The following is a 72,089-nucleotide window of genomic DNA, read 5'->3' on the forward strand; positions in this document are numbered from 1 at the left end:
ACTTGGAAAAATTATCGAATTTTTCAGATGTTGTTTGGTATAAACGGGATATTTATCGGTTAATTACAACACATAAAATGAATTTTTATAAATAAATCGTTAAGTATAAAAATTCTGAAAATATTTTTATAAAATTCTAAATATTTTACTTTATTTTCAAAAAAGTTCTCAGAATTTATATGTAATTACATAATTAGTTATGATTATTTGAAGATTTTAAATTATATATATGTTTTAACGATACCGGAAGTTTTGTGCTTAACGAACTGACTGGTATGTCAAAACATCAAAAGTGGTCAAATATCATAGTTTTGGATGAACTTGATAACAACGAACTTTTTACGAGATTTCCGGACAATTCGGGTGTATTGTACGCGTTTTGTGCAATCAAACCCGTATGAAAACGGAAACGAACCCTGCGATCAATCCAGATACCGAAACTTCAAAAATCTTTCATAAATCAAATCATTTTATCAATCAATATGTTTACTTAAGTTTGTGTGATCTTAACTAATCCCGAAACGCATAAACGATCAACTTGGCTAGGCTCAGAAAACGGTGAAACTGAGCCAAATCTGGTTTTGAACATTTCATAGTATACAACGTCACAATCTAAGACTATGGCAATGTTATGGGCCTAACAGCTATACCCAGACTAGTTATACAGTCCGATTTAGCTTAAACACTGTACTATTATTAACAATACGATATCAGTTATAGGATTCAAGCTATAATCGAGACACATTACTTACTGACACGTATTACCAGCTTGAACTACGATAAGGTGAGTTTCACGACCCAACTTTCTAGACTGTTTTACGAACTTTTGGGGTGGAAAGCATGCTTACGTATACTTACTTACTTGAAATCGTGTGATGATGTGATTTATCTAAGTACTAACACTTGAAAGTCCCCACAAACACAAGTGATTAACTTCGTGCCAGTGACGTGTGGATAGTACTATCGGTTTGACAAACCCAAACGACAGGGCCGGTGGGGTATGCCGGAACATGTTAACCCAGTTGCACATTGTCATTTATACTTATTACATTCTGCTATGTGGTGTTAGACATAGTACATACTTGGGGCAAAGTGGCTGTTAAATGCCAACGGGAGTACATGGGCAAGTGTGGCCATGCGTGCGAGCTGTCTTGGTTTCACTTGTGGCTTAGTATAATACATCATACATATACTTATATACATACGTACTATGAACTTTACGAACTCGTATACTGACTTTGTTCGTACTCGAGAAACTTGAAACTCACCAACTAGACATAGTTGACCCGTTTTAACATGCTTTTCAGGTAAGCCGAAGTTGGAATGAATTGCTTACGTGCTTGGTGCTAGAAGCAAAGTTGAATAGCTGTGAATAGATGCAAATACGTAGTAATGAATAAGAAGCCCGTGAACTGGTTATGTGATTTTCATCTAGTTATTAAACTTAGTACCAAACCATGCAATATAATGTAAATTAGTTTGTTGAATTTCTTTATAAACAATATGGTTGATACCAGTGTTATCTGTTACATTCCCGTATTACGCTTCTGCAAGTACCTAGTCGGGGTGTGACTCCACCCGTGCATAATTTATCACTGAGATCCATTCTGGATAAGGATCGTCTAAACTATAACAATTTCATGGAATGGTATCAAAACTTGAGAATTCTTCTCAAGCAAGAGAAGAAGTTTTAAATTTTGGACGATCCTATTGCCAATGAACCTGATGTCAACAACTTGGATGCCTACGCGGATTGGTTAAAGTACACCGAGGATTCCGTGCAAGTTTCTTGCCTCTTGTTGGGAACAATGATCCCCGAGATCCAAAAGGATTTCAAGAATCATGGGGCGTATGACATGATCACCCAGCTTAAGGAAATGTTCCTTACACAAGCTAGGGTGTAACGCTTCGAAAAGGTTCGAGCGTTTCATGCATGTCGCATGGAAGAAACCCAATCTATTTCATCTTATATACTTAAGATGAAAAGCCACATTGATCGGCTTGAACGGCTTAATTGTCCCATCTCAAGAGAGTTAGCCACGGATTTGATCCTAAATGGCTTAACTAAAGGTTTGAGACATTCGTCATGAATTACAACATGAACGGATGGGACAAAAGCGTTGGTGCGCTTCACACAATGCTTAAGACAGCCGAAGCCGGCATGGGTAAAAAGGTTTTACCCGTTCTTGCGATCAATGAGAGTGGCTTGAAGAAGAGGCATCAACCAAAACCAAAGGCAAGGTTGCCGTTGGTAAGGGACAAGTCATTAAGGGGTTCAAGGGAAAGGCAAAGCCGAAACCCAAACCCAGGAAGCCAAAGGTTAGCGCTGAGGATCCGTGCTTTGGTTGTGGGGAGATAGGTCACTTGATGAGAAACTGTCCGACCTTCTCAAGGAGTTGAAAGCTAAGAGGGATGCTGGGCAAACCTCCAGTACAACTTTCATGTTACATATTTATCTTAATATTGTTTCTTCTAACACATGGGTATTGGATACCGGATGTGGAACTCATATATGCAATTCATTGCAGGAGTACAAAAGAAGAAATGATTTCAAGAAAGGAGATATTAGTCTCTTCATGGGCAATGGAGCAAAGGTTGATGTCCAAGCCCGAGGAGATTATGTTTTGAAGCTTCCAAATGATTTGGAAATTATTTTGAAAAACATTATGTATTCTCCTAGTTTGACTAGGAATATTATCTCTGTTTCTGTATTAAGACAATTTGGTTTTGATTTGAAGTTTGTTGACAATGGTATTTATGTTTTCATGAATGATGTCTTTTATTTTAAGGCGATGCCGTCTAATAGCATTTATGAATTAGTTCATGATAATACATCCATTGATAACTCGTTGTACCAAGCTAACACCAAAAGACTCAAATTGGATTTGAGTGAAACCTTTATTTGGCATTGTCGTCTTGGTCACATAAACAAGGATCGCATTCATGCACTTCAAGTCTTTTGGAATCAAATGATGATTCATTTGATAAGTGTGAATCTTTTTTGTTGGGAAAGATGACCAAGGAGCCCTTTAGTGGAACTAATGAAAGGGTAAAAGACTTATTAGGTATCATACATTCGGATGTATGTGGTCCTTTTAAGAAAATGACAAGGAATGGTGAAAGATACTTCATTCCCTTTACCGACGATTATAGTCTCCATGGGTATGTGTTCTTGTTAAGAAACAAAGATGAAGCCTTTGAAATGTTCAAAGTCTTCCAAAATAAAGTACAAAATTAACTCAACAAAACAATCAAAGTACTACGTTCCGATAGAGGAGGTATTCACCTCAATGATGCGTTTCTAGATCATCTTAGGAGTTGTGGGATTGTCTCACAACTTACTCCACCTGGAACACCGCAACATAATGGTGTGTCCGAAAGGAGGAGTCGAACCCTATTGGATATGGTTCGATCCATGATGGCTAGAAGCATATTACCTCTATCATTCTAGAGTTTCGCATTGATCTCCACAGCCCGTATTTTAAATATGGCACCAACCAAGAAAGTGGATAGGACACCTTTTGAGATATGGCATGGAAGGGTTCCATCATTATCATATTTAAAGGTATAGGGTTGTGAGGCTTTTTTCAAGAACAACCAAAACAAACTTGAAAACCGATCCACTAAGTGTATCTTTGTAGGATATCCCAAAGATTCGACGGGATATTATTTCTACAATCCAAACGAGCATAAAGTGTTTATAGCTCGAAAGGCTGAGTTCTTGGAAAGAAGGTTTCTTATGTAAGGAACTGATAGAACCGTGGAACTTGAGGAGGATCGAGAACCACAAGCCGATACACGTTTGGTTGACACTAGCAATCAACAAGAGGTTGTTGATAATGATCAAGTGGTTGATCAAAACACACAAAACGTTTGGAAATCTGGTAGAATTAGCACCCCACCTGAAAGATATGGTTTTCTCATGGATAGATGCTATGTGGTAGATTCGATGAACCCACCACATACTGAGATGCAATGGCACAATCTGATTGTGATAAATTCTTGAAGCCTATGAACGTAGAGATGCAATCCTTGCATGATAATCAAGTATGGGACTTGGTTATACCACCTCTTAATTCCAAACTGGTTGAAAGTAAGTAGGTTTTCAAGAAGAAAACCGATATGCATGGAAACTTGGATACTTATAAATCTAGACTTGTAGCAAAGGGTTTCACTCAAACTCAAGGGATGATGAAACTTTCTCGCCCGTGGGCGATACTAAAGTCTATAAGGATATTGTTTGCCATAGCTGCATATTATGACTATGAGATATGGCAAATGGATGTCAAAACCGCTTTTTTTAAATGGGCACCTTGAGGAAGATGTTTATATGTTCAGCCTGAAGGTTTTGTTTGATCCACAACATTCTAATAAAGTATGCAAGTTGAAGAAGTCTAATCTATGGATTGAAACAAGCATCTAGAAGTTGGAATCACTGTTTTGATGATGAAGTTAAGAAATTTGGATTCATCAAAAACGCCGATGAAGCTTGTGTGTATAAGAAAGCTAGTGGGATCATCATTACCTTTCTGGTATTATATGTCGATGACATATTACTATTTGGAAATAACATTCCAACCTTGGAAGGTGTAAAAGCCTGGCTTGGAAATTGCTTTTCCATCAAGGATCTTGGTGAAGCCGCCTATATTCTAGGAATAAAGATCTATATGGACAGATCAAGGCGGTGATAGGTTTAAATCAAAGTGCATACATTGACAAAATCTTGAAATGGTTCAAGATAGACAACTCTAAGAAAGGTTTGGTACCTATTCAAAGAGGAACAATATTGAGTGCTTCTCAATGTCCAAGCTCAAAGGATGAGCAAGAAAAGATGAACGGAATCCCATATGCATCTGCTATTGGTTCCATCATGTATGCCATGATACGCACTAAACCGGATGTGTCATGCGCTTTGAGCATGACAAGTCGATACCAACAAAATCCGGGAAGTAGTCATTAGATGGCGGTTAAGAGCATATGAAATACCTTAGGAGGACTAAGTATATGTTTCTAATATATGGCTCTGGTGAGGAGGAACTCGTTGTAAAGGGTTACACGGATGCGAGTTTCCAAACTGATCGAGATGATTCTCGATCACAATCTGGGATATGTTTTCGTTATGAATGGTGGTGTTGTCTCTTGGAAGAGCGCAAAACAAGATGTGGTAGCCTTGTCCACCACTGAATTTGATACATCGCCGCCTCATTGGCAGCTCAAGAAGCTGCATGGATTAGAAAGTTCGTGGCCGATCTAGGGGTAGTCCATTCCATTCGGGACCCTCTAGAGATCTTTTGTGACAACGAAGGTGCGATTGCTCAAATCAAGGAACCCCGTGCACATCAAAAGACAAGGCACATTGAGCAGAGATTCAACTACATAAGGGATGAAGTTGAAAAAGGAAAGATATGTATTCGCAAAGTTCACACTGATCAAAACATTGCGGATCCACTCACGAAGCTCCTTGAAAGGCCGAAGCATGAGGATCATACTTGCGCCTTAGGACTTCGATATTCTAGTGATAGGATTTGATCAAAATTTTGTATTTGGATATAGGAACAATTATTATTTTGACTCGATCATATGGTTTTGGTTATGCTTATGCTTTTGAGTTATGTTCCATTTTAGCATGTTTAAATCCATGAATAACTAATTATTCTAAATGTCCGTAGTCGATCACATTTGTGGGAACCAATGTGAAAGTAAGACTATTACGAACTTGGATTGGTAGATATTCATTAGGTATGAATATAGCAAGGGTTTGTTGCTAAGGTTCATAGATATTTATGGGATAAATATTGGACTGACCCGCCCTCAATTTTACTGCATGGAATCCTTGTGATTTGTGGTCAGAAGTAAATTTGAGTAAAGGCGAACATCATAGTATCCTCCGACCTGAGATACATATTGGGTCTTGATATTCACCGACTATTATACTTTGACTTAGTTCTTCGCTGCTCTGAAATATGTCAGTACGTAAGGCTAAGCTCAAGAGTAATACAAGGTGATAGTGTGAGATGTATGTAGTCAATAGGGAATTTGTCCCTCTTATTCGTTGAGAGTTAAATGTCCAAGGCCTGATAAGTTAAATCAACAGAGAATGATCACTCTGTGTCTCTGGATTTAACATGACATTTGTGGCAAAAGGATAAATGATAGATTCACCTAAATCATTTCAAGTGAGGGACTTGAAGGGGATGGTGTTATTGAATGGCACTTCGTCATGCGTATTAGGGATAGTAAACCATTGTTAGGCGGTATTTGCTATTTGCATCAATCTTCTATGTATCTTGTGCAAGTGGGAGATTGTTAGAATCAATCTGCCCAAGACACATATTTGAGTTGATGTGGCTAGTATGTTATGATCCAAGTCGGGTCATACTCATAACAAGCTAGACAAACTCCACGATATTTATTATTAGATATGATCTAGTTAATAAATATCAACACTTATAATATTTGGAAAAATGGTGTTCTTAATATTTTCACTTGTGTATTAAATAAATTATATGGATAATTTATATTTTGAGAGATGTTATTTAAATTGGTTAAATAACATATTGCATGTTACTTATGTTATGTTTTATAACATAAATATTATAAGTAAATAAATGGTAAGTAGCAAAAGAGGATTTTGAAATTTAGGTGGGAAAACCTCATCCCTCCTCTCTCTCTCCTCCTTTTGTGTTTTTCCAAGGACATGCAATATAGTTGGTTGGTGGATGGTTTTGACCAACACAATTTGAAGCTCACTCTCTCACACACACACGATCTCTCTTTTCTCTCTTCATTTTGGCCGAACAAGAGGAAGAAGACAAGGGAGATTTTGCAAGTGAAAATCCTAGCAACTTGGTGTTTGTTGGAAGGCTTGAACGGGTATACAAGCTTGAGGTCTTCTACTTTGAAGGCTTGTCATTCACAATTTCATCTCCTTTATATATCTTAGCATCTTGAAGGTAGTATGCTAAACACCCTATGGTTGTTTTGATAGCATGTATTTTGTATATGGATACAGGCATTGGGTTTATCTATATAAAATCGGTTTTATATTTATCAAACTAACAAGATTTAAAACTTTATTATCGCTGCGTTTTTAACATATAATGGGTTATATGGAGTTTGATAATCTTGTTAAAACCCAACAATGGTATCAAGAGCCCACTTATACGGATACATGCTTCATAGATCTAAAAATTTTTGGGTTTTATGGTGTGGTTCACCATATGGCCGAAAGTTTTTTTTGGGCTTTTGTCACCCCTTGGTTACTCAAGATTATATTATTCAAGCATATGGTAATATTGAAGAATTAAGTCATATGGATGATTAATTATTTTGATTGATCAAAACCCGAAACTTTCGGTTTGGTTAACCTTGGCCGAAAGTTTTATGGGTAAAAAGGGGAACCATTTTGGTCTTCCAAGACCTTGCATATTTGGATGTGTATTTGGATGTTCATAACCTATCTTGAATTTGTGACCAAGGACCCAGAAAGTCAAAAAACAACAAAAAAAACTCGAAAACCGACAAGGTATTACCGGTTTATTCGTTTAGGGGCTATTTGTGCTATGGTTGTGACATGCTTATTTTATTTTGTGAAACATTGCAGAAACATTATGGGTCATATAAATGAATCCCTGTTTAAATTTGGTAATTTTTCGATAAATGGAGAATATTTGGCGAATTTATTACTGTTTATTAGCGTTTAATTATGTAAAATAGTTAAAATTCTTCAAAAATTATGAAATTTGGCTTGGAACTTTGAAATGTTATGGTAATATCACTGGTAAAACTTGGGATCATTTTATGATGTTTAAGTACCGTTTGTGAAATTGCGTTTTACTTGGGTTTTAACAGCTAAAAAATGCACAAAAAGGTGTTTTAGCCAGAGAATTAGTTTATGGAAATTGTACAGGAGTTATGTTATGGTATTTTGACCACTCATTAAAACTATTGGATTTTTCGGGAATCGTTTGGTATAAACAAGTTAATTATCGGTTAATTATAACACTTAAAATGTTTTTTTATAAATAAATAGCTAAATGTAAAAATTCTGAAAATATTTTTATTAAATTCTACAGATTTTAGTTTATTTATAAAAAAATTATCATAATTTATATATGATTACATAAATAGTTATGATAATTTAAAAGTTAAAATTATATATGTTTTGACAAAACCGACAACATTATGTTTAACGAACTGATTGGTATGTCAAAACGTCAAAAGTGATCAAATATAATAGTTTTGAATGAATTTGATAAAAACCAACTTTTGACGAGATTTCCGGACAGTTCGGGTGGACTGTACACGTTTTGTATGATCAAACCCGTATGAAAACGGAAACGAACCCTGCGATCAATCCAGATACTGAAACCCTAGATTTCTTTTATAAATCAAATCATTTTATCAAACAGTATGTTTACTTAATTTGCGTGATCTTACTATTTCTGGAACGTGTAAACCATCAACTTGGCCAGCCACGGAAAACGGTGAAACTGAGCCAAGTCTAGTTTTGAACATTTCATAGCGTACAACGTCATAATCTAAGACTACTGACATGTTTTGGGGATAACAACTATACCCAAACAAGATAAACAACCCGATTTAGTTTAAACATTGTACTAGTATTAACACTACTATACCGGTTATAGGATTCAATCCATAATCGAGGCACACTAATTACTGACACGTATTACCAAATTTGAACTACGATAAGGTGAGTTTCATGACCCAACTTTCTAAACTATTTTACGAACTTTTGGGGTGGAAAGCATGTTTACACATACTAATATGCTTAAAAGTTTGTGATGATGTGAATTATCTAAGTACTAACACTTGAAAGTCCCCACAAACACAAGTGATTAACTTCGTTCCGGTGACGTGTGGATAGTACTATCGGTTTGACAAACCCAATTGACAGAGCCGGAGGGGTATGCCGGAACATGTTAACCCAGTTGCACATTGTCAATTAAACTATTACATTCTACTATGTGGTGTTAGACATAGTACCTGTTTGGGGCAAAGTGGCTGTTAAATGCCAATGGGAGTGCTTGGGCAGGGGTGGCCTTGTGTTTTTAGCTCGTTTTGGTTTCACTTGTGGCTTAGTATAAAAACATCATACACATACGTACGTACGTACATACATACATACATACATACATACATACATAGTGTGAACTTTACGAACACATATACTATTTTCTTTTTCTTACTCGCTAAACTTGAAACTCACCCACTAGATGTAGTTGACCCGTTTTAACATGCTTTTCAGGTGGGCCAAAGTTGGAATGAATTGCTTACGTGCTCGATTTTAAGAGTGAAGTTGAATTGCTGTAGAAGATGCAAGTATTTAATAAAGAATAAGAAGCCCCGAGAACTAGGTATGTGTTTTCGCCTAGTTTGTAAACTTAGTACCAACCCATGTAATATGATGTAAATTAGTTGTAAATTTTCTTAATAACAATGTGGTTGATACTAGAGGTTTCTGTTACATTCCCGTATTACGATTCCGCAATTACCTAGTCGAGGTGTGACAAAAGTTGGTATCAGAGCCATTGGTTATAAAGAATTAGGATGTCCCTTAAGATACCCTAATATAACCGTAGGCTCGATTAGCTTTGGGAATAAAATGTATACTGATGATTATCGGGATGAGCTCGAATGGACAAGTGGGTTATTATGGTCCGGATCGTAATAACAGACTTGTTTGTATGAGGGAATTCTAGAAGAAGTCGTTGAACAATCTAATAGGTAAAAACAGCAACATATGTGCATAAAATATAATCTTAAATAAATATAGATATTAACGATTATTTGTGCTAATGTGAATGAATATATGCATGTATTTTATTATGATTAATATTATTGAAAAATATTATTCTTATTACTAACCCTTATATAGAAATATGTTGAGAAATACAGACCGTTTATCTGTTGCAGTACCAATAATACATAAGGAAGAGGAGGACCCTGAAGAGGAACCCGAAGAGGAATCAGAGAAGGAAGCAAGTGAGAGCTTAGGGGATGTTGTGGTCCCGCACTTAATACCCACAAATCAGCACGACTTATCGGGTTATCGTTGTGACGCCTATCCTCAAAGGGAATCCCCTAGAAATGATATAGGAGTAGGAGCCACTAGTGCCTATCATTCCCCAGTGAGATCCTCTACACCTTTTACACCTCATACTTCACCACCCACTTTTACACACAGGATCCACCAGACCGCTCGCAAGTCTATACACCCACCTGTGCGCACCCTATCCCCACCCCGCTCGACTTATCACAGGGAGAGATGTTGCGAGTGCAAGTCACCGAGATACCTGTCCCTACCTGGGGTATACCAACCCCAATCCAGGAACCACCTCTCATGTCTGACTCTGATTGGTTAGGAGTGATAACCGACCAAGTATTAAATCACGCAACATCAATAAGCGACCTTATTCAATTCTGACAAGAAACTTGTGAAGATGTTTGGTACCTCTATCAGAGCATTAGAGATCTGAGGAGGTCGAACACTTGTTATTGTTGGCGTGTGGATCAGATGGCATCTAAGATGTCGTGTTGCATGTCATTTATTACAGTCTTAGTGGTTGTTGTTATATGGTTGGTCTATCTTTTACGTATGAATAAGTACAACATAATAGTATGGTTTGTTGTACGTAGTCTTTTGATACCCCATGTAGCACTGGTAATATCATGTTGCACTAACATGGAGGTTGTTTTTGATCTACTATCATCACAAGCACTGACCCTTACCGGGTTAAGTTTTTATGTCACATAATTATAAAATATTGTACACATATCTAAGTGCTGGCCTATACCAGGTTATGCCGCTGATTTTGGAATACATGTGTAACATCTCGAAAATTCTAGAATAATATTTAATATAATATTTGCATCGGGTGAATTATTTGAGTTAGTGGAATAATAATGATTAAGGGGTAGCGGACTTGGTTAATAGAATTAAAGATGGAGCAAAAAGAAAAGATGGGCCTTAGGTCCATGGGCCTAAGGGAGTATAAATACCCCTTTGACCCTAATCCTTTCCATTTTTATCAATCTCTACATCATAGCCTACACCATCAAAAACACACACAAACACTATCCTATAACCCGAGCCAAGATCCGAAGGTGAAAACCCGAGTTTGTTGGTGCTAGAACGTTGTGACGAACCAAAATAACATCAAGATCAGCTCGTGTTCATAAACCGACTCGTTTAAGGTACGTTTAAAACGGAAACTTGTTCATTTAGGCTAGATTCCTTTGGGAACTTTTAGATATGTATGTAAATGATTAAAACGAATCCAACGCAACAAATCTCATTGAAATTGGTTTTCAATAGATGGGTTAATCGAGCGTAAATGAGCCGTGAGTATACATGTTTAAATCGCACCCTTTAAAACGTGATATTGGGAAAGTTTGATGATTGGGGTTTGTAGGCGCTGTATAGACGAATCTAATGATACCAAACTCGTGTTATTTCATCATGTAATGAAGGTTTAATTGCATATCTGTGAGGGTTGACTGCGCCTGTTCTTATCGATTTTGACTTTGACCCCTCTTAATCAATGTTTGGATAAGAACATATGCTAATTCATTATGATGAACGGTCAAGATGACGAATCAAGTAATTCGTTACTCGTCCGGTTCGTTATGTTAAGGTAACGAATTAGCTCACTCAGTTCGTTATGATAACGAATCAAATGATTCGTTACTCATCCAGTTTGCTATATTAAAATAACGAATCAAGTGATTCGTTAGTTGCCCAATTCTCTATGTTAAAGATAACGAACCAGACGACGAACCAAATCATATAACGAATGGAGAAAAATCTTATAGCGAATCAGAATAACGAATCAGATAACGCGCATATAACAAATTAGGCTTAGTTCGTTATAGCGAGCGAGTTAATGAATTAGACGATAATTTAAAATCCTTTTGCAAAATGTGTTTAGCCAGTTAATGGAAATAAAATTTTTCCAAGCTGACCTGGCAGCTCGACCGCAGCTAGGGGCTCTGCCCCCTTGAACCCTGCTAGGGGTGGCCGCCCCTAGAACCTCGCTGCCAGGGGTGTTGCCCCCGAACCCCCGTTCGTTGAGGGTTATAATTAGACAAGGAACACGCTATGGGTAGTGATAGTTAACTGATACATATAATTGTTATACAGTTAGTCGCGCATAGCTATAGAGAAGGACAATCATTAACGGTGAACGTAACCGCATTCAGGTGAGCTTCTAGCCCCATTACCTTGCTATGTTTTCGGGGCTGTGTGCATACTCAATATGAAATGTTAATACCCTTACCTTAAGTGGTAAGTCTATGACATAGATGATTTATGTGACAAATATTATATTGAGGTTATGAATGAATGCTTGTCGATGCGTGAACGATCTTCGGATATTGCACGTATCGCCAAGGAAGATGATAATAGTTGTACGTATGGCAGGGGGAAGCAAGTGTATGAACAGTATGCGGACTCTATGTCTGATATAGTAAGTTAGGATGGCAAATCCCTCTAACTTCTATTGGATATAGACCCGGGAAGTGATAGTGTAGATAAGGTCTGTAGATCTTATTAGTGTTCCTTAAATGGAAATTTAATAATAAAGTTAATGCTCCTTACATGGATATTAAATAATGACGTATATATAATGTTCCTTCTATGGATAGTATAGTCTTCCTTCTATGGATAGCTAGTTTTCCTTCTATGGATAATATGTATATATATAGATTGTTCATTCTATGGAGAATATATATAGTATGGGTAATAGTAATGATCCTTTTATTAGATATTATGTGACGTTCCTCTTATGGATATTTATACAAGGTTACAGTATTAATTCGTGTCTTCGGATATGCGTAGAAATGTATGAGAATGAATTGTATGTTACCTGATTAACTAGAACTCACTCAGCGTAGCTAACTTTTAGTATGCACACATGTTTATATGTTTATTGAGATGGCATGAGGATGGTACATGGCATGGATTGAATGGCTGGCATCTGAAGATGGAAGAGCAATGATGATTAAATATGATGTTGTATATTATGTTTTAAAGAAAAGATCAAATGTTTAGTATCAAATGATTAAAGTTAATGTTTCCGCGAAAGTTTTAATAAACGCTGATTTGTAGAACTGTATTTATTAGTGAATCCAATGTCCAAAGTGAGGCACCGGGAACGGGGCCTTACAACATGCGTAAAGTAACAGTTATGGGTTATATAAATGTGTTATTTGGCATAGTTTTGCATTTATGATTATTGTTATAGAATGGCCCCGGAGAAAACTAATACTATAACTGAGGCGGAGGTGGGCGAAATGATTGCTCGCCAACTACAAGAAGTTACACCGACTATTGTAGCGCAAGCCACTGCTGGCATACGTGCAAATACAACTGTTAACCTGTAACACCCCGTAACCGCAGCGGAAACGTAAACGAGATGCAACAGACGCCTCTGATATCAACCACATTGTTTATAAAGAAAACTGAATGCATTAATATACTTCAAAATTACATTATCTCGTATTTCATTACCGTCTAGGTGATACACACATCATACAATATGATACATAATTCTATTTATTATAATGTATCCTAACATTCCGCACGCAAATCTTACACACATCAAGCACTTAGCACGTAAGCAATCACTTCATCTTAGTTGTACCTGAAAAGCATGTGAGAAAACGGGTCAACTACGAATAGTTGGTGAGTTTCACAATTTGAGTAAACCATGATAAATCCATATCAAAATATAATATTATCTGGGGACACTGTTAACCCAGTACTGTACTCATTCCGGGGGAAATGTTAACCCCGAATTACGATGTAATTATGCTGAGCCCACAGCGAAACCTCTGTCTGGGGACACTGTTAACCCAGTACAGTACTCATTCCGGGAACAATGTTAACCCAGAAACACTTCTAGGGACATCTGGGGACACTGTTAACCCAGTACTGTACCCATTCCGTACGATTCCCGTATAATCAAATATTTATAAATACACGCAAATCCATGCGTTCAGTATGTACTTAAACATTTTATTAGTAACATGCTTTCCGCCCCGGGAAAATATTTGAAAACTATTCAGAAAAAGGGGCTCGTGAAACTCACCTTAGCACATGCAATCAGGTAACAACAATCATTATCAGTTAACACGTCCAATCTGTAATATGATCCCTACGATCGTTATTATACAATTATTGTTTATATAATCTTTAACTATATCAACCGGTACATCTGGGGACACTGTTAACCAAGTACTGTACCCGAAATACTTCTCCGGACTCAGATTGTGACGTCGTTTAGAGTTCAACAATCAAATTTTCTAATAGCTTGTTTTCCCCGTTTTGCGTGCCTAGCACGGTTATCCGTTTTTATGTTCCAAAATTGAGTTTGGTCACACACGACCCGAAAATAATTGTTTACTGATCATTAAATTAAAGTGGTGAAATTAGAGCTCGGTTTAGACGCCCCGATTGGCCGCGGGACCCGTTTCCGTATTTTGGCGTACCGGAAACTGTTAAATCGGTTAAAAATACCCAAATCATCCGAATTATTTTCGGATGATTCATTTTTACTTGTTTAACTCCATTATATGAAAATAGTTCATTTTTAGGGTTTTTATACACCAGTCAGCTCGCTTAAGCGAACTTCACCGGTTTACGCGTTTTAACTTTAAAAGTTTGATAATTAACACAAATAATTATCCGTTTAACCTCGGATCTTGAAATTTTGCACAAACCACTTTTTGACAGTGGGGAATTTTATAAAAATATTTCCAGAATTAATTTTTATATATAAAATTTATTTATCTATTTTTAAACATCATTTAAACACTAAATATGTCGTAAATACCAAACGATCTTAGAAAAATCCCAAATTTCTCCTGGATGTCCCCTACCATCCACATAGTCCCCTGTAATTTTTCCAGAACCAAAATCTTCTTTTACATGCCATATTCACTAAAACTGAGCTAGAAAACCCTAGAACTCGTTTAACCGAAAATCCTACTTAGACTTCTCCAACTGACCTCAAATTTTGTGTGTGACATATACATGATATAAAAAACTTATCTGAAATTATCCAGAATTTTTCATGATATTTAACTATTTTTCACCGTTTTTGGCCAAAACCAAGCATTAAATTCACCAAATATTCATTCTTTACCCAAAAATTACCAAAAATTCACAGAACTCTTATTTTCATGTGTAAAACATCCCTGTAAAATTTCATGACCCAACTCTAAACGATCAAAAATCTGTCCAAAAACTCCAAAACCGAACATAACCGAATATACCTTTCGTTTTCCGCCACTACAAGATACAAACTCGTCTTTCCGCCTTATCTACCACTAAAAACAGAACCTACAACCAACATACCACAATTCCAAGCAAGTTACACTCACGATCAAGCCTCTTACACTATAGTTTCGGTTATGATTCAAAAATAAAGATTTAAACCGTAAAAATTCGTTCTTGGTTCGCTTAACCCCTTTCTTCGACCAAGATCCCTTGTATAACCCGTATACATCACTTGATCATACAAGAATCGGTTTTCATCCTTGAAACCTCATTTTCTTGCAATTAAACTCAAGAAACGAAGATGGAAACGTGATTAACTCGATTCTTTACCTTGTTTTCTTGCTCCAAAATCTCGGTTTTGGATCATGATCTTGAGAGGAAGAGATGAAGGAGATGGAATGGTAGTGTAAAAAAGAAAAAAAATAAAGAAGAAGGAAAGAAAGCCGATCGGAATATTGAGGGGGTGGGGTGGGACCCACCTCTTCAATCTAGGCCACATGTTTGGATTTCGGATATCCGGATAATGTTTTGGATAATCTGATTCGGTTCGTTTTTCGGTTAAATGTTTAATTCGGCTTAAAACGAGGCCAAAACGGTCGTTTTTCGGCTTAAAAATGAAATTTATATAAAACCGATTTAAAAACTTCAAAAACCTAAACCATGACTTTCATTAACTTAAAACATCATATCATTAATTATCGCGCATCTTTTTCGGCTTGATCGATCATCTCTTGCTCGGTTTGGTATTAAAGGTTTCGTTTAACGTACCGACGTACTATTAAATCGAAATCCATTTTCTGTGCTTTAATCCACTTATCCCGAAGCTTTAATACTTCGTAACATCACTAAATATCATATATCTCGTCTATAATTGAACCCTCGATTCTTTCGGGTTTCAATAACTATCGATCGATTGACCGCATATTCAATACGGTGAATTATATATTCACGTACAATCAATACAATGAACCATGTATTCTCGTATGATTAATATGGTAATTCATGTACCCGACGTTAAATATAACGTAACTATTGTCTACCGGTTAGGGTATACCGGGTTTCGTCGGAATCGTTACATAACCAACCGTCAAGCACTAATAGAACCACTGATGCTACACCTCCGCCGAACACTAATTCAGCTATGAATACTAATTCCCCTTTGAATACTAATAATTTCACGAATATAACTTCTCCACTGTATACTAATATTTCTGGTAAGACGAATCCCCCGCGTAGAGAATGTTCGTATGAACAGTTTAGGTCGTCTAGACCTATAAATTTCAGTGGTACTGAGGAACTAAGCGGATTGATAAGATGGATTGAAAAGGCTGAATCCGTAATTAACATCAGCAACTCTCCACCAGATTGTATAGTTAAGTATACTACTAGCATGTTTATTGATCATGCCCTAATATGGTGGAATATGATTGTACAAACTCGAGAACGAGAAGCGATTAACAGTATGACATGGACTGAACTTAAAAACCTTATATTAAAACATTTTTACCAAAGAAGAACACGAACTCTGGAATTTGGAAATGAGAGGCGCTGATCATTTAAGTTACACAAACTGTTTCAACGAATTGACTCTTTAGTACCATGGTCAATTATTTCGGAACCCAAGAGCATTGAACGCTGCATTTGGGGACTAACCCCAGCTGTGAGAAGTTTTGTCAATTCCATTTCCCACCCAACTTTAGAAAGTGCTGTGTCACATGCCGACGAACTTACAAGAAACGGTATATTACAAGTACCAGGGGAATCGTCTGATGTGAAACGAACCGATTATACTTCTAGAGCACAAGTAAAACATCAGAACAAACGAATTCGTCCTGTAACTCGGAATTATTCAATAGCCAGTTCCGACAAGAAACAGGATACGTACAAAGGGTCGTTGCCGAAATGCGAAAAATGTAATCTGCATCGTACATGTGAATGTCGAACAGTTGTATGTCAAAGGTGTGAAAAGATTGGGCATTATCCCCAAAATTTGAGAACTACGATGGATACTCCAAATCAATGACCTCAAACAACCCAACCTTTCCGTCCACAAACCTAATCCCCAACCAACTCGACAACGATCTATTCTGCAAACCCCACCAATAAGGTACCTCCGTACGTGTTATAAGCGTGGTAGAACGGAACACGATAAGAAATACTGCCCCAAATTGGGCCCCGGTGCAGTAAGAAGACAAAACCAAGGGCAAGCATCAACTTCTAATCCAGCTAGGGGACGCGCTTATGTATATGAATCGGACGAAGTGCAACATGATCCCAATGTAGTAACATGTACATTCTTAGTTACTGATTAGTATACATCCGTTGTGTTTGATTCGAGCGTCGATAGAAGCTTCGTATCTATTAACCTTTAACTTTGGGGAATATGCCAGTTAGTGAACTAATAGATCCATATACTATAGAAATCGCTAACGGTAAGTCTATAATCGTTAACCAAATAGTTCGGAATTGTTCCCTAATCCTAAACAACCAACCATTCCTTATCGTTTACTCTTGGTAGAATTAAGAAGGTTTGATGTGATAGTCGGTATGGACTGGCTATCTAAGTTATAAGGCAGAAATCGTTTGTAAGGACAAAACTGTTAGAATTTCCCTCTCGAAAAATGAAGCAATCATTGTACAAGTGGAGAAATCTGGTAATGTATGACCTTTCGTATCCCAACTTAAGGCACTAAAGTATTTGCGCCAAGGTTGTACATTATACTTGGTGAGTGTAAAAATTAAGGAACCTGAAGAAAAATGTGTAAATACATCCCAGTGGTACTAGAGTATTCAGATGTGTTTCCCAATGAGTTGCCTGGTTTACCACTGACTTGACAAGTCGAATTCCGTATTGATCTAATACTAGGAGCAGCTCCCATTGCTAAGGCACCTTACCGACTTGCACTTTCTGAAATGCAAGAACTGTCCAATCAATTGCAAGGGTTACTAGATAGGGGCTTTATACGACCTAGCTATTCACCATGGGGAGCACCGGTTTTATTTGTGAAAAAGAAAGACGAAAGTTTTCGGATGTGTATTGATTACTGGGAAATAAATAAAGTGATTATCAAGAACAAATACCCATTACCTCGAATTGATGACTTGTTGGATCAACTTTAGGGAGCGAAGTATTTTTCAAAAATTGATCTCAGATCTGGTTATCATCAACTAAGAATCCAGGAAGAAGATGTCCCAAACACAGCCTTACGAACTCGGTACGGTCACTATGAATTTTTGTTTATGCCGTTTGAATAAACCAATGCGCCTGCCGTATTTATGGATCTCATGAACCGAGTTTGCAAATCCTACATTGACAAATTCGTGATAGTGTTTATCGAAGACATCTTGATGTATTTGAAAAGTAAAGAAGAACACGAGCAACATCTGCGGGTAATCTTGGAATTATTGAGGCAAGAAAAGTTATACGCCAAGTTGTCCAAATGTGAATTCAGGCTACAAGAAGTACAATTTTTTGGACACATTGTGAATAATCAAGGAATCCAAGTAGACCCCAGTAAAATTGAAGCTATTAAGAATTGTCAAGTACCTAAATCGCCAAAAGAAATTCGCCAATTTTTGGAATTAGCCGGGTATTACCGCCGATTTATTGAAAAATTTTCAAGTATTGCCCAACCTTTAACCCTCCTAACTCAAAAAGATCGAACATATGACTAGGGAGAAGAACAAGAAATGGCCTTCCAAACATTAAAACAAAAGTTATATGAAGCTCCAATATTAAGTCTTCCAGATGGAACTGTTGACTTGGTAGTTTATTGTGACGCACCTGGTAAAGGATTAGGTTGCGTGCAGATGCAACGAAAGAAAGTATAGCATATGCCTCCCGACAGTTAAAAGTACATGAAAAGAACTATACAAATTATGATTTGGAATTGGGAGCAGTTATATTTGCATTAAAGATCTGGAGACACTACTTGTACGACACCAAATGTACCATTTATACAGACCACAAAAGCCTACAATATATATTTGATCAGAATGAGCTGAACATGAGGCAAAGAAAATGGGTAGAACTCTTAAATGAATACGATTGTGAAATTAAACACCATCCGGGTAAGGCCAATATAGTAGCTATGCATTAAGTCAGAAGGAACGAAATAAACTCCTAAGAGTACGGGCACCTGGAATGATTGTCCAAAGTAGTCTTATCGAACAAATTCCTGTTTCCCAGAATTAAGCCTAAAAAGAAAATAAATTAGAAAAGGAGGAACTTCGTGGTTATGAAAAGAATTTTGAGAGGAAAAAGGATACAACCATATATGTAAGTAAATACGCGACGTGTGCTCGTATTAAGGCTGAATACCAAAAACTTTCTGGAATGTTACAACAACCCGAAATACCATAATATAAATGGGAACAAATTACCATGTACTTCGTAACACACCTTCCCAAACCTCCCGAGGACACAATGCAATTTGGGTAATTGTATACCGATTAACCAAATCCGCACACTTTATTCCGATTCGTAACAACTACACTACCGAAAAACTCGCCCAAATTTACATTGATGAAACTGTATCTCGACACAGAGTACCTCTTTCGATTATTTCAGACCAAGAGAGTCACTTTACTTCACATTTTTGGCAAGCAGTTCAAGAAGCTTTGGGAACCCGTATAGATCTGAGTACCGCTTACCATCCCCAAATAGATGGCCAATCCGAACGCACCATTCAAAAATTTGAGTATTTACTTCGTGCTTGTGTACTAGATTTCAAAGGGAATTGGAATCAACACCTCCCACTAATTGAATTCTTTTACAATAACAGTTACCACAGTAGTATACAAGTAGCGCCTTACGAAACATTATAAGGGTGAAAATGTAGATCGCCACTTTGTTGGACAGAAGTGGGTGATACTCAGATTACAAGATCCGATTTGATTCAAGAAACAACCGATAAGATTCATAAGATTAAATGAAAACTGAAAGCCTCCCGTGACCGACAAAAGAGTTATGCCGATATTCGTTGAAAACCGTTGTCTTTTGAAATAGGCCACAAAGTGTTTCTGCAAGTATTACCATGAAAAGGTGTTATAAGGTTTGGAAAAACCGGTAAGTTAGCCCCGCGATATATTGGACCTTTCGATATTATTGCTAAAATTGGCCCCGTAGCCTACTGACTGAAATTACCCCAAGAATTGAGCATCATTCACGATCTGTTTCATGTGTCGAAATTGAAAAAGTGTCTTACTGATGAAATGGCAATCGTACCACTGGAAGATGTTAGGCAAATGAAAAGATAAACTTTGTAGAGGAACCGATATAAATTTTGTACGGGAAAACCAAACAGTTACAACACGACAAAATCTCATTGGTAAAAGTTTGGTAGAACTCACAACGAGGACCCGAATTTACTTGGGAACGAAAGGATGAATTCCGGAAGAAAAACCCTCACTTGTTTCCTAAAAAGAAAACCGTTTACACATCAAATTTCGGGGACGAAATTTCTTAACGGGGGGAGAATTTGACATTCGTGACAAAACGAGGTAAACGATAAATCAGTTAATTCGTAGTGATTAAACAAGTAACCGACCGATACCGATTATGACCCGTATATATATTGAGGGTTCATATATGATTGATATATACATTATAGTGGCTAACATGTTGATATTACGAACCTAGTACATATAAAACTATTTAAACGAAAAGGTTTTGTTTAACTATACGCTATGAATTTAAACACTATCGTATGTACCAAAACAAGCATTGCATCATCAGTCAAGCCGAAAAATACTTATAGAACACTTTTATATGATGTTCTAAGCAATCCATGAAAATATATTGGAATTTTAAGACGAATTAGTATTTTTTTTCTTATTTTACAAAATTGAGTCGAAAAACACTCATTTTTGCGCTGTTTAATTAAACTCGAACTATTTTTCTCGCGAAAAACCGAACTCAAACTAAACTTGGAACCAAGATTGAACTCCGGGCACACAAAATGAGGAAATGGCCAAAAAAGGGGCACATGGGCCCCCCATTTTCTTTGCGGCCGCAATACACAATTACACACACAATTAGATATTTTGGTTAATATCTATTTTTACTTTATCCATTCTCACATTTCCAAGAAAACAAAAAAAATATCAGTTTTTTTATTGAACTTTTCCATTATAAACCATTAAGGTATGGGTCAAATTAACAAGTTTTAATCTTGTTTAATATATGTTATAATCATAAAATCTTGATTTGATTAAAGATAATCGTGTTTAACCATCCAAAAACCCTAAAAATCATCTAAAATCAAGTTTTGATCTTAAACATGATTATAAACCATAAACATATAGTTTTTGGCCAAAAACACGGATTAGAACGTTTATATAGCGTTTTTATGGTTTAAAAGTTCGGTTTGAAACCCTAACCGAAAACCTAATTGACAAGGCTTGATGATGGATGATTTATTCTTGGTTTTGTGTTATATGATATGTAGATACACTGAGTTTGTGACCAAGGACCCAGAAAGTCGATAAAACGACCAAAAAAACTCGAAAACCGACAAGGTATTACCGGTTTACTCGTTTAGGGGTTGTTTGTGCTTCGATTGTGACGTGCTTATTGTTAGTTTGTGAAAAATTGTAGAAACATTGGGGAACATATAACTGAGTCCCTGATCAAATTTGGTAATTTTTCGAAAAACGGAGAATATTTGGCGAATTTATTACCGTTTGTTAGAGTTTAATTATGTAAAATAGTTAAAATTCTTCAACATTATGAAATTTGGTTTGGAACTTTGAAATGTTATGGTATACAAACGTAACCTAAACCAGCCTCGCATTGGCTTACCGCCTCAACGCTAGTATGCTACCACCGTCCGGGTTTTACCGACCTAACGCTAGTTATATATAAGTGATGCAATGTAATTACGAAATATATGGTATGCGATTATATAACTGTTGTGTGCCACAATCTAATTTGTTTCATTTACTTTTGTTTAATAATATTATTAGTGGGTAGTTTTCTTTTAAGTAGTGGGTAGTTTATTTACATGTTTAGTTCTTTTCTTGAAGGCTCTATACAAAGCCTAGTTTGTACCGTAACATGGATTATGAATGAAATGATAATGAATTAGTCTATGCTCTCTCTATTTTCTAATTTGGATTCCCGTCTATTTTCTTTGGCCAAAGATCAATTGTTGGAACCACATCAGTGGTATCAGAGCGGTCTTGATCCCCTCTATGGACGCTTAAAAATGGAACGAGTCGTTGGCTCGAATCGAGTCAACACTTGCGGAGATGATCAATCTTCTCAGAAACCGACCTCGGTTCCCAACACCAATCGCTTCCGCACCCATAACACGAACCCCAGCCACCGCTTCCGCCACCACAATGTCAACACTGACCCCATCACCACCCATTTTTGTTACCATAACACCACCAAAACAAGCCCCTCCAACTGGCCCGTTGGCACTAAAATGTGCACCTACACCTAACCCAAAGACCACACTAGAAACCAAACCTTCCAAATTGTTCCAACACCCTAGCTTGAACATGTTTGTCGAACCACTAGCCCTTAAGACAGGTGTAAGGGACCCTTTACCCATGTTGCATAATAACCGAAGGTTCCTGATGAACATAGAAGAAGTGATAACTGAAGTCGGAGTAAGACAAAATGATTGGCGTCCACCTTGGCGTTCCACTCCGAATCGTCCATATGTTACTAGGAGAACCAAATGGCACCCACCGTGGGAATGCGTCCATGTTGTGCTCCGCTCCGGATTCTCAACCTTGTGGACAAGGTTTTTTCAAGGGTGATGGATGGTTATGTGTCACAATCTTATTTGTTTCATTTACCTTTGTTTAATAATATTATTAGTGGGTAGTTTTCTTTTAAGTAGTGGGTAGTTTATTTGCATGTTTAGTTATTTTCTTGAAGGCTCTATATAAAGCCTAGTTTGTACCGTAACATGGATTATGAATGAAATGATAATGAATTAGTCTATGTTTTCTCTATTTTTTAATATGGATTCCCGTCTATTTTCTTTAGCCAACGATTAATTGTTAGAACCACATCAATAACATGGTACGTGATTAAGTAACATATATCACCATTCGGTGGGTTTCTACGCTTTGCATTATTGTTACACCTGGTTTTGTTAGCTTGGATATGTGACCAACAGTAAATTTATTAAAGTTTAGTTTCACATTGAAAACTTGATTAAGTATATTAATTTATACATATTATTTATTATATATACTAAAAGAGAGCTTTGGTGCTGCTATAATATTATTGGTCCTGGCGGCGTCTGATTTAGTCGAAGTATTATATATATATACACACTAGTTTTTATCCTTCGTATTACGAGGATTGTTTTATATTGTTTGTTCTAATATTTATTTATTTTTTGAATAAATTTTTTTATTGTATGAAAGTTAATAATATACTTATGGTTTGATGATAAATTGTTTCACAAATAAATAAGATGTTATAACCCGGTTTAAAAGCTATATGGTTTTGATGAGACCCAAGACCCGTTTATTTTTTTTACAATAAAATTGGTTTATTAATTATAAATAATATTTATGAAAGTTAATAATATACTTATGGTTTGATGAGACCCAAGAACCGTTTATTTTTTTACTATTAAATTGGTTTTTTAATAAATAATATATATATATATATATATATATATATATATATATATATTTTAAAATAAATAAGATATTAATTTTTATTATATCCTATTTTATAGGATTTTTACAACAATAATTTGGTGAGAATAATTTTTAATTTAATGAGATGTTATAACCCGTTAAAGAAATATCTGGGTTTGGTAAGACTCATACCCATGAATTCGGGTCAAATGCATGAGAAGTCTCCATTTAAAAATCAAGTCTCCATTTATATCTTTGTTTATATATTATATATATATATGTGTGTGTGTGTGTGTGTGTGTGTGTGTGCATGTTAAGTTTGATGATTAAATGGTTATTTGCGTCGACTCACCACCACAACACCCGAGACAGACAACGTGTGGGATTTACCAAGGGCTGGATTTTACAGAAATTTTTCTTTTAGTTCTGGAACCATAAAGAATGTAACTTAAATCGACAAAATTCATGTCAACTCACCTCCGTAACACCGGGACCAACAATGATTTTACTAACGTCCGGGTTTTACCATCTGAATAATGACCATTTTAGATATTTTATTTTTGTAAATGTTAACTTGATGAATTTATTTTTTTTGGGTTTTAGTGCTTAGTTTTTACCAACATTGTATATATTGTACTGTAACAAACGTAACCGAAACTGACCAAATTCGTGTGTGCTCACCGCCACAACGCCCGGTACCCACAAATGCTTGGGTTTACCAACATTCGGGTTTTAACGGCCATATAAACGTTGTTTAAATATTTTATTTATTTTAACACTTGCGTTTTAGAATTTAGGGCAATGCAACGATATATAAGAATATATGGCCAGTCCCTACACAACACGCTATGTAATTTACTAGTTGAGAATTAAACACCAAATATTGACCTCAAAACATTGTTTAAGTTTATGTAAAACCTAATTTCACTTATTACATATTTTCCCAATGTTAAACATTTAATTACATATTTCCCCTTTTTAAATCATATAATGAAACTAATTAAAATACTAATTTACATATATCCCAATCTTAATAGTAGCAATTACATATATTCCCAATTCAAACCCAAACCGAGTCGGTTGTAAGATGAACATATCGAAGCTAACAATATTAACGGGGTCGATTTTAAATCGTTAACAAATATAAAATATTTTTTGTGGGTCGTTTTTTCATTTAGCATTAAACCATAATTGCTTGTATACTTTTTCGTGTTTGATCGCTATTCGTTTTTGTTTACAGGCCTACTAAATTTAGCTAACAATACCTGTGAAGAGGTAGGTCCCAGCAGAGCCCAGTTGGACCCACAGGACTCACCTTGAAGAGAGACGTCTGCGCAGAAACCAACTGGATCCGCAGGACCCACCACGCTCAGAGACGTGACGTCCTTACGCGCAGTACGCAAGCTGTTCCCGCAGGAAATGCCTTCCAATGGTGAAGTACTCCGCCTGTTCCCGCAGCTGCAGATACAAGCCATCAGGGAAGGCCACCCGCGCAGCAAGGCTACACGTACAAGGCACTTAGCTCTCAATAATTCAGTAGTCACCTGAAGGAATGAGCAAAGCCGGGAACAATCCCGCACAAAGGCGGGAGGGGGAATACTCCCGCCCAAATGAGCCAGTCCGTACGATACTGGAAGATCTTTTGTACTATACCTGACGAGGTATGGACAAAAGATCTGACCAGAGATACGACAGCCCATTGACAACAGTATGGCGAGCAGCATGCTCTTGTACTGTATGTCACTATTAGCCGCTACCTACTCACCAACTCCTGTCATACCACGTGCATAGCCTGCAGTTGGTGGAAAAGGAATAGTACACAGCAGGCCTGGTCACTATCAGCCACTGCCTACCCACCAACTACCAGCATGGCACGTGCGTAGGCCACAGTTGGTAGAACAGGAATACTATTCAACCAGCTATACCCTCTTGGAAACCTACCTTCGGCTATAAATACCCCAAATGGTATGATCTTATCTTACATCTTATACCTGATATCTGCTCTAGCAATCTCTTAATTTACACTTATATTCAAGAGCAATCTAGTCTGATTCTCACGCCGGAGGGTGGTCACAAGGAGGTACCCCCCCCTTCTCAGTGACGAGCTCACGGTGTCTGTTTTGCAGGTTATCAGAAGACCCATCTTTGCCGGATCTAACCCCTCGTGGGAAACATCTATTTAACCCCAAGATTATCCGTAATCCGCCCAGGGTAACTTAGTGTTTCTTCATTGGCGCCATCCGTGCATAAAAGCTAGAACTTCATTTCTTTTCAGTTTTTTCAAACTTCTGGAAAGATGGTTAAAGAAACTCCGGTAACCACAACCCCAGCTACTGAGGGGAATACCGGCGACTACACAGTTTTTACGAACACTACCCCGGTTACCCAAGCCGGGGCAAGTGTAGTAAATTTTACGAACACTACCCCAGTTACCCAAGCTGGGGCAAGTGCAGTAAATAATCGCTCACTGGGATTCACCGATACCCAGTTAGAGAGACAACGAACGAGGCTCCCCCGCCAAACACTCGATGAAGTTAAAGCGTGGGCGGAAGCACGTCAAAAAGAATTCCATGCCGAGTTGGATGAACGCTTACGTTCACTCCAACAGCCTGAGGAATTCGGAGAGTACTGGGACAATGATTCGGAGGAATCCGATAGTGACGCAAACCCTCGTCATAGGGCGAAAGGGAAGCGTAAGGAAACGGACTCCCAACCGAGAAGGCGTTTTGGAGAAACCTTCAAACCAAAAAACGCAGGTGGAAACCCACGTGACTTCTCCAAAACATTTACACCAACCGCTGCAAAGGCGGGAACGTCCAAATTTGCAAGGGACATTGCGGAAGCAATCGTCCCGAAAAGTGCCAAACAGATGTCCAACATCGGCACTTACGATGGTATATCTGATCCAGACGATCATTTGAACAGGTTCATAGCGGGGGCAACCGTCAGTAGTTGGACGGAACCTACGTGGTGTTACATGTTCCAAATGACGCTTGTTGGGGCAGCTAGAGCGTGGTTCGATCGTCTACCGGTCCACCGCATCTACGATTGGGAAGACTTCCAGCAAAAATTTAGCCAACACTTCAGCCAACAAAGAAAGTATACCGAAGAGCAATGGACAATCCTCAAATGCATTCGAGAGGAAGATGAATCTTTACCAGACTTCATCACTCGCTTCAACTCAAAGAAGCTAAGTCTGGGTAATATTAGCGAAGATCTTGTTCGCGCTGCTTTCATCCAGGGCGCAAACGACCCAGAGCTCATCCGCACCTTAACGGGTAAAGATGGCATGCCATCCACATGGGATGCCATCATGACAGCAGCTAAACGCTTTGCGGAAACGGAGAAGCAACTGGGTAGAGATCTCCCCCAGAGCACAAACCTCTACACCCAGAAAACAAGAGAAGACAACGTCCTTACCGCCCGACTAAACAAAAAGCGGAAGCTAGGCATTTGGCAGTCAAGGGTAAACTTTGACACCTCATCCGGCTTGCAACATCGGTTAGGCGGAAGGGATAACGTACAGTCGAACCAGAACTCCAGATGGACGCAACTCACCAAAAGCGTCACCGAGATATTCGCCACTGAGGAGCTCCCATGGCCAAAGGCTCCAATAATCCGACATCGTCACAATGCTGATCGGCGCAAATACTGTGACTTTCACAGGACAAAAGGCCACAACACTGAAGAATGCACAGACGTAAAGGACATCGTCGAAGCATTTGTCAGAGATGGGACGCTCGCACACCTCGTGGCGTAACGAACGTTGAGCAGGCTGATGCGTGTAGAACCCCAGCTGGGGAAAACACGAATAAAATTGCAGCTTCAATGCCGGAGACTACATACTGCGTAAACAACGAGATCCCGAACTAGGTGCATATCGGCTCGATGGCACTCCCATCCCAACAACATGGAAGGGAGCTCAATTACACAGTTTGCATGTAGATCAATTCCAAATTTGTAAAGAAAAGGCCCAGAGCCACTTCTAATGGAAATGATTCTCCTTAGAACATCGACGCTGATGATTTTATATTTATACCTATGAACTTTCCACACGAATATGCCGGTTTTCACCGCATAATTACGTGGAAAGTCGTTGCGTGGGGAAGGCGGCAAAACCCGCATAAACCCAAAAAACGGTAAACCTTCACGCAGGTCAGACATAGGTAAACTTTGGTCATCCCACTAAATGAAAGTGCCGGTCCTAACCGCACAAATCATGAGAGGAAACCGAACCTATTGACAACCGCGCGTCGAGCGGTTAACTTATTCAAAATACTTTAGAAAATTTCTAACAGAAGGATGAGGAAAACCTCCACGCAGGTTAGATGTAGGTAAAGTTTAGCCATCCTACTAAGTGCAAGTGACGGTCTTACCCGCACAATCACGAACGAGGAAGCAAAACTTCAACCTATTATCTACCACGTTCAAAGGTTAACTTATTCTAAACACTTAGAAAATTTCAAAGGAAAAGATGAGGAAAACTTCCACGCAGGTCAGATATAGGTAAAGTTTAGCCATCCTACTAAGTGCAAGTGACGGTCTTATCCGCACAATCATGAAAGAGGACGCAAAACTTTAACTTACTATCTACCACGTTGGAAAGTTAAATTATCTAAGTACTAAAGAAATTGCTAAGTTAAATCAGAATATGCGTGAAATAAACAAGGCAAGGGATTGGCAAATAATCTTTATTCCATCGAAATTCAAATATTACAAAGATTGCTGGGTACATACCCGCATACAAAAGAAGCTATACAAAAATAAAAATCTACTCTAATGGTGGAAAGGGATCTTCAAGATCAAGCCTCAGGACCACTTCCACTTGGACCCGCACCATCAGTAGAGTGTGGCGGTTCAAGGAAAGCTTTAAGGATAGCTAGCCCATCATCAGCAGTGGCAACTTCGTTTACCTTCTCCACCACCGGATGCGGGAAGGCGGCATACTGATTCACTGCTTGGTCGTATACAGCTTCAATATCCACATCAAATAAAGGGAAGTTGGAAGGCGGGATGCCTTTCTCAACGAACCCTAGACCAAGCAGGAAGCCGGCCTTTTCCCCATCCTCATGAGAAGCGTTGAGGGCTGTGCTCATAGCATCGTCATAAGACGTATCCGTGAAGACCCGATGCACAACCTACAAAAAGAAAAAATACAAGTATCAAAACCTTTTCTATTTACAAAGAAAAGCGTAAAGACATTATGAAGTTAAACTTACCTGAGACAACGCTTCTCGAAGAAACCATTCCTTGGCAACCAGAGCCTCTTGGAGGGCGGCTTGAGCTTGGTTACGGGCGCGTTCGGCTTCACTTTTATTGAGGTTGGCAAGCAACACTTCCTTTGCAGCAGCCTCTTCAACGCCCTTTAGCTTCCGCTCAGTGTGGTCAAGCACGCCCCTCTGGTCCAAGATCTCTTGGAGCTTCTTGGCGTCTTCCATCGCCAAGGCATCATGAGCCTGTTGGAGCGCCTCTAGTTTGGCTTTAAGTTCCTCATTCTCGAGGCGTAAAGGCTCAGCAACAGCTTCAGCCTTGGTGGCCCTCTCGGTTGCGTTCCGTGCAGTTTCCTTAGCCAGCCGAAGCTGTTCGTTAACAGCTTGGGCAGCCTTGGAACGGGCCTCGAGCCGGGCCTGAACTTCAACCTCGAGGGCCTTGAAGGCCTTCTCCTTTTCCGCAGCCACTGCGGTAAGCCTCCTATTCTCCTCCCAGACAGCCCGCGCCTGAGCTACTTCTTGGATGCGAGCTGCTTTTAACTTGTCGTTTTCACGACAAAGCAGCTCGACGCGCGGCTGCATCCGGGCCAGGAGAACCCGAAGCTCATTGGTTAGCCTACCCTCCTGGTAGCTAGCCATGGCTTCCCCCAACGCACCACTAGGAGCTGCGTGACGAGCCCACTCCACGCACTCCACAGGCGTGCGAAGGGTTGTTCCTCGGCGGATGTTCCATCGTGGAACATACACTTCATTGGAATCCGACACTGCAAAAAACAAAAAGCAGTTAGGAAAAGATGATATATATATAAAAAAAAAAATAAAAGGCCAAAAGAACCCTACGCACCTGTAGGGTCGACAACAGGCCGATAGCCGCCAAACCCATCACCTGAACCCAAGGGAAATCCGTCCAAGAGGTCAGGCAGATGGGAAGGAGGCAGAGGTTGGTGAGAAGCCCCAAGCATACCTGAAGGATCGGCCGTCGTTGCCGATGACGGAGGAGGCATGGTGAAGGCCGCCGCGGTAGTAGAAACCAACGGAGGTGAACTCACCGTAGGTGAACTCACAACCGTGGTCGCCGCTGCGGAGTCCGCAGAAAAAGTAACCGCTGGCTCAGTGAAAGATTTAGTAAATATGGCACTGACAGCCGGCGGTGATGTCATTACAGTTGGAACAATTGGCTCAACCGGGTGAGCAACTGAACCAACTGAAGCAGGCGCAGCCGCCTGGGTCGTCGCCTCAGGTAGGCTGACCAAGCCTACCGTCATGGGTCCGGAGGTACTCCTCCCCGCTCCACCCTGGAATGCGGTAGCATCCACGCCTGCACAAAGAAGATAAGTATTAATGATGGAAAGCTATGAAGTTAAAAATAAAGGAAGTTTGTACTTACGGGTTTTCTTGAGCCTAAAAGTGCGGACAGGCGGGGACGAACCCGATGGAGCCGGCCTCTTTACGCCGCTCACCGTCGTCATCCTGGGCTCTCCGGAGGTGACAGTCGACGCAGCCTCCGGAGCAGTGGTCTTATCACCACCAGGGTTCCCCGCCACCTCCTTGCTCTCGGTCTCTGAAACAGACCGAGGCACCGGATCGGCAGTGGAGGCCACCTTCGCCTTCCCCTTCCCGCCGGCAGCCTTCTTCTTCCGCACCAACGGAGGACCATCTGCGAATTCCTCATCAGAACACAAGATTAGAGGAATTCCAGCAGAGGTTTCAGCATTGAGGGGTCGAGGGTTGAATAACGCCTTACCTGGCCGCCTGGCGCTCAGGATCTCGTGGCCTGGCGGGTAGATCTCCACGAACCGATCCGCCGTCTGTTCAAGGATGGGCAACTCGTTCTCATCTAGAGCACGAGTACCCATCCGAGCGGGACTATCAGCCTCCCGCGGATGCAGGAGCGACTGCAAGTCGTTCCCCTCTGAAATAAAAGAAAAACAGTTAGAAGACAAACCTATATAAACAAAGAAGACAGAGCATACCGTAAGGGACAAAGTTCAAACCGTATTCAAGGACGATCGGGATCTTTTGCGCCTCCGCATCCTTCCACACCCGGCTCATCCCGAGCATCACCATCCCGGACTCCGCAAAGCGGTAAACCGGAGATTGGACTCGGGAAATCTTTGAGAACCATTCCGCCTCCTGGTAGTTGGAGGCGTGAAGGCTGGGGAGTGCTTGCCCATTCTTAAACTTCATGGCAAGGGGGATAGCGCGAGCGGAGATATAAAAGAACTCTCGCTTCCATGAACGAAGACTGCGCTCGGTTGCGCAAATCTTCAAACCCTTGATACGGGTTATCAGAGTATACCACCCCTGGATGCACCTCCAAGAGTAGAAGGTCATCAGGCGGTCGACGAAGGGCTCAACGCCCAGAATCCGGCACACCCACTCGAAGTGGCGAATCTTTGCGATCGCCATCGGGTGTACCTCGGTCAGGTGTACACCGTGCCTCTCCAGAACATGGTACACAAACTTCGTCAAGGGGAACCTAAGATTCCCATAGACAAAGAATACGACATATACCCCGATCTTGCCTCTGGGGGCATCATACACCGTCTGATGAGGTTCAGGAAACTCAGGCTCGAGAGACTCGAGCATGAACTTCCTGACGATGTACTGATATAGATCGACAGGCAGAGCACACTGGCACTCGCCAGCAGTACTCTTGTCATCCTTGTCGGACGTGGATGACTGGTTCTCGGCGTACACCCCAGCCTCCTGGGCTGTAGCCTCAAGATCGTGAGCAGAAGACATCTTGCAGGTATGAAAAAGAGAACGATTTCAAGAGAATGCTCGACTGAAAAGGTGAGTATTCGCCGGAAATCGTTTTGAAGATGAAGAGAAAAGTGAAAGTGTGGATTACAAAGGACCCTCTCCCCCTTTATATACTAATCGCAATCAATGCGATGAATTTAATGCGGAAGAGAGAGAAATCGCAGGTGCAACGAAACTATGACACGCGGCAAAGAGCAAGCTGGCAACAGCTGTTGAAAGGAAGCGTGCCATTAATTTCGCGGCCGCGCGCCCGAAAAATCGCGCCCACGCGCCTGAAAAAGCGTCTGGAATGACCATGTACTGTCACGTCACCATAACTTCCTGCACGTCCTGACACAGTCAGAAGAAACCGTCGGACGACATTTCAACAGTTTGGACTGTTCTTATCCTTTCACCAACTCTTCGAATTTCAAAATTTCAAAAAGATGCAAAAGCTGGAAAATACCCCTTACCTTGGCAACCAAGTAACTGTAAGACAGGTGCGAGTACAGTGTTAAGGCAAAACCCTTCACATACTTAGCACCTGCAGGGAATTGAAGCCAAGAATACCTCGGCGACCAAGTAACTATAAGACGGGTGCGGGTACAGTGTTAAGGCAAAAACCCTTCACATACTTAGCACCCGCAGGGAATTGACGCCAGGAATACCTTGGAAGTAAAGTAACCGTAAGACGAGTGCGGGTACAGTGTCAAGGCAAAACCCTTCACATACCTAGCGCTCCGCAGGGAATTGAAACCAAGAAGGATCTTCTGGGCAATGCTTGCGGAAACGGGAATAACATCCCCGCATAGCGGGAACGTCGAGAACTACATTGTTTGAAGCTTCAAGATGGAATTGGTGGTTTTAACATAATTGATCACTATGTTCAAAACTACCAAAACCTCATGGAGAATCCACACAAGTGTGACTCAACGCTCCTGACTTGCGAGGAGGTTACAGACCTACCCGCATCATACCCAAAGATCAAGCAGGAAAGTCGGGAATTTCTGCAAGTGACATAAGGAATTCCGCGGGAAGAATCCCCATGGAAAACCTTAAAACTAAACCCTTTTCAAAAACCCTTTGCTTAAGTCCAAAAGTTCACCTCACTTATTAAACACTCATGAGAAGAACATTGGACTGGGGGAACTTGAAGAGGTAGGTCCCAGCAGAGCCCAGTTGGACCCACAGGACTCACCTTGAAGAGAGACGTCTGCGCAGAAACCAACTGGATCCGCAGGACCCACCACGCTCAAAGACGTGACGTCCTTACGCGCAGTACGCAAGCTGTTCCCGCAGGAAATGCCTCCCAATGGTGAAGTACTCCGCCTGTTCCCGCAGCTGCGGATACAAGCCATCAGGGAAGGCCACCCGCGCAGCAAGGCTACACGCACAAGGCACTTAGCTCTCAATAATTCAGTAGTCACCTGAAGGAATGAGCAAAGCCGGGAACAATCCCGCACAAAGGCGGGAGGGGGAATACTCCCGCCCAAATGAGCCAGTCCGTACGATACTGGAAGATCTTTTGTACTATACCTGACGAGGTATGGACAAAAGATCTGACCAGAGATACGACAGCCCATTGACAACAGTATGGCGAGCAGCATGCTCTTGTACTGTATGTCACTATTAGCCGCTACCTACTCACCAACTCCTGTCATACCACGTGCATAGCCTGCAGTTGGTGGAAAAGGAATAGTACACAGCAGGCCTGGTCACTATCAGCCACTGCCTACCCACCAACTACCAGCATGGCACGTGCGTAGGCCACAGTTGGTAGAACAGGAATACTATTCAACCGGCTATACCCTCTTGGAAACCTACCTTCGGCTATAAATACCCCAAATGGTATGATCTTATCTTACATCTTATACCTGATATCTGCTCTAGCAATCTCTTAATATACATTTATATTCAAGAGCAATCTAGTCTGATTCTTACGCCGGAGGGTGGTCACAAGGAGGTCCCCCCCCTTCTCAGTGACGAACTCACGGTGTCTGTTTTGCAGGTTATCAGAAGAACCATCTTTGCCGGATCTAACCCCTCGTGGGAAACATCTATTTAACCCCCAGATTATCCGTAATCCGCCCGGGGTAACTTAGTGTTTCTTCAACCTGTTATATATACTTTTGAAATATATAAGAGAGAAAATCAAATAAAGAATAATATAAGAGAGTAGTTCAAATACAAATCTCTTAATTAATCTCACTATTCGATAAACAACTAAAAAATTTTGATGTAATTTTTTCATTTACTAGCCTCCTGGAATGTTTTTAAGAAAATAGTTTTGTAAGTTACATCTCACTATTCTATGATGGAAATGTATTCAATGATGGAAATGACGGTTGGTTTTTTAATTGGGAATTGTAAATTGAAAAAATGGGTAAAATAGTAATTGCATGTTAAAACTGGAAATATGTAATTAATAATTTAAAATTGGGGAAATATGTAATAAGAGAAGTTAGTGAGGGGATATATGTAAAAATCTCTAAATTAAATAAGTCACGCGTTTTCAAAACATCCGAGCCATTAAATCTGCGTCTAACAACTATCTTCCACATCCTATGTCTGATCTATTTCCTACTAATAACCTTAAAACAATTTGGGAAATACGTCAACAAAAATACTAATAAATAACACTGACTAATTATAACTGTTGAGCCAAACCCGAAGCTAGAAGTGAACCGAAAAAGTACGTTTTAGATTAAAGGTTAAGTTTTTTTAGGTCGGTTTGCCCTAGGATTTGATACTAAAGCAAATCGGGCCTTATTATGTAAGAAATATGTAAACTTGAACGTAACGAGATGTTAGAATGAAATATAAAAAATTTTTTGTGGGTGGTTTTTTCATTTAGCATTAAACCATAATTGCTCGTATACTTTTTCGTGTTTGATCGTTATTCGTTTTTGTTTACAGGCCTATTAAATTTAGCTAACAATACCTGTTATATATACTTTTGAAAGATATAAGAGAGAAAATCAAATAAAGAATAATATAAGAGAGTAGTTCAAATACAAATCTCTTAATTAATCTCACTATTCGATAACCAACTTAAAAATTTTGATGCTATTTTTTTTTCATTTACTAGCCTCCTGGAATGTTTTTAAGAAAATAGTTTTGTAAGTTACATCTCACTATTCTATGATGGAAATGTATTCAATGATGGAAATGACGGTTGGTTTTTTAATTGGGAATTATAAATTGAAAAAATGGTAAAATGATAATTGCATGTTAAAACGGGAAATATGTAATTAATAATTTAACATTAGGGAAATATGTAATAAAAGAAGTTAGGGAGAGGATATATGTAAAAATCCCTAATTTAAATAAGTCACGCGTTTTCAAAACATCCGAGCCATTAAATCTACGTCTAACAACTTGGGATCTATTTCTGATCTATTTCCTACTAATAACCTTAAAACATATTTCCCCAATGTTAAATTATTAATTACATATTTCCTGTTTTAACATGCAATTACCATTTTACCCATTTTTTTCAATTTACAATTCCCAATTAAAATACCAACCGTAAAAATCCCTAATCTTCCACATCCTATGTCTGATCTATTTCCTATTAATAACCTTAAAACAATTTGGGAAATACGTCAACAAAAATACTAATAAATAACACTGACTAATTATAAAATATTGTCATTAAAATACTAAAGTCTAACCCAAAACAACTCAGTGCACAACATCCATGACCATTATCAACATATACACGAAATCATTCCCTAACGATTCTACTAACCAGCCCTCACTAAGCAGGGACATGATTAAGGGTGGCGCGGGCTACCCACTGCCTAATAACATATGTAAGTATAAGGCCCTGATTGCGGTGCCCTACTTTGGCGTTGGATTTACTCATAAACATAGTTCTAAATATCATAGTTAATTAAAACTATTTGCGGAATATAAAACTTCAACCATATATAACATAATCATTCAAATCTTTCCATGATAAACAAACTTTTGTCTTTTAACATAATATAAAAAAGTCATATTAAAACATCACAACGTTCTTCTAAAGATGTCAGCCTCTTTAGTCCAATGCCATGTGTGTTCATTCAAACTAGCTTCCTTAGCCTATTTACCAGCGTGAATACTAAGTCAGCTACGCTGAGTGAGTTCTAGTTAATAAGGCAACATACTTTACATTCACACATACATACCCGAAGGTGCGTATTACATACTTAACATGTTTGTCATTCTTCTATATATACATACATTCATTCTTTCATACTTTTTTTCTTTGACGTACACAATACTTGCATAACTATCCTTACATTATAAAGAGCATTTCGACATACATACCTCGGATATTATTAGGGTCTGGTGCCCTTCATCCTCGGATATTATTAGGGTCCAATGCCCGTCATCCTCGGATATTATTAGGGTTCGGTGCCCTTCATCCTCGGATATTATTAGGGTCTGGGGCCCTTCATTCCATACAACCATACAATCTTACATTCATTTCATTACATTTATATTTATATAATTTCATACAGACTCCTAATACTTCCTATATCATTCATAGATCCTTCATACATCATTCATAACACATTCTCATATCATACACTTACCACTTAAGGTAAGTGTATTAACTAATCACATCGAGTATGCGCACCGCCCCGAAAACATAACAAGGAAATGAGGCTAGAAATTCACATGTGTCATGTTCTTCTCTGAGTTAACGGTTGTAACACCCCGGCTAAAGCCGAATACGCCTGAGTGTGACGTACAGATTGCTCAAAACACATGTGACACTATTAAGTGACAATATTACCATTAATTGATTTAAACAACTAGTACACAAGTTTGGAAGTAAAGGAAATACAAAGAAATACACATATTAAAGTATTTTGTCCAATTGTTTGAATATTCTAAGTACTAATGTCTTCTTTTCGTATTATCTTCTAATAGATGTACATGTAGTATATATATAAAATAAAGTCAACTTAATATATAGTTGGTAAGTTCACACAAGTTTTAATATAAATACATAAAAACCATACAATTCCATGAACAAGTGTAAATGAGTAAGTAAGGTCATTTCCAATTGGGATTGTGTACCAACGTACTTGTATAAGCGCAAGTAAGGTCCTTTTCAGTTGGGATTATGCACCAACGTACTCAGATAATGAGGCCATTTTCCACTCATAACAACAAATGTCTTGAGCGCAAAGGGGGGCGTATGATAATACTATATTGAAGTAATTCATGTACAAGTAATTTTGAGCAAGTAACAAGTAAACACACAAGTCCATGTAGCGAATTGAAATTTGTAAATAATAAATAAAAGAAATTATAATTTGGATACGATATATATGCTACCCCAAAAAGTAGTAAAAGAGTAAAAAGGGGGTGTGAGAAACTCACCTTTGAGATTGAAGACAACTTGAAATAATAACCGAAAGCGCGTTTAAGGAAATTGAGACGATCGAACCACACAAACTATAATTAAAAAGGAAATACAAAATTTAAATACTAACTATCGGGATTATAAAAGTTAGATAATATTAGTTTTAGGAATTATGCATTATTTTAATATCTATATCATTAACCTATGGCAAATGGGGATTTTTAATGAGTTTAACAAAAATAAATAAAGTTTATTAAAATCATTTGATGTTTATTAGTTGAAGAATGATTTGTAGATACATAATTATAAATTATTAATATAAGATTAAATAACAATATTAATAATAATTTATGATTAAACGTTTTTTTTTCAAGTAACATAATTAATTAATTTACTATTTAATTAACTTAAATGTTTTGAATGAATTCTTTTAAAGAAATTATAAATATTAGTTTATGTTGAAATAAAATAAACAATAATTAATTTACTCAATTATAAATTTTAAGATATGAAGTATGATATATCTATTGAGAAATATTTTAAATAAACGAAATTTTTATAAATCATCTTATTTAAAAGAAAGTTTATAAGTTTATGATGATCAACAAATCATAAGATTTAGATAAATATATATTCATGCTTGTTTTTACAAAATAACTAGGTTTGATCAAAGATTTAGAAAAATCATAGTGTTTATCTTGGATATCCATGATCATAATGATTCTTAAAACTAAAATATAATATTTTTATGATAAAAGTAACATGATCATGAAGAACAACTTATGAACAAGTATGAACATTCAAAATAAATATCAAAACAATAGCTATAAAATTCATGAAATGGTAAAAACTTACTTTTTAATGCACTTAAGCTTTAGAAAATAATGTATTGAGGTGTGAAAATAATGGAGTTGTCCTCCTTTTATAGTGAAAATATAGAGTTGTTATGTCTTATGGAACTAAAGAAATTAAATCATGTTTAATATAATTAAAACACAAATTACAAATAGTTTAATGGAGCATTCAAAAGGTTTAACTATTTTAATAAACTTTATTTAATTAAAACATTCATTCGTTTTTTATTAGTTAAGTAACATAATATGAAAATATAATAATAATAATAATAATAATAAGAATAATAATAAAAGTAGTAGTAGTAGTTAAATAATAATTATTGTAAATTGCATGAGACATGTACATAAATATTTGATCTTGATTATGAATATTTAAATGAGTATGTAATACTACAAAGGTGGTGAAAAGTATAATTGCATAAAAATGATCACATAAAATACATTAACGAAAATTGATATTAATTAATAATATTAAAAATATATAAATTTAAATAGAAATAAAACCGGAAATTTAAAACGAGTCGGGTTTTCGGTTTTGAAAATTATAAATGTTACAACGGTAGCACCCTTCCTTAGCTATGCACGACTAACTGTGTAATAATTTTAAGTGTTAATTAACTAACTCTAACTTTATCATACTTCTACGTTAGTGAAATCCCTAGCTAATGAGGGTCTGAGGGCAGCGCCCCTGGCAACAGGGTCTAGGGGCAGCAGCCCCTATCAGGGTCCAAGGGGCAGAGCCCCTGGCTGGGGTCAGCTGATTCGATTAGATTACTTTCCCATTCGATTCGATTACGTACTACTCCCATGCGATTCGATTACTTTTCTCATGCGATTCGATACTTTTTGGCCCATTCGATTCGATTACTTTCTATTCGATTCAATTACTTTTCTTTTGAATCAAGTTTCTTAAGGACTTATTCGTATATGGTTTCCATTCTCATCACTTTCCAACCTTTCATTTCAACTCGTTTTGCCCGTTTAAACGATAAAACGGGTTATGAGCGAAAACAAGTTCTTTTTCGTACTTTAATTTGGTCCAAACGTAATCCATATTACCTGTTTCATTCTACCATCTCGTTTACGTTCAAGTTTACATATTTCTTACATAATAAGGCCCGATTTGCTTTAGTATCAAATCCTAGGGCAAACCGACCTAAAAAACTTAACCTTTAATCTAAAACGTACCTTTTCGGTTCACTTCTAGCTTCGGGTTTGGATCAACACGTGAACCTAGACTTGTTTCATGCTTGTACGACAAAGATCTAACACAGACCCTTTTTGGTTAGGATTTAGATCTGATCCGTAAAGAAATACAAGTGTTTATGTGAGTTTTTGAGTGTCTAGGGAAGCAAGGTGGTGAAATGAGGGTTTTAGGGTTTTAGAGAGGTTTAAGGGGTTTATATATCCTTAAGCTCATGTACATAAGGCCCATTACCATCCCTTCTTCCATATTTATTGATCAATCCCACACTTTAATATTTTTATCTAAATTAATTGAACAATAACACACTATTTATAAAAATGGAACCCCTTTTATTATTATTATTATTATTATTATTATTATTATTATTATCAAAAGTAGTATGTTACAGTAAGGATCCAAATAAACATATACTTTAGCTTGAGTGTCAGCGATTACTTTGTCTTATAAAATTGTAGGGATCCATAAATCTCATGTATAATTTTGACTAGGTTAAATGTTTTACAAGATTGAGGGCATGTTCATCTTTTGGTTTCAGTTGGCAACTAATTCTAACATTTTGTTTATTTTGAACCTATAGTTTGAAATAATTTTACAACGTTTTATAGTTTAAAACATTAATAACAAATAGACCTTTAGTCTTTCTGTCTAATCAATCTTTCCAGATGTGCATGTTTATTTATTGTGAAGACACGCCTAATTTATCAACACCTTTGTTTTATAAGTTTACGTTTATTTATCGTGAAAAAACATCTATTCATTCAAAAACTATGTTTCTTAGTTATGAATAAATGTTTGTTTTATCAATATCTTTATATGAAACGTTTAGTTTGTTGATTAAATATTTTCATGGCTTGACTATACCCCTTATAACACCCACATTGAAAGAAAGTGAAAACATTTTACATGAATATACATAGGTTAGAGAAATTCCTCCCACATTGATAAATTATAAAACTTGTATGCTCCTTATATAGAAAAGAGTTCCATAGTAATATTCTTATGTGGCTAGCGACACACTCAGTGCTCCTAGCGAGGGTCCGAAGCACCCGACGCGCACGTGCTCGGACGATGAGCGCAATGCGCGCTTTAATGACTCACTTTGAACTTCGCATGGGCTCGGGTGAGCTGCCTTAGTATTTTTTTTTAAAGTTGATGGACTAAAATGGAAATTTTAGATTTTGAAAGCCATTGCGCTACGCGACGGGCATCATCAAGGAGCCATCGCGCTACACGATGGAAGCGGGGAGAAACTGAGGATGGGCGGAGTCACGCTACGTGATGGACTAGCCCATCACTCTATCGCGATATACGACGAAGGCGAGGTGACGTTTGTCCCACCACATGGCGACGCGTGGCAGGCCACGTGTCAAGACGTGGCAGTCTCTGCGATTGATGAGTCATCTCGCTACGCGATGGCCCATGAATAAGGCCATCGCGATACGCGAAGGGTAAAAAATTTTGGCTATAGATAGTGGTGAACAACATCTCACTTTCCTCACACCAAACACCTCCACTCTCACATATTTAACCTCGGGAAACGTGCTGATTCTCAAAGTAAGTGCCAAGTTCCGAATTTCTGATGGATAAGCCCTAGTATGCGACATAAAGTAGAAGTGATGTTCGATCAGTCTTAGATGTTTAACTCCAAATGCCAGTCTCATTTGGACAATCATAAAAAGAAAGTTGATTACACCCTAAACTTTTACACACTCTTTAAGTGTCACATGTTTTCATAGGATCTAAGAATCATTAAAACCTTGTGTTACAATAATAAGAAATGGACACTCTAATTAAAAGTATACATGTGTCTGTATTCATTCATACATGGTGACTCATGATTCCCTAAGGCTATGAAAATAATCTATACGCCTCTGGAAGCCAATTGGGCTATTTAGAGAAATGATTGTGTGTATATGTTTTAATTGTACATGTACTTAGGGTAATTACAACCCATTAAGTAGGGTGCTTAATGAGTTATAACAAAGGTATTATTGTTGATTCTACAATGGTATTGGAAAGATTTTACAACAAAGACAACTTCATTCACCAACTATGGCTGACGTATTTTTCAACCCATTTTACAGGAAATCAGAAGGTTATATCAAACAAGCAAGACCTAATAGAATATTTGAGAGATAGTCATTAGATGTTATGCGATGGCTTAGACATTTTATTCCAAGAATATTATAAAGAATCATATTTTCAAATTATTTGTATTTGAATGATTCAACGGGTATTTAAACACGTATTTGAATGATTCAACGGGTATTTAAACATTTTTTTGAATCTAATAACATTTTATTCAAATAATTCCTCTAAAAAGAACGTAACTCTAACATATTTACAAAACAGATACCCACTAATGTGTCACATGCCTAAGGCCTAGTTTGGGGTGTAACAGGACGGTATCAGAGCCATCGATTTTAGAGAATTAGGTATTAAGATTTAAGTATATAGGGTTTAACCACTGAATGTTTAAATGTTATGGATAAGATATTACAGTATGGATAAGATAGGAACCTATCCTTATCCCTAAACTAACTTCACATAAATGTCTGATCGTTAATCTAGTTGAGGATCATTTAAGCCTCCGTCAGGTAAAGGAAAGGGATTTATGGGGACATCTTGTTGGAATTGATCTGCCCAAGACACACATTAGAGTTGATGTGGCTAGTACGTATTGATCCAAGTCGGGTCATACCCAATGACATGCTAGACAAACGCCACGATAATTATTATTAGATGTGATCTAAGTAATGATTATCAACACTTGTATATTTGGAAAATGGGTTTTCTAAATATTTGCATTTGTGTGAAATAAATTATATGGTTAATTTATACATGAGAGAGATATTGTTTATTTGGATGAATAGTAATAACATGTTTTAAAAGAAATAATAACAAAAATTGCATTTTGGTTTTGGGGGGAAACCAGCCAAGGTGGGCCGGCCCCCTCTCTCCTCTTTGTTTCTTTCAAAAACATGCATGTGTATCCATTGGATATCACTTGTTGCAAAAACACACTCTCTCACGCACACATTGTTCTCTCTATTTTCTTCTCCACCGGAACCGAGAACAAGAGGAAGAAGAAGAACAAGGGTGCTCTTGCAAGTGTTGGACCCTAGCAACAAAAGGTGTTTGTTGGAGCTTGTCGGGTATACAAGCTTGAGGATTCCTTTCCTTGGATTCTAGCCGTTCATTACCTTCATCCCCTTCGGTTTCCTAGACTTGAAGGTATGTATGTTAAACACCCTATGGTTGTGATTTGATAGCATGCATAATCGTAGATGGATCCTGGATTGGGTTTAACATAAATCGCTTTATGTGTGTTAACAAGATTTTAAACTAATATCTTCCGCTGCGTTTTCCTTAACAAATGGTTGTTTTTGGACTTTGATAATCTTGCTAAAATCTCAACAATGGCATCAAGAGCCGCTTATACGATTACATGCTTCAAAATGGGTTCTAAAGTGCTCGGGTTTAATGGTATTTGTTACCATTTTGGCCGAGGACTTTAGGCATTTTGGTTGCCCCTTGTTTTTCCAAGTTTGTGCCATACATGCATGTGGTAAAAATATGGAAAAATGGTCATTTGGTTACCAAATCTTGTTCGGTCAGATTCTGGGTTGTTTTCAGCTTTGGCCGAAAACTCATGGTTGGGAATCAAGGTTTTCGATCTAGCCGAAATTACCAAATACCCGGGTTCTCGGTTGGCCGAGAACTCATGGTTGAAACCATGGTTCTCGGTTGACCGAAAACATGTTCTCGGTTGGACCGAGAACATATGGTCAAAGACCATAGTTCTCGGTGTTGACCGAAATCAGTTCTCGGCGTTAACCGAGAACCTGTTAACCGAGAACAATAGGTTCTCGGTGAACCATAGCTTTCGGGCCGAAAACTCTGAAGCTATGGTCTTCTGGCCGAGAACTATGTGTTCTCTGTTTTAGGCCGAGAACTAAAGAAAAGGGGAACCATTCTGGTCAAAGGTTGACCTGCCTGGTCAAAGGTTGACTTGTTTGTGTAGATGTTCATTACCAAGCCATGACCTTGTGTATATTGAAGAATTATCGTTTGTGATTTATGCATTTGGATGTAATGTTCCTTATTCGGGTTGTAATATATTTATTCTTTCAAATGGTTTGTAATAATAAGTAGAATAGTCGTATTTCTTTATTAGACAAAATGTATTAGGATGTATTTTGTAAAAGAAGATGCAACTACAACACCCTTTTGGGAGCCCAAGTAAAGAGTAAGATCACAACAAGAAGTGAACGCTTGAAGCATAAGGATGCGGAGTCAAGTGGGAGTTCACCATCTTCTACCTTGTGTCATGCTCGTCCTTTAGGAGAGACCTTTTGACCCACTTGTCTCGGTCAACAAGTTTTGTCTATCTAGGTGGCTATGGTTATGAACTTATATTTGTATTTTATGCTTGTTTGGTTGTTTTAGTTTTATTGTTTTATCATGTATGGATGTTACAATTAAAATCGACAACTAGCATAAAAGTGATTCCTTTGAAATTATTAAGTGATAAAATTGGTTTTATTAACTATTAATGATTTCATAATAAAATGGGTTTTATTAAAATGAATTTGAAATTGGTTTTCAAAGGTACCATACATTTTAATGCATGCAAATGAAAGGTACAATATATAGTTTTCCAATCTAGAATTTTGAAAACTAAATCCCTTTTATAAAAAAGTTGAACACCATCCTTTATACGACACTTAAGTCACTTGTAGACTTGATAGTGGGATAGGGTCACCTAACCACATTTAAGAAAACTTTTGATCTAAAGGTGGTTTTACAATACTTTTGGCTTTACGGTCACCTAACCACTTGTATGTGTAAACTCATACGTGTGTGTAAGTAGGATGACTTGATTTGGAAACCATGAATATAGGGTCACCTTAACATGGCATTCGAATGTGTTGATGGAATTAAACATACCAACTAAACATATGATGTTTAATCGATCCCATAAAACTAGAAGTTGCAAAGGGTTGCAATCGTCAAACGTTGACTACCTTGTTAATTCGAATAGTAGGATAAAGGTCATCTAACTACTATTTGAATGAAACGTTGGATTCTAGATTTTAATCAATAATTGTCTTGGAGACATTAAAGGATATTAAAGATTAAAATTTTATTAATATCGAAAATACTAAATTGAACTTTGTTAAACTCTTTTATAGATGGCCGCAAACAACGCACCGAACGCAATTATCCCTCACGTGCATAATCTATCACTAAGATCCATTCTGGATAAGGATCGTCTAAACTTTAACAATGGACTGGTATCGAAACTTGAGAATTGTTGTCAAGCAAGAAAAGAAGTCTTATATTTTAGACGACCCTATTCCCGATGAACCCGATGTCAATACCTTGGATGCCTATGTGGATTGGCTCAAATACACCGAGGATTAGGTGCAAGTTTCTTGCCCCATGTTGGGAACAATGATTCCCGAGATCCAAAAGATTTCGAGAATCATGGGGCGTATCACATGATTACCCAGCTTAAGGAAATGTTCCTTACTCAAGCTAGGGTTGGGCGTTTCGAAACGGTTCGAGCGCTTCATGCATGTCATATGGAAGAAACCCTATCTGTGTCATCTTATGTGCTTAAGTTGAAAAGCCACATTGATCGGCTTGAACGACTTAACTGTCCCGTCTCAAAGGAGTTGGCCATGGATTTGATCCTAAATGGCCTAGTAAGAGATTTGAGACATTCGTTATGAACTACAACATGAACGGATGGGACAAAAGCATTGGTGAGCTTCATGCAATGCTTAAGACAGCCGAGGCTGGCATGGGTAAAAAGGTTTTACCTGTTCTTGCGATCAATGAGGGTGGCTCAAAGAAGAGGCCTCACCCTGAACCCAAAGCAAAGGTTGATATGGGTAAGGGGCAAGTCAAGAAGGGGTTCAAGGGAAAGGCAAAGGCGGAGCCAAAGCCAAACAAGCTAAAGGTTAGCGATGAGGATCCGTGCTTTGGTTGTGGGGAGATAGGTCACTGGATGAGGAACTGTCCGACCTATCTCAAAGAGTTGAAAGCTAAGAGGGATGCGGGGCAAAGCTCATGTACAACTTTCAAGATCCACATTGATCTTAATATTATTTCTTCTAACACGTGGGTATTGGATACCGGATGTGGAACTCATATCTGCAATTCATTGTAGGGGTTCAAAAGAAGAAATGATGTGAAGAAAGGAGATGTAAGTCTCTTCATGGGCAATGGATCAAAGGTTGACGTCCAAGCCCAAGGAGATTATGTTTTAAAGCTTCCAAATGGTTTGGAAATTATTTTGAAAAACATTTTATATTCCCCTAGTTTGACTAGGAATATTATCTCCGTTTCTATATTAAGACAATCTGGTTATGATTTTAAGTTTGTTGACAATGGTATTTATGTTTTCATGGATAATGTCTTTTACTTTAAAGCGATGCCGTTTAATGGCATTTATAAATTAATTCATGATGACTCATACATTGATAACTCGTTGTACCAAGCTAACACCAAAAGACTCAAAGTGAATTTGAGTAATACTTTTCTTTAGCATTGTCGACTTGGTCACATAAACAAGAATCACATTCATACACTTCGAAAGAATGGTCTTTTGAAGTCAAATGTTGATTCATTTCATGAATGTGAATCTTGTTTACTGGGAAAGATGACCAAAGAGCCCTTTAATGGTACAAATGAAAGGGCGAACGACTTATTAGGCATCATACATTCGGATGTATGTGGACCTTTTAGGACAATGACAAGAAATGGTGAAAGATACTTCATTACCTTTACCGACGATTATAGTCGCTATGGATACGTGTTCTTGTTAAGACACAAAAATGAGGCCTTTGAAATGTTCAAAGTCTTCCAAAATGAAGTACAAAATCAACTCAACAAGACAATCAAAGTACTACGTTCCAATAGAGGAGGTGAATACCTCAATGATTCATTCCTAGAACATCTTAGGAGTTGTGGGATTGTCTCACAACTTACTCCACCTGGAACAGCACAACATAATGGTGTGTCCGAAAGGAGGAATCGAACTTTATTGGATATGGTTCGATCCATGATGGCTAGAAGCTCGTTACCTCTATCATTTTAGGGTTTCGCTGTGATCTCCGTAGCCTGTATTTTAAATATGGCACCAACCATAAAGTGGATAGGACACCTTTTGAAATATGGCATGGAAAGGCTCCATCATTATCATATTTAAAGGTATGGGGTTGTGAGGCTTATGTTAAGATCTACACCCAAGACAAACTCGAAAGCCGATCCACCAAGTGTATATTTGCAGGATATCCCACAGATTCGATGGGATACTATTTCTACAATCCAAACGAGCATAAAGTGATTATAGCTCGAAAGGCAAAGTTCTTGGAAAGAAGGTTCCTTATGGAAGGAACTGACAGAACTGTGGAACCCGAGGAGGATCGAGAACCACAAACCGATACACGTTTGGTTGACACTAGCAATCAACAAGAGGTTGTTGATGATGATCAAATGGTTGATCAATACTCACAAAACGTTCGCAAATCAAATAGAATTAGCACTCCATCTGAAAGATATGGATTTTTCATGGATGGATGCTATGTGGTGGATTCCGACGAACCAACCACATACCGAGATGCAATGTCACAATCTGATTGTGATAAATGGTTGGAAGCCATGAACGTTGAGATGCAATCCATGCATGACAATCAAGTATGGGACTTGTTTGCTCCACCTCTAAATTCCAAACTGGTCGGAAGTAAGTGGGTTTTCAAGAAGAAGACTGATATGCATGGAAACTTGGATACTTATAAGGCTAGACTTGTAGCAAAGGTTTTCACTTAAACTCAAGGGGTTGATTATGATGAAACTTTCTCGCCTGTGGCAATGCTAATGTCTATAAGGATATTGTTTGGCATAGCCACATATTATGAATATGAGATATGGAAAATGGATGTCAAAACTGCTTTTCTAAATGGGCATCTTAATGAAGATGTCTATATGGTTTAGCTTGAAGGATTTGTCGATCCACAACATCCTAATAAAGTATGCAAGTTAAAGAAATCAATCTATGGATTGAAACAAGCATCTAGGAGTTGGAATCGCCGTTTTGATAATGAAGTCAAGAGATTTGGATTCATCAAAAACGCTGATGAAGCTTGTGTGTATAAAAAAGCTAGTGGGAGCATCATTACCTTTTTGGTATTATATGTCGATGACATATTGTTATTTGGAAATGACATTCCAACCTTGGACGGTGTAAAAGCCTGGCTTGGAAGTTGCTTTTCCATAAAGGATCTTGGTGAAGCCGCCTATATTCTAGGAATAACGATCTATAGGGATAGATCAAGGCGGTTGATAGGTTTGAGTCAAAGTGCATACATTGACAAAATCTTGAAAAGGTTCAAGATGGAAAACTCTATGCAAGGTTTGTACCTATTCAAAGAGGAACCATGTTGAGTGCTTATCAATGTCCAAAATCAAAGGACGAGCAAGACAAAATGAGCGGAATCCCATATGCGTCTGCTTTAGGATCCATCATGTATGCCATGATTTGAACTAGACAGGATGTGTCATGCGCCTTGAGCATGACAAGTAGATACCAACAAAATCCGGGAACTTGACATTGGATGGCTGTTAAGAGCATATTGAAATACCTTAGGAGGACTAAGGATATGTTTCTCATATATGGATCTGGTGAGGAGGAACTCGTTGTTAAGGGTTACACTGTTGCAAGCTTCCAAACTGATCGAGATGATTCTCGATCACAATCGGTATATGTTTTCGTTCTCAATGGTAGTGCTGTCTCCTGGAAGAGCGCAAAACAAGACGTGGTCGCCTTGTCCACCACTGAATCTGAATACATCGCCGCCTCCTTGGCAGCTCAAGAAGCTGCATGGATTAGAAAGTTCATTGCTGATCTAGGAGTGGTCCGTTCCATTCAGGACCCTCTAGAAATCTTTTGTGATAACGAGGGTGCGATTGCTCAAATCAAGGAACCTCGTGCACATCAAAACACTAGGCACATTGAGCGGAGGTTCAACTACATAAGGGATGAAGTTGAAAAGGGAAAGATATGTATTCGCAAAGTTCACACTGATCAAAACATTGCGGACCCACTCACGAAGCTCCATGAAAGGCCGAATCATGAAGGTCATACTTACGCCTTAGGACTTCGATATTCTAGTGATTGGATTTGATCAAAATTTTGTATTTGGATATTGGAACAATTTTATTTTAACTCAATCATATGGTTTTGGTTATGGTCATGTTCTTGAGTTATGTTCCATTTTAGTATGTTTAAATCCGTGAATAATTTGAATTATTCTAAACGTCCGTAGTCAATCATAGTTGTGGGAACAAATATGAAAGTAAGACTATTATGAACTTGGATTTGTAGATATTCATAAGGTATCAATATAGCAAAGGGTTTGTGTTGGAATATCGTATGCCCGAGACACATAATTAAGTTAATGTGGCTAGTTATGTTTGATCCAAGTCGGGTCATACCCAATAACGAGTTAGACACACACCAATTATGTATTTGTTAAGATAAGATCTTTAAGACAAATACAGAACACGACACTTTCAGAAAATCGGGTTTCTGAATGATTACTTGAAAGTATTAAATAATTAATTGGTTAATTTATTTATTCAAATAATTATTATTGGAATGATTATTTAACTATGTATTCTTTTATAAAATGGTTTATAAAAGATGGGGTGTTTATATATTTTATAAAGTATAAAATATATATATATAACATAAACAAAAAAAAAAAAAAAAAAAATAAAACAATAAAATATGTTGGGGCCGGTTTTGGGTGGGCCCCACACCCCACCAACTTGGTCAAATTGTCAACATGCAAAAGGAGATGGAGTGTGGACTTGGATATAACTCTACCCTATGTATGCATGTGATGGATGATAATTTGGATAACACTTTCAAGTAATCAAAAAACACCAAAAAAACTTCTTTTCTTTTTCTCTCTACCTCACGGCCAAGAAGGGAAGAAAAAAAAGGGCTCGGGTTTTTCGTGTTCAAGCTCCCTAGCATAGCTCGGTGCGTGTTGGAGGCTCGGGGTATATTCGGTTTGAGAGTTTTCCTTTGAAAGTCTTGCATTCATCATCATCTTCTTCAACCACCTACTAAACTCTTAAAGGGTTAAGATTGTAAGTGTTTATATGCTTTGATAGTTTAGTTGTTCCCGTATCATGTGATCCTTGCTTCGGGTTTCTAGTAAATAGATTATTGGTAATCTTGAAATGAATAAACTAGGTTGTTCATATGTTTAGTTTGTCTATCACGTTTCCGCATTAATTATAACTAGTTAAACGGTTAACTAAGTTTGTAAATTCCATAGAAACCCAACAAATGGCATCAAGAGCCGGGATACGGGATACTAAGCTTCGGGTTCTCGGTTTTTATTTTCCCCTTGAAAGATTTTATACAAAAATTAACATGCATGATATTTTTGTATTTAATCTTGCTATCGTTTTTGGCTAAGTTCAAAAAAAAAAAAAAAAATAAAAACCGGGCTAATGGGCCGAAGCCCATTTCGGGTGAAATTTGGGCCGAAGCCCATTTTTGTTATTGGGCCGGGCCCATAAGTTTTATTTGGGCCGAGCCCATGTAAGTCATTTGGGCCGAGCCCATGTAATTTTGTTTGGGCCGAGCCCAAGCAGTTTTTTAATTGGGCCGAGGCCCATAATCTTGTTATTGGGTCGAGCCCAAATGGGTTGGGCTAGGCCCGATAAAGGCAAGGGGTTTTGGAACGGGTTCCTATGACATATCGGGTTATGTTTGTTAGTACTAGACCGAGCCGTAGACCAAATGGATGTTTTGTTTGTGATTGATGGTTGTGATTGTAATTTATTATTCAAAGTATCGGTTTGTAATAATTAATTAGGGGCTATTTTGTAATTATTTATTCATATGGGCATGTAATAAATAGGTAATTTGTAATATCTTTATTTTATAGAAAAAATGTATTAGGACATTTAATTTTGTAAAATTAAAGAAGATTGCAAAGTTGGAAGTTTGGGCCTAATTGGGCCGGGTATGGTCATAATGGGTTTCACAAGCCCATTAAGGGATTCAAGCCCAAAAGGACCTAAGCCCACCAATTGAGCCCAAGTGGAAGCTTATGGAAGCTAAGGCCCAAGTTCAAGCCCAATGGATCACAACAAGGTTGAAGAAGATGCTCGAAGCATTTGGATGCGGGATCGAGTGGGAGCTACAACATCCATGTGTCATGTGTCCCTTAGGATTGGACCTAAGACACACACTTGTTTCGGCTAACAAGTGTGGTCTAACTTAGTGGCTCGTGTCTAGTATATATTGTGTGTATGCTTGTTGATTGATTGTTTGATTGTGTGGTTGTTAGATATTAGGATATCAACTCCGTCACATAGAATTAATTAACAAAGCATAAAACGGGTTCTAATAATTATCGGTAATTACGTGACACGTAGTTTAATAAAATGGAATTATTAACTAGCCGTCTCACGCCCATAATAAAAATGGTTTTATTATAAATTAGTTTTGAAAATGGTTTCAAAATCATGTTTCTAAATGCATGTTAGAACATGATTTAAAGTTTTATATCTAGAATTATTAAAACTAAAAATCCCTTTAAAATTAAGGATAATAAGTTAAACACCATCCTTTTGTATAACACTTAACATATTAATAAGCTCTTAGTGGGAAAAAGGTCACCTAACCGCATAGAGTAAATTAACATGTTGAGGTAATATTGGCATAAAATGGGAAAAAGGTCACCTAACCGTTTGTATGTTAATATTACAAGTTGATACAAGTAGGACGACTTAAATTAGAACCATGTGAAGAGGGTCACCCAAGCATGGGGTCTAATAGGTGTTGATGGGATAAACATGCCAACACGAAATATGATTTCGAACCGGTCCCATAAATTCTAGAAGTTGCAAAAGGGTTTGCAATTGTTATGAATAACTACCTTGATAAACCGACAATGGGAAAAAGGTCACCTAACCGGAGTCGGGTTTATCGTTGGATTCTAGATTTTAATTATTAATTATATTTGTATATATAAAAAGGGTATTAATAATTAAAAGGTAAAACACTAAAATGAACTTAATTAAAATTCTGCAGATGGCCGCACACGTCGACGACAACATAATCCCTAACGTCCAAAACGTATCTCTCCGATCTATTCTCGCTAAAGACCGTCTTAACCACAATAACTTTTCGGATTGGTTCCGAAATTTAAGGATTGTTCTAAAACAAGAAAAATTATATCATGTTTTGGAAACACCTATCCCCGAAGAACCGGAAGAGGGAACTGAGGTCGAATACATGAATTGGGTCAAACTCACGGAAGATTCCATTCAAGTATCATGCCTCATGTTGGCGACTATGGTTCCCGAAATCCAAAAGGATTTCGAAAACCATAATGCGTACGACATGATTACTCAACTTAAGGAAATGTTCCTTAAGCAATCGAGAGTGGAAAGGTTCGAAACGGTTCGAGCCTTACATGCATGTAGAATGGATGATAGTCAACCAGTTTCATCTTATGTACTTAAGATGAAAAGTTATATTGATCGGCTCACTAAGCTCAATTGTCCCATCTCAAATGAGTTAGCAACGGATTTGATCCTTAACTCTTTGTCGAAAAGGTTCGACACTTTCGTGTTAAATTATAACATGAACGGGTGGGACAAAACTATTGGAGAACTTCACTCAATGCTTAAAACAGCCGAGGCGAGCATGGGCAAAAGGGTTTTACCCGTGTTTGCAATCAATGAAGGTAGATCCAAGAATCGATCTCAACCCAATCTTAAGGCTAAGGTAGCTAAAAGGAAGGGTCCCCCTATGCATCTTAAGGGTAAGGGCAAATCACCGGTTATGGCAAAGAAACAAAAGGTTGTGGAACCAAGGGGTCATAAGGATGATCCTTGTTTTGGTTGTGGGGAGACCGGACACTGGAAACGCAATTGCTCGGTCTACCTAAAAGAGCTAAAAGACAAGAGGAATGCGGCGCATACCTCGGGTAATGTCTTTATGATTAATGTTGAGCTAAATCTTATTTCTTCTAACACATGGGTATTGGATACCGGATGTGGAACTCATATTTGCAATTGGTTGCAGGGGTTCAAAAGGAATGAAGACTTGAAGAAGGGCGAAGTGAATCTTTTCATGGGCAACGGTGCAAGAGTACACGTGGTCGCTAGAGGAGACTTCACTTTATCACTTCCAAGTGGTTTGGAAGTTGTTTTAAAAAATGTTTTGTATGCTCCTAGTTTGACTAGGAACATTATTTCTGTGCACCTTCTTAGACAATGTAACTTTGACTTTAAATTTGTAGGATCGGAAATGCATGTGTCATCTAATGGTATCTTTTATTTTAAAGCTGTACCAAACAACGGTATTTATGAATTGGTTCATGATAATACCCCAAATAGCTCATTATATCAAACTTCTACTAAAAGACTCAAAAAGGGTTTGAGTGATTCCTACATTTGGCATTGTCGCCTTGGACACATAAACAAGAATCGTATAAACACTCTCCAAAAGAATGGTCTTTTGAAAACAAACGAGTTAGGTTCGTTTGATGAGTGTGAATCTTGTATTCAAGGCAAGATGACCAAAGAGCCTTTCAAAGGTACAAATGAAAGGGCTAAGGATTTGTTAGGTATCATACATACGGATGTATGCGGACCTTTCAAGCCAACTAGTAGGAATAGTGAAAGGTACTTCATTACCTTTACCGACGATTTTAGTCGATATGGGTATGTTTATCTAATGAAACACAAACATGAAGCCTTTGAAATGTTCAAAGAATTTCAAAATGAAGTGCAAAATCAGCTCAACCGAACAATCAAGGTACTCCGCTCCGATAGAGGAGGCGAATACCTAAGTGATACCTTTCAAAGTCATCTTAGAGATTGTGGAATTATTTCACAGCTCACTCCTCCTGGAACTCCTCAACATAACGGAGTATCCGAGAGGAGGAATCGAACACTGTTGGACATGGTTCGATCAATGATGGCACGAAGCTCACTACCGCCATCATTTTGGGGATATGCGCTACTCACAGCGGCTCGTATTTTGAATATGGCCCCGACCAAAAAGGTGGATCGAATACCCTATGAAGTGTGGCATGGAAAGGTTCCATCCTTTTCATATTTAAGGATATGGGGATGCATAGTTTATGTTAAACGTGACACCCCAAATAAGCTTGAGGCTCGATCCATCAGGTGTGTCTTCATAGGATACCCAAAGGATGATATAGGATATATATTCTATGATCCTAGTGAACAAAGAGTGTTTGTTTCACGCAAAGGATACTTCTTAGAAACTAGGTTCCTTATGGAAGGACCTAGTGAAAAGAGAGTGGAACTTGAAGAGGTTCAAGAATCACTGGATGATACACAGTTGGTCGATACTAGCTTTCAACACGAGGATGTTGAAGATGATCAAATGGTTGATCATACGCACGTTGCTCGCAGATCTAGTAGGGTTAGTCAACCTCCCAAGAGATATGGATTTCTTGTGGATGATTGCTACTTGATTGATTCGGATGAACCGATCTCCTACAAAGATGCTATGTCACAACCTGATTGTGACAAATGGCTTGAAGCCATGAGCGCCGAGATGCAATCCATGCACGATAACCAAGTTTGGGAATTGGTTGATCGTCCACTTAACTCCAAACTGGTTGGATGTAAGTGGGTCTTCAAAAAGAAGACCGATATGCATGGAAATTTAGATACTTACAAAGCTCGACTTGTCGCAAAAGGTTTCACGCAAACTCAAGGGATTGATTATGATGAAACCTTCTCGCCAGTCGCGATGCTTAAGTCGATCAGGATATTGTTTGCCATTGCAGCTCATTTTGATTATGAGATATGGCAAATGGATGTCAAGACCGCTTTTCTAAATGGATATCTTGAGGAAGATGTCCATATGGTTCAGCCTGAAGGTTTTGTCGATCCATCTAATCCTGATAAAGTTTGTAAGTTAAGGAAATCAATCTACGGATTGAAACAAGCATCACGGATGTGGAATCATCGTTTTAATGAAGAAATCAAAGCGTTTGGTTTCGTCCAAAACGGTGATGAGGCATGTGTGTATAAATGGGCTAGTGGGAGTATAATCATTTTCCTTATTTTGTATGTCGATGATATACTTTTATTTGGAAATGATATACCAAGTATGGAAAACGTTAAAACGTGGTTAAGTAGTCGTTTCTCAATTAAGGATCTTGGAGAAGCGACATATATCTTGGGAATAAAAGTCTATAGGGATAGACAAAGGAAATTGATCGGACTCAATCAAAGTGCGTAAATTGATAAAATCCTAAAGAGGTTCAGGATGGAAAACTCTAAGAAAGGTTTGGTACCTATTCCTAGAGGAACCGTGTTGAGCTCATCCCAAAGTCCTAGCTCTAAGGAAGAGCAGGATAGGATGAAGCATGTTCCTTATGCTTCGGCAATAGGATCTATTATGTATGCAATGATGTGCACCAGACCGGACGTCTCGTATGCTTTAAGCATAACGAGTAGATACCAGCACAACCCAGGTGACAGTCATTGGATGGCTGTCAAGAATATATTAAAATATCTTAGAAGGACTAAGGATATGTTTTTAATATATGGGTCTGGTGAGGAGGAACTCGTCGTAAAGGGTTACGTGGATGCGAGTTTCCAAACTGACCGAGATGATTCTCGGTCACAGTCGGGATATGTCTTCATTTTGAATGGAGGCGCTGTCTCTTGGAAGAGTTCGAAGCAGGATGTTGTCGCGTTATCCACTACAGAATCTGAGTACATCGCCGCTTCAATGGCAGCCCAAGAGGCTGCATGGATGAAAAAGTTCATCATGGATCTAGGGATTATCTCTTCCATTCAGGAGCCCCTAGAGATATTCTGTGACAATGAGGGTGCTATTGCACAGATCAAGGAGCCTCGTGCTCATCAGAAAACGAGGCACATTGAGCGCAGATTCAACTACATAAGGGATGAAGTTGAAAAGAGAAAAATATGTATTCATAAAGTTCATACCGATCAAAATATTGCGGACCCACTCACGAAGCTTCTCGATAGGCCAAAGCATGAGGGTCATGTTTGTGCATTAGGACTTCGGTATTCTAGTGAGTGGATTTAATCCGTGTTTAGTGTTTGTTTAAGAACGAATGTAATGGGTATCTCATGAAATTAATTAAGTTTTAATTATTAAATGAGTTATGTTCTATTTTTGCATGTTTAATCCATGAATGACTTATGTTGTTCTAAACGTCCGTAGTCGATCATGCTTGTGGGAACAAGTATGAAGGTAAGACTATTATGAACCCGGATTGGTTGATATTCATGTGATGAATATAAGGCATAGGTTTGCCACCAAGGTTCATAGATATTTGTGGGATACAAATATTGGACATGATCCGCTCTCGAGGATCACTGCATGGAGTTAGTGCAACTGATCATAAGTAATCCTTGAGTAAAGGCGAGTATCATTGTGTCCTTTGACCTGAGATGCATATTGGATCTGACCTTTCATCAAGTCTGATAACTTGACTCTCTTCTTTGTTTTTCGGTAACACGATGACATAAAAGAAAGAGCTCAGATATCATACGAGATGTCAACAAGGATGTATGCAGTCAAGATGGGATTTGTTCCTCTTATGTGTTGAGAGTTTAGATGTCTAAGGCCTGTTAAGTTAAATCAATGAGAGAATGATCAATCTATGTCTCTTCGATTTGACAGGACATCTAGTAACAAAGGGAAATAATGATAAGACTTACCTATATCATATCAAGTATGGACTTGAAGGGGATGATGTTATTGAATGGCACTTAGTCAAACATACTAGGGGTGGTGACCTGTTGTTAGGCGGTATTCACCATTAGCATTAACTTCCTATGAGTCTCGTGCAAGTGGGAGATTGTTGGAATATCGTATGCCCGAGACACATAATTAAGTTAATGTGGCTAGTTATGTTTGATCCAAGTCGGGTCATACCCAATAACGAGTTAGACACACACCAATTATGTATTTGTTAAGATAAGATCTTTAAGACAAATACAGAACACGACACTTTCAGAAAATCGGGTTTCTGAATGATTACTTGAAAGTATTAAATAATTAATTGGTTAATTTATTTATTCAAATAATTATTATTGGAATGATTATTTAACTATGTATTCTTTTATAAAATGGTTTATAAAAGATGGGGTGTTTATATATTTTATAAAGTATAAAATATATATATATAACATAAACAAAAAAAAAAAAAAAAAAAATAAAATAATAAAATATGTTGGGGCCGGTTTTGGGTGGGCCCCACACCCCACCAACTTGGTCAAATTGTCAACATGCAAAAGGAGATGGAGTGTGGACTTGGATATAACTCTACCCTATGTATGCATGTGATGGATGATAATTTGGATAACACTTTCAAGTAATCAAAAAACACCAAAAAAACTTCTTTTCTTTTTCTCTCTACCTCACGGCCAAGAAGGGAAGAAAAAAAAGGGCTCGGGTTTTTGGTGTTCAAGCTCCCTAGCATAGCTCGGTGCGTGTTGGAGGCTCGGGGTATATTCGGTTTGAGAGTTTTCCTTTGAAAGTCTTGCATTCATCATCATCTTCTTCAACCACCTACTAAACTCTTAAAGGGTTAAGATTGTAAGTGTTTATATGCTTTGATAGTTTAGTTGTTCCCGTATCATGTGATCCTTGCTTCGGGTTTCTAGTAAATAGATTATTGGTAATCTTGAAATGAATAAACTAGGTTGTTCATATGTTTAGTTTGTCTATCACGTTTCCGCATTAATTATAACTAGTTAAACGGTTAACTAAGTTTGTAAATTCCATAGAAACCCAACAGTTTGCTGCCAAGGTTCATAGATATTTATGGGATAAATATTGGACTGACCCGCCCTAAATTTTACTGCATGAAATCCTTGTGATTTGTGATCATAAGTAAATTTGAGCAAAGGCGAACATTATAGTATCCTCCGACCTGAGATACATATAGGGTCTTGATATTCACCGACTATTATTCTTTGACTTAGTTCTTCGCTGCTCTGAAATATGTCAGTACATAAGGCTAAGCTCAAGAGTAATACAAGGCGATAGTGAGAGACGTATGTAGTCAATAGGGGATTTATCCCTCTTATTCGTTGAGAGGTAAATGTCTAAGGCCTGATAAGTTAAATCAACAGAGAATGATCACTCTGTGTCTCTGGATTTAACATGACATTTGTGGCAAAAGGATAAATGATAGTTTCACCTAAATCATTTCAAGTATGGGACTTGAAAGGGATGATGTTATTGAATGGCACTTTGTCATGCATATTAGGGATAGTAAACCGTTGTTAGGCGGTATTTGCTATTTGCATCAATCTTCTATGTATCTTGTGCAAGTGGGAGATTGTTGGAATTGATCTACCCAAGACACAAATTAGAGTTGATGTGGCTAGTACGTATTGATCCAAGTCGGGTCATACCCAATGACAAGCTGGACAAACTCCACGATAATTATTATTAGATGTGATATTAGTAATGATTATCAACACTTGTACATTTGGAAAATGGGTTTACTAAATATTTGCATTTGTGTGAAATAAATTATATGGTTAATTTATACATGAGAGAGATATTGTTTATTTGGATAAATAATAATAACATGTTTTAAAAGAAATAATAACAAAAATTGCATTTTGGTTTTGGGGGGAAACCACCCAAGGTGGGCCGACCCCCTCTCTCCTCTCTCCTCTTTGTTTCTTTCAAAGACATGCATGTGTATCCATTGGATATCACTTGTTGCAAAAACACACTCCCTCACACACACATTGTTCTCTCTCTTTTATTCTCCCACCGGAACCGAGAACAAGAGGAAGAAGAAGAACAAGGGTGTTCTTGCAAGTGTTGGACCCTAGCAACCAAAGGTATTTGTTGGAGCTTTTCGGGTATACAAGCTTGAGGATTCCTTTCCTTGGATTCTAGCCGTTCATTACCTTCATCCCCTTCGGTTTCCTAGACTAGAAGGTATGTATGTTAAACACCCTATAGTTGTGATTTGATAGCATGCATAATCGTATATGGATCCTGGATTGGGTTTAACATAAATCGCTTTATGTGTAATGGTTAACAAGATTTTAAACTAATATCTTCCGCTGCTTTTTCCTTAAAAAATGGTTGTTTTTGGACTTTGATAATCTTGCTAAAAACCCAACACATCTCTGCTCCCAAATTCTGTATCTAGTGATGAAGACTCATTTTCAATTTAACAATACAAGATCCCTACTTTTCCCATAATCATAGTGAATACACTCCCATGAACTTATAGTATCCATGAACAGGGATGACATGCAAGAATATTCAACTCATTATGAAGTCGATGTTACCAAGTTAGCACAAACAATGCACCAGAAAGAAATGAAGATGAAAGAGAAGGAAAAAGAAAAGGAGATAGATAAAAACACCAAGAAGGACAACAAGATTAAGAAATTAATCGTTTGTTAGAAGTAATAGACAATAAGAACCTTAGTAGTTGCAGGCAGTATAGCTGTAATAATGTTGTGCACTCTTGTAACTACAATAAGATAAATGAAAGATATGTTTTGATTTCCTCGAATATTGGACTTATCTTTTAAAAAATTATGATAGTAAGTTAAGAGAAGAAACAACAATTCTAGAACATTCCTTCCAATAAAACTAGAAATGAGGAGAACGTTACCAATGAAAATAAAGAAATTCCCACTTAATATATGGATGGAATTTAGAAGATGATCAAGGAAGCTATGACTCCAGTTTTAGACTCACTCAAAGACATCTCTACAAGTCAAAGCCAGTCAAAATCCAACAAGAGAAGTCTAAGTAAGTCTTTTAGTTCACGAAAAGAAGAAACCTATGATAGCTACAACTGATAGTAATTCAAGGGACGAAAAAACTCCAAAAATGATGCAACTTTACAAATTTTAAAGCTTACAACCCTAAGGAACTTTATGGAGATAAAAATGCTATAGCCGCTATGAGATGGCTAGATGAACGAGAATCAATCATCACCATTAGCAAATGCACCGGTGAAGAAGCTATCCAATATTCTTCTTTAATGCTCAAGGGAGAAGCTCTCGAATGGTGCAGTTGCCTAATTCAAACCAACGGTAGAGAAGCATTGTACAACCTAAGCTGGGACACATTTAAAAATCTCATTATAAAGAAATTTTGCCCAATCCATGAAATGAATCAGATTCAAACTCAGTTATGGAATCACAATGTTGTTGGTATATATAATACTAAGTACCTTTAATACTTTCAATTAGTTCCATACTTACTCACTCCAGAGTACAATAAAGTTACACGTTGTATATATGGGTTACCAAAATAAGAGACTTGGCAAGATCCATATGCCACAAACCACTGATCAGCCATGGAAGTAGCCGGTTACCTGATTAATAGCACGATAAGAATCAGAAGGAAAAAAAGAAAAACATCACTGGAGAAAAGAAAGACAAAAAAAAACCAAGTAACGAAAAGATAATGAGAAGATAAAAAAAGAAGAAAATATTCCAAAGTCAAATTGTAAAACATGTGGAAGAAAACATGTCGGAAAGTTTCGACTAAAGACACAAAAAATTGTGCTTATTGCAAGAGAGCAGGACTCTCCATAGAAGAATGCAGAATGAACTTAGGAGTATGTTTTATATATGGAGAAACAGTCCACTTTAAAACAAATTGCCCGAAAAGAAAAGCTAGTAAAAAATTGACACTAAGGATTAAAGAAAGAAACTTTCAAGACCTTGGTGTCAAAAGAAAACCGGATGTATCTTACAAACAATCAAGACAAGCACGAACAAGATCATATCAAAGGAATGTAAGATAGACTAGTTAACTTTTGTATGTTTGTTATAACTCGTTTTCAAAACGGAAGTTAAGTAAACAGGAAAAGGGTATTTAATTCCCTATATTATGAATGACATATTAGCATACAAATCATGTAGATACACTAGAATTCTTATATTCATTACCTCTATAGGACGATCGAATGTTCAAAACTGAAAAGTTTTCCGAAACTCAAAACGAATAACACATCGATTTAACCTATCATCTCGAAGGATGACTAGAAGGAAAATATAAATTAAACAATTGGAAATGTCAAATATACAAGGACGATATATTACTAAAAGGAATTTCTGGTCAACTGCAAGACATTCAAGAAACACAACTGATAGAATATCATATATAATTGATCAAAAAGTCAAAGAAAAAGAGCTCGAGAATATTCAAGAAATACAATTGACAAAAAAACATATATAATTAAGCAAAAACACAAAGGTCTTGCCTGAACACAAGGAAAACAAATAATAAGTATTGATCAGGATCAGAGATGGAATAGATTCAATAGACTGAATTAAAAAGGACTAATGTCAAACAGTTGACACTTAGAATGAAGAAAGCAAATAGTTAAGCACAGTAGTCACGATGCTTAACAAATTGTTGTATTGATTAAATCTAATCTCTTGAAGATAGAGAATCAACTATTAGAGCATTAATGTCTAATGATAGGTCTTTTGGGTTTATTATGTAATAGGTTGTTTTGTAAAGGGCTAAAATTGTCAATTATGTAAACTGCTTACATCGTATAAATCATAATCTTCCGCATAAGACTTACACGGTCGTATAAGTGTTATCCGCTGACCATGACTTATGCGTAGGTACTGTAGCAATATATATAGGGCTTTCATGTTTATTATTTGTAACAGTTCTGATTTGTACTCAAGTTGTTATATCAATATATTAGAGCTTATAAGTGAATGTGTTGTTAATCCTTTACAATATTATTCCGTGATATTGTTTAGTATAGCAAATTACAAGTTAATCGGTCCGAATCATAACGTATTCCACGTAAATGATGTCATGCATGATTTGGATCATGCACTTTCAAGTGGTATCAGAGCATGAGGCTCAAATTCGCTACTGATTTCAACACATTCTATGGTTAATTGTTAAATATTTGAATATTCAAAGTCAAACTCCATTACCGATTACACTTTCTTCAATTACTCTCTAGTTTATGGATCATTTTTTCAATTCTATTGGTAAAGGTGATCGTTGATACCTAATAATCATTTCTGCATGAGTGATTTTGATTAATTCAAGCTAAAATTCAAGATTTAGATTGTCAAAGTTGATCGATATGTCACACATATAAGATATGATGTTGACGTATAAGTTGCTGTTCACGTATATGTTGTTAATCGTCCGTATAAGATGGTGAGTTACACGTGGATTTAGTGTATACGCTAAAGTGATTGTTGTTGTCCTGATAAGAGAATATACGGGAAAAAGGTTATAAGCTGAAGGATTTACGGTTATACGCTGAAGGTTATACGTTGAAGGTTATATGCTGAAAGGTTTTACGTCCGGATAAGGTTATACATGTGTTGATCAAATATTTCTAAGATGTAGGATTTAAATGCATTTGTGACACATGTATCACCGATCGTTCAGAATATAAATGGGAACATCAACCAAGCCTGCGAAGCTACTTTGGATGGAAGACTATCCAAGTTGGATGGATAAGTTTGAAACTTATGTACAAGCGTGAACTATGACACTTGGGAGGCTTTTGAAGTTGAATACGTCATTCCAAGAAATGAGAATGACACAAGTCATAGATTATCTCATATACCTAAAGTTGACAAGGATAGATTTATTCATAAGAAAAAGATGATGAATTTGTTTCAACAATCAATCAAATCTGAGATCTTTCAATAACTGCAACACAATGGGTCATGTCATTCAATATGGGAATCTTTGTTGAATAAAGATAGAGGGAATCCCGACATGAGAAAGTCAAAGATGGCACTATTAAAGAAAGAGTTTGACATTTTGACAATGGTCAAAGGTGAATCAATGGCTCAAATGATTAAAAGATATTGTCATCTTGTGAATGAGATGAAAATGTTGGGAATTGATAAAGAAGAATATGAACAAGCTTGCATATTCTTTATCTGATGATTAGGAAACATTCATAATGATTCAACAATCAAACTCTATCAATTATGCAAGATTGACTTTGGCTCGATTCATTGAGAAGTTGGAAGCACATGTGCTTGAGATTCGTAAGAAACATAAAATGAAGAACTCATCAGTAACTCAAGACATTGTTTTATATTTTTACTCATCACAATCGGTGATTGCCCTGAGCCAGAAGATCCAAACTACTTATGTTACAAATAGTAGTTTTGGTGGAAATTCTCAATCGAGTCAACCGTCCAACATACCTCATTTTACAAGCTCCTATATTGGAACTAATTCAACAACTTCTTCTGTACCTGATCAATCACCTAAGCCCACTAGTCCACCATCTGATGTTGTTCAATGCAATATTGCGGTTAATATCAAGAACAACAATGGACTGACAGTTGAAAACGTTCAAGAACATATGGCTTTCCTAGGATCCATCCTTGAGTCGTATGAGGGTTTGATATCTAGGCGTATTAGTAATTACAACATGACTACAGAAGACTATGATCAGATTGATCCTGAGGAGATGGAAATGCTTTACATTCGTTGGTGTATGGCAAGTGTTGTGAGAAGGGTCAAAGATTTAGAGAGATCACTGGTAAGAATTGTCTTGATGGGACCACTGCTAAACTTGGATTTGATAAGTCAAAGGTCCGACATTTTCGATGCATAGAGAAGGGTCATTTCAAGAGGGAATGTACTAATCCAGAAGTTGGAAATTCTAGTCCTAATCCGTTTGGTAGGAATTACAACCAACAAACAACATATCATCAAAGTTCGCCTACACAAGCTGAGTCATCAAAGAAAACTGAAGCTTCGTCATCAAAGGCCTGTCATGCAAAATTGGATGAGTAACTGGAATTTTGTTGTTCATAAGGCTAATGTGGCGAAGGTAATTGGTGAAAGTTCACAAGTTAGTGAACAAGAAAACATGGATGATGCATAAAATGTTGCTGTTACTGATAAGGAGAAGACTGAAAGTGAAGGAATGAATGATGATCAAGATAAATTGTCTAGTGCTTATGAGGAGAAAGTTTCTCCTAAAAGTTTTGACTCGATTCCTAATGAATTCTTTAAGTTATTTTTACCACCTGATGTGTTTGAGAGTTTTGCAGGTTGGTTTAATGGCGAAGAAGTCCCACATGGAAAGATTAATTTTGGAATTGATGATGAGCTAGAGGAGACTAGAGAAATTGGTGGAGTTCAAGTTGCAGAAAAGATTGAAGAAGAGAGTGATTCTGAGACTGTTGAACAAGTAATGACTCGTGATGCACCTATTCTTCATGCAAACATGGCTGGTCAGGTAAACTTTTCTACTGGAGAAATTAAACATATTTGTGAATCATATGAAGAAAAGGAATTTGTTATTAATTATTTGATAAAAGATTTTAATTCACTAAAAGATTATTACAATAAGATGTGTCTTGATTATCAAAATGTAAAAGAGGCTTATGATAAGCTTCAATCGTGTGAGAAAAACTTGTGGATGAAAATCTTACAAGATGAGAAAATGATTTCTATGCTCACTCACACGGTTTAAGATAAACAAAATTGAGAAAATGATTTCTATGCTCACTAACTAAATTTGAGATTGAAAGAGACTTGTGGATGATAATCTTACAAGATGAGAAAACGATTTCTATGCTCACTCACACGGTTGAAGATAAACAAAATTGAGAAAACGATTTCTATGCTCACTAACTAAATTTGAGATTGAAAGAGTTGAAACAAAACTTAAAAATTATCCCGCTTCTCAATATGTTTTGGATCACATTGTTCCAAAAGAACTTCCATAATATCATGTTGTTCCGCCACCAATTTGGAGTTCATATGTTCCAAAAGAACATGAAGGATTTCTTAAGGCGATGACCATGGTGTTTGATTCACCACAACATGATAGTTCATGTGATGAACAAGTTGTTCAATCCATTCATAGATCTGAATGTGAAAGTGAGATTGGTAAACAAGCTGCTGAATTTTTGTTGTCTGATTCAGAAGTTACAACTATAGAAAAAAGTGAAAACTGGTAATCAGTTTGTACAATCTAAACCTTAATCACATGGTAAAACTGGTAATCAAAATTCTAGATTTGCTAAAACCGATTTTTACTATAAAAGAAAGGGTATTGGTTTCAAGGAGGGTGACCAAGGGTCTGTAAAACCACAAGATGGTTTTCAAAAGATTGTTTTTGCTAAAGGTGAGACCTTTGAGGAACAAAAGAGGCTATCTTTACAAGGCAATCTAATAATGAGTTTTATAAACTCAAAGCTAAAAGAAAGAAACAAGAGATACATGTTCATCCTGTTAACAATTTTGTTGATAAGAAGAAGTGTTTCTGTTGTAATGAAGAAGGAAATTTGTTTTATTCATGTCCTAAACGATTTTCTCAATCTAAAGTGAGAAAAACTGTGGTAAACAAAAAACCATATGAAAAAGTTCCATATGTGAAATCTACATATCCTCCTGTTAAAATTTTAAAAGAGGTGTGGATAAGGAACTTGTCAAAAGGTTTTTTGAAGTAGATGAATCTTCAAATGTTAAAAAGGATGATGATATTTAAAAGAAGAAAAGTTATGTTGGGCAGAAATCGATGGTTAAGGGTATAATTTAAGATAATACTGTAAAATCAACCACTTAGATTGATATTGATGTGTCTCAAATTGAGAAAGATAAAGGAGTTGAACCTTTAAAATCCGAGTCTTCTAATTCATTTAAATCATGCTCATCGGTTGATTCCTTGACTGATTCTGAGGATAATTATTATGATGATTGTTTCTATGAGAAACTGAAACAACCCAAGACCAAGAAGGCTTGGGTTTCCTTGTTTCACCAACTGCTTATTTTTGAAAGGGCTTTCAAGATCCAATGACTCACGTTGGATAATGAATAGTGGAGCCTCTTTACACATGACTTGAACTTTTCATTTTCTAAAGAATGTTCAATCTATTCAAGGTGGTTATGTGGGATTTGCAGGAAATCAAGGAGGACAAATGTTGGTGAAGGTACTTTATTGAATGGGAAAGTGATGTTCGAAAATGTGAATTACATCACGGAGCTTGAGAATAATTTGCTGAGCATATCTGAAAGTGACAAGGGCTTTTCAACACACTTTACAAGTCAAGATTGTATGATTCTGAAGCTTGGGTTCAAAACTCCAGAAGAGTGGATTTTGATGAAAGCACCAAGGGAAAAGATCTTAATGTGCTTAACATGAATGTTGCTTCATCGACTCAAGGTATTGTTTAGTGTTTTGTCACAAAAGCATCTGAAAAAGAATCCGTGTTATGGCATCGTCACATGGGTCACATCAATGTTCGAAAAATGAACTACCTTGTTCATAATCAATTGGTTGAAGGAGTTAATGTCAAGGGTTTTCATTTGAGTAATGAATGTCTGAGTTGTAAGAAGGGTAAACAAAAGAAGAAGTCGCATCCGACGAAATCTCTCAATTCAATCAACTTACCTTTCGAGAGGGTACATATGGATTTGTTTGGTCCTGTGAATTTCAAAAGTATCATCGGGGAACTTTATTTTTGGTGGTCACTGATGATTACTCACGCTTCTCGTGGGTAATGTTTCTTGAATCGAAAGATGAGACCTTCGACAGCTTGATGATTTTGTTCAAAAAGCTTGATATGTTATATAATTAGGCAAGCCGAAGAATTCAAATCGACAATGGTACCGAGTTCAGAAACAACTGTAGGCTTCAATATTGTAATGAGCATGGTATTCTTCATGAATTTAGTGCTCCCTATACACCACAACAAATGGAGTTGCTGAACGAAAGAATCGTACTCTGATTGAAACAGCTAGGGCGATGTTGGCATATTCGAAATTACCTGTTAGTTTCTGCTCTGAAGTTGTTGCCTCAGCTTGTTACACTCTTAACCGTGTTCTGACAGTAAATTAGTTTGGCAAAACCTGTTTCAAGCTACTTAATAGATGTAAGCCTAACTTGAAGTGGCTTAAGCCTTTCGGATCCCAATGTACTGTTCTGGATCCTGATGGTAAATTCAGTGCTAAGTCTGTGGAGGGTTTTTTTTGTGGGTTATTCTAGTCCTTTAAGACAAGTATTTTTACCTAGCATCAACCGAATTATGCAAGTACAACATGTGGACTGTCAAAGATATGCTGCTTCCATTCAAAGAAAAGGTGATTCATGGATGTTTGATTATGACAACTTGTGGAGTTGTTTCTCATTTCTAGAAGAAGAAATCACTGACGAGATGGCCACATTGTTATTTCAACAGTATTTGAGAGATGGTCATGAAATTCCTACACAAGAAGTTCCAATATTTAATGAAGATCCGGCACCAGATGTTGATGATACTCCGGCTACACCTTCTTTTGACGATGATGTGAAAATCAGAATGATATGATTGAGTCTTTGATTCAACCAACACCCGATCCTGTTGCTACTGATTATGTGCTTTCTGATGAGTTGCAGATGATGAAAATGTCACGAATCTTCCTAATGGTGTGATAATTCCTGATGAAGTTATGCTTCCACCCGGAAGAGAATATTATTGGAGATCTTAATTATGGATTTCGTACTCGAAGTCAACTTGATCAAAGCTTAGATGTTATTATACTCAAGTCGCTCCTCTTCAGAACAGGTTCTCGTTCAAATATTTCATTTCTCAAATTGAACCGAAGACGTATAAACAAGCGTTGACTGAAGAAAGTTGGGTCAATGCAATTCAAGAAGAATTATTGCAATTTGAAAAGCTTGGAGTTTGGAAAGTTGTTGATCTACCAGATAACAAACTATGCATTAATACCAAGTGGGTTTTCAAGTGCAAAAGGGAAGAAAATGGTATAATTGTCAGAAATAAGGCTCGATTAGTGGTTATTGGTTCTAATCAAAAAAAGGAATTGATTTTAATGAAGTCTATGCTCTCGTTGCTAGACTTGAAGCAATTAGAATTTTCTTAGCCTTTGCATCTTGGAAGAGATTCAAGGTCTACCAGTTGGATGTTAAGTCTACTTTCCTAAACAGTAAATTGAGTGAAGAAGTCTTTGTAGGAAAAACCACCGGGGTTTGTCAATCCTATTCACAAAGATAAAATATACCTGCTTGACAAAGCTCTTTATGGTCTACATCAAGCCCCTAGAGCTTGGTATGACACATTGTATCAACATTTGTTGGATAATAGCTTTGTTCGTGGCACTATCGATTGTACACTCTTCACTAAGGAAGTGGATGGTCATCTGCTGATAGTCCAGGTCTATGTGGACGATATCATTTTTGGGTCAACAAATGATGTTCTGTGCAAAGAGTTTGAGGATGTTATGAAGTCGAAGTTTGAAATGAGCGCTATGGGAAAGTTGAAGTTTTTCTTAGGATTGCAAGTCGAACAAGGGTCTGATGGGATTTTCATTCACCAGACAAAATATGTCAAAGATATCCTTGAAAAGTTCAGTATGGTTGACTCATCGCCGAGTAGCACTCCTATCCTACTAAATCGTGGAATTGTTCATGATCCCACCGGGGAGAAGGTTGATGAAATACTCTACCGTTCTATGATTGGTTCCCTCATGTATCTTACTGCTTCAAGGCCAGACATCATGTATCCGACGTGCTTGTGTGCCCGACATCAATCCAGTCCAAGGGTCTCTCACCTAACGTTGGTGAAGCGGATATTTCGGTATCTTAAGGGATGTCGATGGGTCGGTCTTTGGTATCCTCAAGACGATGTATTTGAGCAGAGACCGTTTTTTGATTCTGACTATGGTTGCTGCAAGCTGAACGCCAAATCTACCACCGTCGGCTGTCAATTCTTTGGTAGCAGGTTGGTGACGTGGTAGTGTAAGAAACAGATGACTTGTTGCTATCCACCTGTGAAGCCGAATATGTAGCTACTTCTAGCTGATGTTCCCAGGTTTAAGGGTACAACAACAAATGCGCGACTACGGTTTTAATTTTCTTAGTACTCCTATTTTTGTAGATAATATTGCTGCTATTTCCATAACTAAAAACCCGGTAAGTCACTCGAAAACAAAACATATTGACATACGGTATCACTTCATCCGTGACTATTACGAGAAGAAGTTGATTACCTGTAGACAAAATTCACACCGACAAACAAAAAGCTGATCTTTTTACTAAAGCTTTCGATAAAAACAGATTTTGTATTTGTTAGGGCTTAACGGTATAAAGAAATTTGGCGTTGGTGAAGTGAGTGATCCCGAGGTTATGGATTCCGATCTTTGAGTAACCGTTCACCAGGTCAAGTTTAAATTTTGGTATATATTTTTTATAAATGGTTTTTGATTATAGAGGGAGAAAATGTTTGGAAAAAATACAAAAACATTTGAAAAAGTATAAAAATACAAAAACATTTGAAAAAGTTCAAAAGCCAAAAACATTGAAAAATGTCAAAAATTCAAAAACAATAGAAAATTGCTCCTCAAAATGAGTTTTGAAGCATAAAAGGAAAATGATAGTACATTGATTGTCTTGTTCCAAATCCGATTAATTGAAGAATAAAAGTCTATTGCTTAATGTTCGGTGTATTCGGTAAATTGAACAAGTAAGGGAATAAGTAATATAAACATAAATTGTCATGTTGAAAGATGGGTTTGTATTCTAGCAAAAGTCTTGGTAATGAAGGTAGAAATGTAATAGCCTGTCATACTCAAGGCTTATGTTTCAGTAGATCACCAAAAATAAAGTGTTAATAAAGTGTTTAAGCGTCTAGTACACGGTCTACATTTCAATGAGTTTTATGGCATTAAATCCTGTATTGATGGGATGCATTAGGTTTCTGGAGCCTCGAGGTCTTTATGTGATTTTCATCTGGGTATTCAAAAGAATACTTAAAATCCTCCTCAAGAGAGCGAACCCCTGACAAGTCATTAAAGTTGATCGCTTTGTACAAAAGTACAAAATTCACTACTGACTTGATCAAAAATGTTAGTCATACATTGTTCCTCCTTTGCACGCATCTTAATACCAATAAAAAACGGACCCCAGGGGAATACAATGTATGTAAGCCGACATATGAAATTGTGCAAACTCATCCTTGGCAAAGGAAGCTTGGTGTATTACTTGATAACGGGGGTATGCCTTGTTGTGGAAAACCGTTGCTATGATTGCCAAAAGTTAAAATTTTAAAATGTTTTGATCTGCTAGTTCTAAGGTTTACGTCAACTTGGGGTGATATGGTAAGAATCAAAATAAGCCTGAATCAAGATTAGAATCTGATCATGTTATGATATTATATGCTTAATTTAACCTTAATCATATCACTGATGTTTCTGAATCTTTTGTTACAAAAGACTAAGCGGACAACAATATCCATAACCGACTTAACATCAGACATAATAAAACTGAAATTGTGATGGAAGAACGGATTGATCAATATGATTCCTTGCTCAACTCATAAAATATGTTTCTTTTTTTTTTTTTGTAATTAGTTCTTATTTTGATGGATTTACTTTTATAACTTTCTTATTCTTAAACCAAAAAGATTTTACCTTTCTGCTTTATTTTCGATTTTGGTGAATAGTGTTTCGGGTATGGATATCAGAGAACTGGTATCGAGTGGTTGTTTCTGGAAAATATTTTCAAAATTAAGAATAAAAGTTCATGAGATTTTTCAAGGTTATTAATTTGGATTTGCTTAAATTTTCAAAGTTTAAAAATTTTATGTGTTAAAATCAAGTATTAAAGATTTCAAAAGGATTCTTCAAGGTCATTAATTTGGACTTGATCCGAAATGTATGTGTGAAATTTGTCAAAATTTAAAAAGTTTGCAAACGTATAAGTAGTTAACTTACACGTTCGGATAAGTCTACTCGGCTTATACGGCGTATAAGTCAATTAACTTATACGGGCGGATATGTGGGCAAGATATATAAGAGCTTATATGTATATCATGTTCTTATCTGCTTATCCGTTGTCTTTCTAAAAACATACACGTTCTTTTGTGCCCATATATCTTGATCATTTGTGTCCGTAGACTTATACGTATACGTGCATACACTAACTTTTTATAAATCTTACTAACATGTTATATGGTTTGTTTGGTTGTGTATGTGCAGATGGTAAAGGTAAAAGATTTTGATGCTAATCATAATATTTGTGCATTTCTAGATGGATCTGATGATAAGATGGAACCATTTCGGGTTATATTGACATACTTTGAAAGATCGAGGATCTTTAAAGCTATTACTGCTAACACGGTGATTATCAAAGAGCTGGTAACTGAATTCTGGAAAAAATTCAAAGCTTGAAGGAGAATAGTATCAAGTCAGTTGTCAAGAAAAAGGAGATTATTATTTAACAAATAGGTTATTAGGGAGTTTTGGAATTGGGTGATGAATTTAACGATCCTACTTCATTGGATGAAAGGATGGTGAAAGGATGAATGCTGAGAATGAGTTATAAGAATGATTTAGATAGAAGTTTCTTGAAGACTGGGTGTCAAGGCCGTTTAAATTCTTTGTGCACGTAATCGTACACTGTTTTTGTCATCGAAAGGGTGGTTATGAAGTGATCTTGGATTATCAAATGTGTATGATGAATGCTCTATGCTTGAACTTGAAGTTTAACTTTTTGAAGGTTTTTTTCGAGCATATGAAGCTATATTTGATAACCAATGGCTAATGTATCCGAGGTTTGTTCAGTTGATTATTGATCATCAGTTTCCTGGTACTGAAAACAAAGGGGAGCAGATCATGAAGATGACACATATGTATGTTTCTGGTTGTGCAAAACTAAAATCATACCGGAACAAAACTGATGAAGAAATTCCTAAGTTTCGTGCTTTATTTGGACATTTACGTGATCCTTATTATGTTGCACCATCAAATAATCAGTGGAGGAAGGAAGGAGGTGATTCAGGTAGAGAAAACAAAATTTAAAGAATGCAAGGATACATATCAGTGGGTGGTAATGGTTTGTGAAAGTTGAAAATGATGAAACTGGAGGTTCTCAAAAGATGAAAAAGAAACGTAAGCGTGTGATTAAGACAGAGATTGTTACAACTCCTGCTCATATACCAGATCCTATTATTGCTCAACCTCAACAACCTGTTGTTGATGAACCTGTTGTTGATGATGAAGAAACTGAATTTGAAAACGATGCTATTAATCTGTTTGGGTTGATCCGGGGGCTATGCATGATGTTCGAAAATAAAAACGAACCAAGAAGAAGTTTGATGATGATAAAAATTATGTTCCAGAATCAAGTCAACCGAAGAAGAGATGAGTCAAGCAATGGTGAAAAGATCAGTAATTGATAACTGCTTGGTTGACGAATCTGAGAATATTGAATTTACAAGGAGTATCTGTTGAGAAAGATCCATAGGTTGCTAAGGCATCTGATACTGAAAAAACACCGGTGTTTGAAGTGAATTTAGATGATACTATTGATAAGTTGTTGAAAATACCAAGAGCTAGATCACACCAAAAGTTGATGAACCAGTGAATAAGGAGACACCGAAGGCTGATCCAAATATATCTCAACAATCGTTTTCTGAGGTTTATTTACAAATAGATGGTCCATCAAAAGAGGAAGTTGACTTGTTGAAAGAAAAAGTAGCAACTCAAGATGTGAAGATTACTAGTTTGGTGGAGGAAAATGAACGTCTAAAGTTTAATAATGTCGAAATGAAGAAGAGATTAGACGAGAGTTAAAGTAAAATAAGACTTTTTGATGATTTACTTGTTGAACATATGAAGTACTTTGTGATCATTGAGCAAAATTTGGGTATTCGTCTTAACTCTGAGGTTGATAGAGCTGAAGCCGGTAATACTATGTTTGAATGAGTTTATGGTGGAGAT

This window comes from Bidens hawaiensis, unplaced genomic scaffold (genome assembly GCF_021521415.1).
Source record: "Bidens hawaiensis isolate Kalapana, Puna unplaced genomic scaffold, B.hawaiensis_p1.1 tig00018434_1, whole genome shotgun sequence".
In the NCBI taxonomy this organism is placed as follows: domain Eukaryota; kingdom Viridiplantae; phylum Streptophyta; class Magnoliopsida; order Asterales; family Asteraceae; genus Bidens; species Bidens hawaiensis.